The 72,089-nt window shown below is 37.3% G+C and overlaps 1 long non-coding RNA gene across 1 annotated transcript; it reads right to left on the minus strand.

The window, feature by feature from the left end:
• Positions 1-1,324: 1,324 nt before the first annotated feature.
• On the minus strand, positions 1,325-37,008 carry LOC141571832 (uncharacterized). The gene is made up of 5 exons (XR_012496889.1): positions 36,869-37,008; positions 26,326-26,428; positions 7,538-7,664; positions 7,251-7,428; positions 1,325-2,632 (listed from the first exon to the last, which is right to left on the minus strand). It is a non-coding gene; the product is annotated as an uncharacterized LOC141571832 (long non-coding RNA).
• Between the last annotated feature and the right edge of the window lie 35,081 nt (positions 37,009-72,089).

Here is a 72,089-nt window from a genome sequence, read left to right on the forward strand (position 1 = left end):
TGAGGGCAGAATCAGGTAGCATAAAGAAGCAGTTTGGGATGCCCTTTGCATGAGGCCTTAACTAACTACGGGCTGGAAGACGCACATGGCTCCTAAGAGCAAAGCCAAGTCCAAGCCTAGGTGATGTCTGACATGAACAATTAATTCTCAGAGCCTCAGCGAGTTGGGATCTGGGGTCACACAGAAGTATACAGGCTGGAAGAATGAAGAGCACATGGCTACTGGTACTGAGCAGAAATAGAATTCAGGTTTGCAGCAATAGCTCCGGTCACAGATTCAGCGCACATCTAAGGTGCAGGCCTGCAGACTGATAATAGGCTCTGGGAGAGACTCTGGCTGCTTCCACTTTGACTCACAGAGTCTTCATGGTGTATGTGGAGAAGGAATAACAAGTGCCACACTGTTGGCGCTGGTGACTGAGAGCAGGACTTAGTTCCCAGGAGCCCTAAAGTTTTCAGGTGGTGAACAAGACAGACTCTCTACTGAAAAGCTGGGAACCGTGTTGTCCTCTACCTTCAGTTAGGATTGGCATAAACTAACCCCTTCTAACAACAATATTTTGAATGTCTCATTGGCGTGATGGCAAATCCTCCCCTTATTTTGATGCTAATTATTACCAGGATGCAATTTAGAATTTCAGATTCTATGTGGCTGAAAAGACAGGTGATTTTTTTTTTCTTAAAGCAGCAACACAGCTAATTAGTTGCCAATAATGGGGGCTGTTGACTCCTGAGCCAGTTTTCTTTCCGTTCTTTCATACTAGTTTTCTGTTGGTAGGAATCTGCCTAACCTGTGGTCTACACTCCTAAAGTTTAATTGCAAGGAAGTTATTTGGAATCCATAATCAATATTTTTCTTTAGATAGAGTTTATAAATGATTAGATTCCAAGAAAATGTTATTCGATCTATGTTATGTATAAACAAGTCGTGCCACTTTTCTAATTAAAACTCTTGCTTCTCTAATCATTTACTTGCTTCTCTAATCATTCACAAAACCCTAAACCCTTATAGCCCACGCAGCTAGCCCTCCAACTCCATTTCCTACCAGTTTTCTTCTCACTGCCTTCTTGGCTGGGCTCAAATACAGTGATTCTCACTTCTGGCTACCCATTAGAATCCCCTGGGTATCTCTTAAATAGTGATGCCAGGCCCCACCCCCAAGCATCCTGATTTCATTCATCTGTGGTGGAGCCATTGACATTGGCATTTCTAAAAGGTCCCCTGGTGCCTATATGTGTGGAGAGTACTACAAACATCTACAGACAGCAATAACATACTTACTGCATGTATGAAAGCATGGCAACAAACACAATTCCGAACACATAGTATGCACTCAACTATTTTAAAAACAGTTCTTACTGCCTTGAATTATATTCATTTCCCTTTCCTTTTGAAAATATAGTTTTCTTTTTAGAAAAATTGTCACCAAGTATTGGAATTGGGAATTTTTTAAATGTTTGAAAACAAGGGTTATTTCCATTAGCAGGAAGGTGCAGATGTTTGGAGAGTTCTCAGCGCCCTCATGAACCCTGAGAATTAATATGAAGCCCTCTTCTTACTAGAGGTAACTTACTTATAGTTTAGTATTTATCCTGTTAATCTGGCAATAACTAATCCTCAAACCGATCTCCTACTTACTACCCAACTAAATTCTGGCAAGACAACTCATTAGGTCATAATATACTAATCTGGCTCAACAGTGGAAATGAAATTTAATCAGATAGACACACAAGCTTCTTTTCTTCCTGAAGATACTTAAGAAGCAATGTGCCATTCGAGACCTTTGAAATAGCATCTTGAATAATTTTGGTTGTTAAAGTTAATCCTGCATTTAATTATAAAGTCGCACCATCTAATTTGTTTTATGTTGCTGGGTGAATGAGGAAGAGAACTGGCCTTGATTTTTCACCCTGAGGAATTACATTTGTTCTCATTGTTTGTTTGTTTTGCAGAATACAGTTTTCTGCCCCTGTTGTCAGGAGTCACCAAAATTAGAGTTAGGTACAGCTCAAAAATCTTGTGGCAAGTTTAGCTTGAGCCATAGTTGATTCTAAATTTCAATACCAATGAGGACACTTGAATATGGAAACACTCACAGAGGGAATGAGGAAAGGCCATTCAGTGTGATGATCTGAGCAGCTGAAGTTTGAGGAGAGGCTGGCAGGAAATCTTCCTCTTTTGGACTGCTTGGAATTTGACAGAGAAGCACCCACAAAAAGAGTGAGAGGAGCTTTGAGAAGGAAAAAGTTTTAGGTTCAGCTTCTAATACCCAAACTGACTTGGTTGTAATTCTTTTTAAAAAAATCAAGTAGCATTGAAGGAGCACATTCAATAGCATACAAATCCAATGAAGGAACATTAATTCCCCCAACCGGTTGCCTTTCCAGTACAACACGGCTTCAGAAAAAGACTTTAGTAAAAGAGGTTAAGCATAAAACAGTCACTTTTTTTTTCTTGGTCGTGAAACAGAAACTTGGTACTCCAATTTTGGTTGCCATGCAAATCTTTTGATTCGTTAGGGCAAGGAAATTGCTCTGTTTAGCATAATCCCAGAGACCACTGTGGGGGATTGTATGAACATCTCACAGTTGCCAGCTGAGATTAAGCCAACTCACAGCCATCCAGGTTAGACCTGCAAGAAGAAAATCTTGTGAGCAGAGGTGCACAGGAGTCGTGGTCAGAAGTATGCTTTGTTCACTGAGCCCATCAGCTGATGACCTAGCGTTAAAGTCTCCTGTCTCCCTGCTTTTTCCTTGATGAGACATTATCAAGCTCCGCCTCTTGATGAATTGAAACCCTATTTTCACACATTTCTGGCATATTCATCATTGCATCTAATGTTGTAAAAGTCTAATCTTTGCATTTAGAAAGGATTTGTTCTATTTAATCCTTACATAATAAGAAAAACAAGTAGTAGTATACCGTGTTTCCCCGAAAATAAGACCTAGCCAGACAATCAGCTTTAATGCATCTTTCGGAGCAAAAATTAATATAAGACCCGGTATTATATTATATATTATTATATTATATTAACCCAATTTTATATTATAGTGAAATAAGACTGGATCTTATATTAATTTTTGCTCCAAAAGATGCATTAGAGCTGATTGTCCGGCTAGGTCTTATTTTCGAGGAAACACGGTAGTACAGGTAAATGTAAAACCAATCACTTGAAAACAATTTTAAAACAAACTATAAAGAATTTGGGAACACCAAAGTCAAACACCCTCAAATACTTCCGTATTACAAGAAAATCAGCAATTACAGAAGTAAAAAGACACATGACCATATATTCACCAAAGGGGCAGGTGTGACCATGGGGGTCCAGGTCTCCACTTTTTTTTGATATTAGTTTCCACAGCCTTCCCTTTGCCCATGCCGCTTAATTATACCTAAGTGGGGTTGGGCCATGAGCTTCAGCCCCTTCTGTCTACTGGGTGGTGCTGTTAATGACAGGAATAAAGATAAAGAAAAGAGGGAGGAGGAGATGCTTGTAGCAGTTCTCCATCATCTGCTGTGGGGATTCTCAACTTCAGTGAGCATGAGAAACTTCTTACAAATGTAGGTCCCTGGGACCCACATTCAGATTTTGATTCAGTAGGTCTGGTGTAGGGGCTGGGTTTGCACTTTCTCTCTAGCTTCATACCATACTAAACCATTTCTTCCCTTCCATCGTAGACTCCATCTCTAACAAACCGCTTGAAATTACAAGAATCCAACGAGCTGTATTATGCCTTTGCCCGTGCTTGGAATAGTTTCTGTTTCCTCTCTCCTTCTAACACACACCCATGTGCACTGGCATGCATATACACCTCGTGTGACTCACACACGCTGAATGTAAGATCAACATCAGACACTGCTTTCTCTCTTCAGTCTCTCTTCTCTGTGATCACATTCAACTTGTACTATCTCTGTTTTGGTACCTCTTATAAACTCTGTTTTGTACTACCCGTTGTTTACCTCATTAGACTGTGAACTTCTAAATGTAGGACCCATGCTTATTCATCTTTACAGTCTCAGCCATAAAATTCTCAGCATAGTACCTGGCACTTAATAAGTATGCAATAAAAATTCGTTGAACTAAATCAAATGTTCATTGGAGCAAGGAATTATGGTTCCATCTCATAACTTGTCTTTAAATAACTAAGACTTGACAGCGTTAGGATAGTGATAATTTGCTGAGTTAGAAAAATGGCTTCTCATGGTAAAACAATCATGTAGGTATAAAGTTACAGAAAAATTGAGAAAGAACAAGTGAGTATAAAAACAAGATTATGAACTCCTAAGTAAAAGGCTACGTTTTGAAAAATAAATATGTCTGCTCACTGGAATTTGGCATTTAAACTATAGTTCTAAGCTTATTTTCTAGAGTCAAATTACTCAGGATCAAAAATAAATGGATTTTATCCTAATAAAAACGCAAGGGTCTGTCATTTTTCATTTCTTTTCTCTCAAGGGGTTAGGATGAATCAAACCCAACTTCAAAGCAACATGTATGATGGTTCATTTTCCCTTTTCTCTTAACCTTAGACTTGATTTTCCTTTCTCCCTAGAAGGTTTAGTACTCAAAAGTTACTTTGAACAGATAGGAAGAATGAGATGTAGTTCTTCTCTCCTATACTGGAAAACATTAGAAAAAGATCATAAATGGAAATACTGAATACAGACGAGACAGATGAGATAGCTGGTGGTGAACCCAAGACATAGGGTATGTCATGCCCACAACTACAGTGGGGAGGGCTCTGAGGAAAAGCACAGACACATACTTTGCCACCTTGCCCACCTTACTGGGTTGCTGTGATGGGCATTTAAAAAGAAAAAGGGGGAAACTGATATAAAGCAGTTTTGGTAACAAATTTACACGAATGTGTGAGACAGTCTATATGACAGATAATCTGAAAAAATAGTAGCAGAGTGAAGCATCAAGAAGTAAACTACTCCTAACACTTTCTAAACATCCTGTTTAAATATTTTCAGAATTTTACCAAAGGAAAGAAGCCTCTAAATCCATAGGGGGATGTTTTTGCCAGCATCTTTGGAGGCACTGCAATGTATGCATTTGTCATCTTAGTTCCATTAGGACTTCCTAAAGATTTGTATTTGGATGTAACAAAGAAATTCCTTCCAGGTCATTGGATCTGTTCAGATGGTGGCAATGTTAATATTTCTCTGAAAATCAGTGTTATTGATTCAAAGCAGGTATTATTTATGTATGTTCTGAGAACTTGGAAGGATTAGCCTTCCTGCTGCAAGTTTGACTGTAGAATGTAGCATAGAGTGTGGGGAAGCACCGAGCTTTGGAGTGAAGTAGAGCTGGTGTGATTCCTGGTTCCATCACTAGTGGTGCAGCTGTGGGCTTTATTATTATTATTATTATTATTATTACTAAGGCAAATTATTTTGTTTTTTGGCGCTTCAGTTTCTGCGTTGTTAATACTTGTGCGTGAGATTAAGAACTAAATGTGGTAATATTTGTGAACTTATCTACCTAGCACAGAATCAGATAGATAGATACTCAATAAACTCCAGTTTCATTTTGTTTTAATTTTACTACCATGTGCTTTGGTTAACTCAATTACTTTTTCTATTTTTTTTTTTTTCAAATTCCCAACCTCTCTATTATAGAAAAAGTACGCAAATTCTACTCTTATTATTTAGTGCTTGTGTCTTTGTTATTTTCCTCCTTCCTGGAGGTTTTTTTTCATGTCTACTTCTGAACCTTGTTCGAGTTACTGATTTATTGGTGATGTACCAGGGTATACTGAGGTGTCTCTATTTCTACATTGAGGGGCTTCTGAGTTTACATGATATTTATGGTTTCTCAGAACCTCCTGGTATCTAGAGTTGACATAAACTATATTTGTAATTCCATTTTCTCTTCTTTATGGATAGGAGCACTATCATTTGAGACATGTTATTGACAAATCTGGTCCTCTCTCAGCTTTCAAGTCTAAATTCTGAAACGTCTCTGGTCTTTGGTCTCAGGCTCACACTGATGCTGAGTAGTACTAATTTTGTCACACTTGGATGTCTTTTGCAGTCTCCCTGTTGGAAATAAACTCAAAACAAAGGCATAAAATCTATAAAAACCAACTGAAAAGGTCTTGGTGGGTGAGAAGACTTATAAGAACCTATTTAATGTGACTGTCTTCTGCATCCCAATTTCTTAGCGGTTCTGGTGACCACCTGAAAGTTCTCCAAACAAACTTCCTGTCCTAGATTTCAGAGTGGGAGTCACTCTCCAAGCAGTAACCTTTTTTAAGTCTGCTTCCTTTTACCTTGTCTTCTTGTTCTTTTGGGATTGGGACTCTGAATCCCCCAAGGTTTGAAAGATAGCCAAATGTTATTTATTATTTTTGTTGCCTTGTAGGCATTCAGAAATTGTTTGGCTTTGAATTGGTTTCAATAAAATAGTTGGCTGGAGTTACAAATGAGCATTTTGGCTGGAATTTTGTTAAATACTAATTTGAAGCTGAATTTTGGTAAAGCTGCCCTGAATACATCTATCTTTGTCAATGGATTTGTTTGTTTATTAAGTGCATACTTTCTGAATTTTTGTGGGAAGAGAAGGTCAGACAGAGGAGCATGAGGATTACAAGTGATTACGAATAGAGAAAGGGATTCATGGAGAATGGTGTCTAGAGATAAGGCGTTACGAGAAGGGAGTCTGAGTCATACTGTGCATAAGTGGGTGTCCAGCCCAAGGCCTAAGCCAGAACTGCCATTGAGCTGAGCTTCCCATTGGCATGTTTTCTACATTCTGAATGGTGGAGACATGCCTGAATAGGTAGTCACAATTCATGACAGAGCACAAGTGTAATTGATATAAAAAATGGTTCCCATAAAAAAGGCTTTATCCTTTTCTAGTTCAAGTTTTTACAAAACCTGAAAAAGAAGCCGGCTCTACTTCAAGGGACATGGTACATCGTAACTAGAGCCAAGCAGGTGAATAAATAACCTCTTCAAGGAAAGCCATCAGTGGGCTGGATAATGATACTGGCACGAGTAACTGAAGAGAAATAAATGAACTAGTTGCTGTTAGAACAGTCATTAGAGGTTGCCTGTGTATAATTGGGTTGCAACCCTTAAGACTTGGCTTATGCCATATTCCCTTTCTTAAAAAAAGAGAATATTTTGAAGGTCATCTTTCTGGACACCGAAGACATAGCAGTAACTAACTCCAGTGACATGAATCATTGTTCATGGCCAACAGGGTTGGAGGTACAGTGGCTGGATCCAATTCAACCTACCTTCTTTTGTAGAGCACACCAGCAGTAAAAGAAGGAGGGAAGTTTATCCTGGAAGTTTTTAGGAGAGTGTGTGTAGAATCCCAGACCTCTGAAGATTCTTGCAACAGAGGAAAAACTTCAGTCTGTAAATTTGTCACAGTTTTCTAAGGATACTTGGTTTGGGATGATGGAGAAGATGCTAAAGGCAACAAACACGAAAGAGTGGAAGATGATTAGGTACTTGTAGCCTGCAAACTGTTAAGTCTCTATGACAAATTGTTGGGCAAGTTTGCAATAGGTTGACTTACCCGCTGTCAGCTCTTTGGAGGCAGGGCCCAATTTGAGACTTCTGTAATTCTCACAGTGCCCAATTGGGGCCAAAGGCTTCTTATTGAGGGGTTGAGTGCCATGCCACAATCTGGCAGGATGCACATCCTACAAGAAGGTGGTTATTTCAGAAGCAAATGCATCCCTATGGTCAATTTAATTGGCTAGTGACTCAGCAAAAAGCCTTAATCCTTACAAAAGCTCAGTTTTCTCATTTTAAAATGGGATCCCAATTTCTATTTCATAGGATTGTTAGGGGCTTAAATAAGACTATTTATGTAAAGTGCCTAACAGTGCCTGATATAGAACACTTAATAAGTTATAGCTGCTATTTAAGTATTCCCTCAGCATTTACAATAATTTGCAAAGGTTAAAAATTTGAGTTGACCCCATTGTCAAACAAACAGAAAACAACATTAGCTAATCATACCACTCATAATAACAATAACAAAAGCTGCTGTTTAATACGTGATTACCATATGCCTAGCCCTGTACTAAGTATTTTATGCAGATTATTTCATTTGATCCTAACAACAACCCTATCAAGAGGGTTCTTACAGAAATCAAACTGAAAATGGGAGAAGGTCCAGCGGTAGTAGTTTTCCATGGAGATGCAAAGCGACTTGGGAATCATTTGCCAGAAACACAAGTTCCAGAGAAACAGTGAGAAAAGGAGGGAGGGAGAAGGGGCAGGGAGGAAAGAGAAAGGGTGAGAGAGACCAGGAGGCATAGTCATTTTGTAATCACAGGAGCCCTTTTTTTGAAGAGGAGCCTGAGAAAGCCACCCAGCCAGCACTTGTAGAAGGACTGTTGCTCTGTGGACAGCAGCAAGTGTAATTAGAGATAGTACTGTGAGGGGAAAAAATGAAGTAAAGATTTTTTTTTTTTGTATTGTTTTTGAGATATTAAGAAAAGATTGGGACCTATTAGAGAAGACAGGGCCCAGTCTACAGAAGAAAGCCCATGGAGGGGGGAAAAATAGCCAAAGGGAAAATATCTGATGAGAGGGAGGCCCTAAAAACAATCTCTTAGGCTTGAAGTTGAATAGCTAAAGTCTCTAAGGCAAGAAATGAGGACACTAGGAGGAGAATAAATAACTGCCTTGTGAAATCAGTTATTCTGGTTGTGGGTTTGCATGTGTTTGGGGAGGGGATGTCAAGACTATTCATACATACAAAATTTTAAGTTATTTTATTGAGGTAAGTACACTTACATAAAATGCACAAATCATAAGTGTACAGCTTGATGAATTATCACAAAATGAACACACCCATGTAACCACCACCCAGGTCAAGAAAGAGAACATTACCATCTTCATAAATATTTACTACTCATAACTTTCACACGATTAGTTTCTTAAATGAATTTGTGCCCTTCTAACATAGATGTCTAATGTCAAATGTGGCCAGTTAGGATGTTGTATATAGAGACTGGGAAAAGAGGGCTTGTTCTAAACAATGATTTTGAGAAAACACTTAAAATCCATAAACTTCCATAAAAGTGAGGTATTAAAATCTGAATAAAGTATAATCACATCCTGAAATAGTAGATAATTTTATGCACCTCCCAAAACCACTAGGGAATTGAAAATTCAGGTTCAGAGGGGAATCCCTACTAATAAAGGAACACTCTTACCTTCATTGTCTAAAGCTTTAAAGAACATACAGCATTTGGCACTCTTCCAAGCACATGGTGTGCTCAGCAAATATTTGTCCATAATACTAATATGATAAGTTACCTTTCTCATTGAATACACAGTGACCCCTGGTTTCCCTAAAGCAATAGCCTGTGCAAAGAATTATGACTTTTAGTTCTTCTGAAGTTCCTGGTTGGAGCCTCAGGGGGAAAGAATAATCTATGTGAATGAGTGGTGATGTGTTTTATACACCTGTTGAAATGATTTCATCTTTCACATCCACTTCTTCCCACAACCAAACACAGCTTTGAGTTTTGCAGAGATGAGGGAGAGGATAAAAGGAAGGAAAATACGAGGCAAGATGATGAAGAACAGAAGTATGGGAGGGGAAAACAAATGTGAGTTACGGCCACTCAGGAAAGGTGCCTTTGTACTTTCTTTGCTTCAAGTTATTAATATTACAACTTACCATAATAAGTAACCACATCTTTTATTAGATCAGATTCCATTATGTGCTACTTTTGTTTTAGTAGGTAATCATTTGTAAGCTGAAGCAAGTTCTCCATGGCAGCCACCATGGTGGGTAACTTCTAAGACAGAAAATTAAAAGTTGTTTGTCAAATGGAAAGATTATCTATTTTTTACAAAATGTAATATCCTTAATGAGCCCTTCAGTTGAAGCTACAGAAGACAGAGTTGATAAGTGATGAGTAAATCTGACCATAAGGAATGAGTCTAGTAACATTTACATGTTATAAGTTCTAATTCAAACCTGGTTTTACAAACCCCCCAAATGATCCCCGCTGTGCTACAAATACATTAATGATTTGTTTTGCCTTGATTTTTAGGTGGCCAGCAGAAATTAAGAAAGGATGAGGCACCTAATTTATAAGAATGTGTGAATATGATGGTTTGTCATGTTCTCAGCTATAGAAAGGCACAATTTTAGCATTTACTTGTTGGGGTTAAAGTATAAATAAGTAAAGAATTCATATTTTTCCTTGGTGTTCACTCTAGCCAGTGGATTATACATTAGCAGCTTTGCTTCTGAGTCAGCCAATTGGGTAATATGACAAATTGAATAATTCTTTAAGGTACTTTTACAAGACTATAGACAGTTCAAATACATTTTTTTAGGAATAAATGTCATATGGTGTAAATAAAACTGAGGTCTACTTTCAGGTTTATCAATAACCAGTTGTATGACCTGTGGCTACTTAACCTCTGGACCCTAAAATTGGGTGGTTTGTAAGAAGGTGGCTTTGGAATCAAGCAGACCTTGTTCAAGGCCCTTATTAGACCACTAGGGGCTTCAATTTTCTCTTATGCAAAATGGGGCTATTAATAGTCCAGCTTCATATAATGTTGTGAAAAGGTTTAAATAGACCAGTGCATATAAAATGCCCAGCATACAGTCAATGCTCAATAAATAATCGAGTCCATGTAAGTAGTCACTCTTTTCTTATCCATATCTGAAATGTTAAGGTTCTGTGAATGATGGAGTTTCTGGTATGTCTGTCAGGATTGCATCCAGTTGGGAATTTCAGTTTCCTGAGGGGTGGCATATTATAGCCAAAGTTTACTTATGCATAGTTCCTCTGGCATTGGTATATTTCAGTTACACATTTATTGAAAACCCTGATATCCCTCGAACGAAAGAAGAGGAAATCTGCTACTCTGTGAAAAGAGCATGTGGCCTCATCTGGCACAGTGCTTCAGGAGGAGGTATTTGTTTGTTTGCCTTAAGAATGAGTGGCCTTGGGATCACCAAGGCTGGAACAAAGGAGCATGGCTGGGCCTAGGAAGGTGGATGAGCAAAGACAGAAGGCCAGTATCCTTGGGAGGGGCTAATGATGGGGCAAATGAGTACTTCCATCAGCATCCTCTCTCTTGCAGTTTCCACAGCTATGGATGTAGTTTTGAGGGTGGGTGGACTAGGCCATCCCAAAGCTTGCTCAGTCCACCCCAAGCACAATAACAAAATTCTGTATCTTTTCAGTTCTTTATCACTGGCAAGTGTTTTTCCAGCCACAGATAGTAAACAGGAAAAAGGATACTTTGCTTGTTTTAAAGATGAGGGAATTGAGACCCAGAGAGCCCTAGGTTTGGAAGTCAGATATTCAAAACCCAGTTTTCCTGAAACATAGCTGTGCACATTTATATCATTTCTTTCCTTCCCATTTATATCTTTCTGAGTTTCAGTCTCTTCGTTAATAATACCTTCCTCACCAGGTCTGTGTGAGAACTAAATTAAATAAATGTGTATAGAGTGTTACATGCAGTAGTAGCTATTAGTTGTTGCTATCAGATAGCTATAGCTCCCTTACTGCCTGGGAGAATGCTAAATTACATTGTTTCTTCCATGAACCCCATGTTTTGAAAGATTTGTATATCAAATTACACCTATTGGTTAATATTTTTTTCTGTTATTATCAAAGGCATTTAAGACTGCCAGTTGGAGCTTCTGATCAGCAATTACATCAATACTGAATTGAATTAATTGCAATAAATCAAAGAAACCTGATATATAGAGAGCCCTTCATCCTCATCTTAGTAAATGTACGTCCTTAATTGCAATAAATCAAAGAAACCTGATACATAGAGAGCCCTTCGTCCTCATCTTAGTAAATGTACGTCCTTCAGGTTCTTTGAGATGTCTAAAACATCTTGCTGATCTCTAGCACTGTCTTTGCAGATTCTGGACATAGTTGAGCTCTCTCTCTCTTCTCAATGAGTGAGCCAAACCTTATTATTATAATCTGAGTGAGTTGACATTTTGTGTGTGATCTAATTACATTTTTTGAATGTTACAATTTTTTCCATCACATCATGGGAAAATTTGTGTGGTCCAGAAATAATAAAAATGAAATCATTAAGATTAAAATTAAAGATAAATTTTTAACATACAAGTACTACCAGAAGTTATTAATTAACAGGCTACCAACATTTCAGATAATATGTTCTGATATACAAGAACTAATTGTGTATATTTTATTCATTGCCATTAAAGGCCAAGTTAAATTATAGTTGTTTTTGTTTGTTTGTTTGTTTTTTAACTCTTCATCCATGCAATGTTTATAATACAAGGAAGGAAAGGAAAATCTTTTTTGGGGGGGGTATACAGAAATTAGGTCTTTCACAGACAAATTTAACTGTTAAGAGTGAAACTTATAAAGGATATAGAAAATGATCCATTTATATAAACTCATCTCTTATTTTGTAAAGATATGTCACATAGAGAACAAGTCCTGAGTCCTTCAAATATTATTGGGTCAGGCTAAAATAATTTCATTGTGAGAGCATTTTCCTTCTCGGTGTGCAGTCTAAGTGCATATTTTGTGCTCTTAGGAATAACTTTCCAAAGCTGAGTGAAGAATGTAGCAATAAAATCTAATAAGAATTATGGCTCATGACTTGAATGATGTCAGTACCCTTTTAATCCTCCCAAACATGAAAACGTTTTCTCCTCCTAAATTAGACTTAACTCTTTGTCTCTAAGAAAATAAACAGAGCTCTGCAATTCCTTTGGCAAAATAAGAGTTAAAGGAAGATGTTTTATTCCATTATTAATGCTTATGCTTATTATTAAGATAATCACTTTAGAAAAAATGTATACTAGACAATATTTTTATGAATACATATTATTTTGTCTGATATTTTTCCCCTATTAGCTAACATCAGAAGATCCCTGAGTTCATTGTTCCAGCAATAATTTCTTTTGTTTTCTTTAAATCAGTGGTTCTCAAATTGGAGTGTGAATTAGAATCACCCGGAAGGCTTGTTAAAACACAGATTGCAGGGACTCATTCTCAGAGTTTCTGATTCAGAGTTTTCTGATTCTGGGGTGGGTGTGAGAATGTGCATTTCTAATAGGTTCTGTGGTGTTGCCGATGCTGCTAACAACTGGTTTAAACCATTTAAACCTTCCTATCTTACAATTTAATCATGGGATTCAACCATCATGAGGCATGTATGTCCCCTTGGTTTAGAAGAAGCTCAAGTTTAGTAAGTTAGCTATAGTGTGGTTATTTGGCCACTCCAGATTTATTCAAGTCAAAGAACTGCCTACAGAGAAGCATGCCTGATGAAATGGTTTGATGCTTGAAGATGTCAGACTGTAGAATCTCTACGGGTAAGTGTGTGATTTTTTTAGTGACATCACATTTGCCTGCAGAGATTTTCCAGTCTGCCACTTTTGAAATTGTATTAAGATGGGGGAAAAGTTGTCTTCTTTCTACAGAGATCTTTCCAGAGGTTGCTAAATTTAAAAACTATATTTATGTGAAGTTAAAATTGAATGGGACAAAGGAGGTACAGTTGGATTTCAGATAGGAGACTAAATGAGAATGGATACGCTCTTCCATACATCACTATGGAGAATAAAGGAAAAATAAAGGAAAATGGGAAAAGCGAAGCTTCCCCAAACCACAACCAATCTCATTTGTAGCAAACAATGTTTTAGCTATAATTAAAGCCTTATAGTCAATCCAAGTAAATATCCTTGAGTTTCAAGCTATTTTATTTAAAGATCAGACTTTGTAATTGGGCTTCTCAGTTTTTTTCTTAATTTAGTTATGCTTAACTAATCAAAAGAAAGATGAGTGGAATGAGGAGTTGTACTTCTCACTTTTATTCCCTCCCTCTCTTCTACCTAGTATCTGTTTTATGATACGTAATACCACCTGCTATTACTTTTTAAAGTGCTGGAATAATGCAAAATTAGCAATATTTACTTCAGAAGCTCAAGAATAATCTAATTTGTGAGTATTGTGAGATCATTAACTCTGCACTATTTTTTTTTGTTCATTTTCCAGGACAGATATATTTTTTCTTCTAATGTTAACTGTAAATTTATTTCAACATTTGACTATAGCAAGGACTTTGGGTATTCTCTTCTTTGTTGTATCCCAAGATAGAGAACCGTTCCTGACACATAATAAGTACTAAATAAACATTTATTTGCTGAATGGACATTAACTTACTTGGGATTTATTTTTTGCAAATGCTTGTGTAGCATTAGAATGGCAATATATAGACATCAAGTCACATATTTTATTTATACCAGAGTGAATATATTTGATATCAGACAAGATAAAAACACAGCACTTAAATATGAAAAATCTATTTTGGTAAAAAAAAGAATATCCCTGTAATAAAATACATTATAATGGAACTTTAAAAAACAATATCCTTTTAGTCTTGTAGTGTTATATTATGCTTTTCTTGCATGTAGTTTTATTTCCGATGGTGAGTTTTTTAGTCTTGGATTATATCCAAATTTATGTAATAATGAATCACAAAATTAGTTTGATTATTGTTTACACTACACAATACAGTGTCTTGATTATCTGTTAATCTGCTATATACACATCTTTTGACCTCAAGATGACTTTAAAAGTATCATTTCGATTGCATCCTGACTTTTCTACCATAAATACAAACTGACATTAAATCTCTCATAAGTGTGTGGAGGATATAACAGGTGGCCCTGATCTGATGTGACTGGAGCTAAATAATGTGTTGAAATAATTGGAGCTTAAAAAGATAGGAAACATCTGGCCTTTAAGGGAGAACATTTTCATCCTTTTACTGCTTTTTAAATAGAGAGCTACATCATTCCGGGTTATGCAGGATAAAAAGGGGCTAGGGTTAGGAACTCCACGATCCTCGTTCTGCTCATCTGAGCTCCAAAGGGTGGGACTAGTATACTTTGGTTATGGGAGGAAGAGAAGGTTTCTTATGCCATTTTTCATTTTCCTTTTTCCAGTCATGCTTTCTGTTTTATATGTGCTTGCAGGGCCTGGTTAATGGTATTAATTGCTCTTTTGAAGGAAAATTGAACTTGTGAATGACGGGATCATAGTTGCCATGTCCCTGATTGTTGATATCTTGTTTCTTTGCTCTATGGGAAGGCATGGATGGAACAGAGCTTTGGAATAGCATCTTCTTTTTTGCTGTATGACTAGGCTCTTTAGAGACACCAACCTGTAACACAGGGCTCCTGTTAGTTTAAGCACTTATATCTATAGAGAGAGACCTCTTTATATTTGATGTATAAGCATTATTTGACATTAACATATTAGTACAGATACATTTATAAGACTATGCATGGACGATATGAAAGAGCTGAAAAAACTGAACAGTACAATTACGTTTTGAAAGATCAGGAGGTTAAGATGTACCCATTGGTTCTCAACCCTGACTTCACATCAGAATCATCTTGGAATTTATGAAACAGATGGGTTCCCATACCCAACCAAGTCCTCCTGAATCTGCACTTCCAACATGTGAATTTGAGATGTCTCTATTAAAAAAAAAAAGATGAATACATTTTATTTTTTAGAGAAGTTTTAGGTTCACAGCAAAATTGAGTGAAAGTACAGAGAGTTCCCATATATGCGTATAATAAGTCCTCACTCAATGTCAATACCTTCTGGGACTTTAAACAAAATGTGTAATGAATCCAGTTTTACCATAGGCTAATTGATATAATAAACAAGAGTTAAGTTCCTACGGTATCCCAGGTTTCTCATCAATGTTATAACAAAACAGTGTTATTTGAGGACCCACTGTACCCCCTATTCCGACACTCTCACAAGTCCCCTACAATGGACAGTTTGCATCATAGTGATACATTCCTTACAATCTATAAACTACACTGACAGACACATCATTATCACTCAAAGTCCATAGTTTAAATTAGGGTCAGTCTTAGTGTTCTGTGGGTTTTGACAAATATATGATGACACGTATCCACCATTGTAGAATTTATTATACAGAATAGTTTCAGTGCCCTAAAAATTCTCTGTGCTCCACCTATTCACCCGTGCTTTCCCCCAACTCCTGATCTTTTTACTATCTTCATAATTTTGTCTTTTCCCAAAAGTCATAAGGTTAGAATCATACAGTCTGTAGCCTTTTCAGATCGGCTTCTTTCACTTATGCATTTACATTTCCTCCATGTCTCTTCATAGCTTCATAACATTTCTTTTTGGCACTGAATAATATCCCACTGTCTGGATGTACCACACTTTATCCATTTATCTACTGAAGGACTTTGTGGTCGCCTCCAAGTTTGGGCAATTTTGAATACAGCTTCTATAAACATCCATGTGCAGGTTTCTGTGGGAATAAAAGTTTTCCATTTATTTGGGTAAATACCAAGGAGCATGATTGCTGGATGCTATAGTAGGATCTATTTAGTTTTCTAAGAAACTGTCAAACTGTCTTCCAAAGTGGATGTACCATTTTGCATTCCCTCAGCAATGAACAATAGTTCCTGTTGTCACACATCCTCGTCAGCATTTAGGGTTGTCAGTGTTTTGGATTGTGGCCATTCTAATAGATGTGTAGTGGTCTCATTGCTGTTTTAATTTGCAATTCCCTAATGGCATATGAGGTCAAAGATTTTTTCATATGCTTACTTGCCATCTGTAGATCTTCTTTGGTGAGATTACAAAAGCAACCCAAATCTAATCGTTTTCTTATTGTGGAGCTTTAAGAGTTCTTTGCGTATTGACATTGGTGTTTTATCAGAAGTGTCTCTTGCAAATATTTTCTCCCTGTCTGTGGCTTATCTTGTTATTCCCTTGACACTGTCTTTTGCAGAACAGAACTTTTTAATTTTAATGAAGCCCAATTTAATTATTTCATGGATTGTTCCTTTGTTGTTGTATTTTAAAAGTCATTGAAATACCCAAGGTCACCAAGGTTTTCTCCTTTGTCACATTTTAGGAGTTTTTATAGTTACGTGTTTTACATGAAGGTCTTTGATCTATTTTGAATTAATTTTTATGAAGGCTATAGGGTCTGTTTACAGACCCATTGTTTTTGTATGTGAATGTCCAGTTGTTCCAGTACCAGTTGTGGAAAAGACCATCTTTGCCCTATTATATTGCCTTTGCTCCTTTGATCAAAATCAGTTAACTATATTCATGTGGGTCTATTTCTGGTCTCTTTGCTCTGTTCCATTCTGTGATTTTTCACCAACACCACACTGTCTTGATTACTGTAGATTATAGTAAGTTTTAAAGTTGGGCAGTGTGAGTCCTCTGACTTTGTCATTCTTCTTCAATATTGACTTGGCTATTCAGGGCCTTTTGCCTCTTCATATAATCTTTAGAATCTGCTTGTCGATATCCATGAAATAACTCTCTGGTTTTTTCATTGGGATTGCACTAAATCTATAGATCAAGTTGGGAAGAATTAACATCTTGACAATATTGAATCTTTCTAGTCATGAAAACGGAATATTTCTTCATTTACTTAGTTCTTCCTAAAAATCTTTCATTAGAGTTTTGTTGTTTTCTCCATATAGATCTTGTATGTCTTTTGTTGGTTTATACTTAAATATTTATCTTTTGGGGGTGGGGGTATTATAAATGGGGATGTGTTTTTAATTTTTAAATTCCACTAGTTCATTGCTGGTATATAGGAAAGTGATTGATTTTTGCATATTAACATTGTGTCCCTCAACCTTGCTATAATTGTTTATCAGTTCCAGGAGTTATTTTGTCTATTCTTTCAGGTTTTCTCAAGAGAAATTTAAAAATATTTTTAACTAAAGGAAAATGAAAACACAGCAATCATGTCATGTGAAAACAAAGACAGTTTTATTTCTTCCTTCTTACTTGGTACACTTTATTTATTTTTCTTGTCTTACTGCATTAGCTAATTCCAGTACAATGTTGAAAAGTGATGAGAGGGAACAGCCTTGCCTTGTTTCTGATCTTAGCAGGAAAGCTTCAAGTTTCTCACCATTAAGTATGATATTTCAATTTTAATTTTTATTATTATTTTTTTCTTCTGCTTACTTTGAATTTAATTTAGTTTTCTTTATCTAGTTTCCTATGGTGAAACCTTAGATGATTGATTGTAGAGCTTCCTTTTATTCTGATACAGTTGACTGTTGAACAACATGGGTTTGAACTGCATGGGACCTGCACAGTTCAAACTTATGTTGTTTAAGGGTCAACTGTATTTTCGATCACTGGTTGGGAATCTGCATATGCAGAGGACTGACTTAAGTTAACTCAGATTTTCAACTGCGTTGGGGGGTTTGAAACCCCCATGTTGTTCAAGGATCAACTGAACCTGTATTTAATGCTATAAATTTCCCTCTAAGCACTGCTTTCATTACATCTCAAGATTTTTTAAAAGTTGTGTTTTCATTTTCCTTTAGTTAAAAATATTTTAAAATTTCTCTTGAGATTTCTTCTGTGACCCACACATTATTAAGAAGTATATTGTTTAATCTCCATGGATTTTGTGATTTGCCAGTTATCTTTCTGTTGTTGGTTTCTAGTTTAATTCCATTGTGGTCTGAAAACAACTTTCTATGATTTTAAGTTTGTTAAGGTGTGTTTTATGACCCACAATGGAGTCTATCTTGGTGAATATTCCATGTGAGCTTGAGAAGAATGTAATTTGCTGTTTTTGGATGAAGTAGTCTATACATGTCAATTATTTCCACTTGATTGATGTTGTTGTGTTCAGTTCCATCCTTACTGATTTTCTGGCTGCTGGAGTTGTCATTTCTGATAGAGGGGTGTTAATCTTGCCAAGTGAAATAATGTATTTTTCTATTTTTCCTTGCAGTTCTATTCATTTTTGCCTCATGTATTTTTAATGCTCTATTGTCAGATGCATATACATTAAGGATTATTATGTCTTCTGGGAGAATTAACTCCTTTACCCTTATGTAATATATCTCTTCATTCCTGATAACTTTTCTTGGTCTGAAGTCTGCTCTGTCAGAAATTATAGCTATTCTCACTGTCTTTTGATAAGTGTTAGCATGGTATATCTTTCTCCATTATTTTACTTTTAATCTACATGTGCCTATATTTAAAGTATGTTTCTTGTAGACAATATATTGTAGGGTCTTATTTTTTGATAAACTCTGAAGTCTCTGTCTTTTAATTGGTGTATTTATATTTGAAGTGATTATCGATGTAGTGGATTAATATCTACAGTATTTGCTATTATATTTTATTTGTTGGCCTGTTCTTTGTTTCTATTTTTGTCTCTCACTTTTCCTGTTGTTTTTAGTTTTAATTGAACATTATGTATGACTCAATTTTCTCTCCTTTTCTAACATATCAATTATACTCCCTTTTTTTAAAACTCTTTTTCATGGTTTCACTAGAGTTCGCAATATACATTTAAACAAACCTAAATTGACTTTCAAATAACATCATGCCATTTCACATATAGTGTAAATACTTTATAATAACAAAATATTCCTAATTTCTTCATACTATGCCTTGTATCATTGTTGTAATTCATTTCACTTATACATAAACATAAATAATCATATATCTGTATATGTATATATAGATCTATTTATATAGATATTAATATATCACACATAAGCATACATAATTTAATACATTGTTGCTTTTATTATTTTGAACTCTTACCTGTTGATCAATTAAGAATAAAAGTAAAAATGTTTATTTTATTTTTACTTATCCATTTTCTGATTCTCTTCTTTATTTAGATCCAAGTTTTGGCTTTTATTAATTTCCTTCTCGCTAAAGAACTTCTAACATCTCTTGCACAGTCAGACTTTTGGCAGCAAATTTCCTCAATTTTTGTTTGTCTGAGAAAGTCTTATTTCTCCTTAACTTTTGAAGGATAATTTCACAGGACACAGAAGTCTAGGTTGGTGTTTTATTTTCTCTCAACACTTTAAATGTTTCACTCAGCTCTATTCTTGCTTGTATGGTTTCTGAGAATTAGCCTGACAGAATTATTATCTTGATTCTTTATCAGTAAGGTGATTTTTTCTTCTTTTTTGGAGATTTTCTTATCAATTTTCTGAATTTTGAATATGATATTCAAAATAGGTGTTTTCGTTTGTTTGTTTTTGTTTTTTGTTTTTTTGCATTTATCCTGCTGGTGTTCTCTGAGCTTCCTGGATCTGAGGTTTGATGTCTGATATTCATTTAGGGAAATTCTACATCATTATTCATTCAAATATTGCTTCTTTTCATTCTTCTACATCTGGTATTCCCATTACACATATGTTTTACCTTTTGTGGTTATGTCACAGTTCTTGGATATTCTGTTCTGTGGTTTTTGTTTGTTTTGTTTTGTTTTTCAGTCATTTTTCTTCTTTGCTTTTCATTTTTGGAAGCTTCTATTGTCATGTCCTCAAGCTCAGAGATCCTTTCCTCTGCTGTGTTCAGTCACTAATTAACATATCAAAGGCATTCTTAATTTCTGTTATAGTGTTTTTTGAACTCTAGCATTTTTTCTTGATTTTTTTTCTTAAAATTGCCATCACCCTGCTTACATTAACCATTTGTTTTTGTATGTGGTCTAGTTTTTTCAGTAAATCCCTTATTATTGTTCATTTTTTAATTATTGATCTGACAATTTCAACATTATTGCTACATTTGACTTTGGTTCTTAGGTTTGTTTAGTCTCCTCACACTGTGTATTTTGAGTTTTAGTATGCCTTGTCATTTTTTTGTTAGAAGGTAGACATAACGTACTGTATAAAGGAACTGTGGTAAATAGGCCTCTAGTAGTATGATGGTAAGGTGTGAGAATAGGGGAAATGTTTTATAGTCATAGGATTAGGTCTTGGTGTTTTGGTGAGCCTGTTCTCCTGGACTGTGAACTTCACCAGTGCTTTTTAGCTGCCCCCAACACACAACCCCTCTACCTTAGATGGGACTGGATGGCTAGAGAGTGCTTGAGTTGAGTATTTCCCTTCTCCCAGTTCCATTTGTCTCTAATAAAGCCCCAGTTGCTTAGGCCTCTTGTAAAATAGTTTTACCTGAGAGTAGGCCTTGTTAAGAACACAACGCTCTGGAGTATTTCAAAATGGTTCCCTTTCTCGTTCCCCTACTAGAAGCACGAGGAGATTTTTCTCTGATACATACTGTGAAGATCTAGTTGAGCTCCTGGAGGTAAAACTCACAAGCATGGGGGTCTCTATGTCTGGAGTTTTTAACTCTCAGACTTTTCTACACTGAACCTTTGGCAATTCATCAATTGCAGTTCAAATTTTGTTATCCTGGCACTGGTTCCTATGGAGGTTCCTGCTCATGGCTTTCTACTGCAGTGTAAGTTGTGATTCTCTGTATTCACCTCTCTAATGAATCTAAGATGAGTTGTTGATTTTTCAGTTCATATAGCATACTACTTATTGTTAGCTTGGAGTGGTGACTTCTAAGCTCCTTACCTGATGCAACTCTAGAAGTCTCTTTCTCAAAATAAATCTGATAATTGGACAGATTTGGAGCTCATTGTTTTTAAACTTTAAAAAAGTAACACTATCTTGTTTCAAAGAAAATCTATGAATTTATGAATTATAAAATAATTTAAAATATAAAATTGGTAAAAGTGGTGGGGGCTGTTCTGGTTCAAGTGTGTGTGTTGGTGAGGCAGAGACCCAAAGTTTTATGCTTTCAGACCCTCCCCTGATGGCAGCTCCAAATTGCCTCTGTTGAGTCCTTCGTTAGCAAGTGGAAAGCCAATGATCTCTGAAAGCTCTTGGGAGAGGGTTGCATCTGAGTGGCCAATTAAGGCAGGAAGACAGAACTCAAATGGGTACTGACTTCAGATATTTGCTCTGTAATCCCAGTAGAAAGTGAAGGGAGCAGGAGAGTGATGCAATTGAAATCAAAGTTAGATTCCTGTTTGCTGTACAAAAAGACCAGTTTGCAGCTTGCCTCCTTTAAAGGATCCTGCTGGTACAGGGTGTTATTTAGTTAACCCAGCCTAAGGGGATGTTTTAAAGATAGGGGATTGCCCTGGTGATGAACAAATATGAGAAATAAACTTCCAGTGGGGCTGGGTTGCCTGCTGACTGTGATTTCCTGATGATCTATAACAATGGTTATTCACTAACAGCTGGCCCATGTCTCCCTCATGTCTCCCTCGGACAAAGCCACTGGAATCACAGGCGCTCAGATTGGTGAACCAGAACCGTTTCCCTGGTAACAGTTAGCTAGCACGTGTTTTATTGTTTCCAACTGCTTTTCCTGGGGTATTTGCAGGTGGTGGGAGATGCTTTCTTAAAGAGGGGTCATAACCTCATGAACTTTCAGATGTTGCAACAAATTGGGGAACAAAACATTTTTTTTCCTTTCAAATATATTAAGTAAATCTTATTACATAGCATTTTCAAGACAGATGCAGCCTAACAGTTTTTCTATTTTGCCATTATTTCCAGATGTTATCAATTTTAAAGTGAGAGTTCCATTCATGATCAGAATCTGCAGCAAGGAAATATTAGTGTTTTGTATGGCAGCAGAATAGTATTTTGGCTTTTGGGGGTGGGTGTGTTCTGGTTCTATATATTGCTATAAAATATGCGATCAACTCATAAAATGTGAGTGTATTTTTAATTGGCCTTTTAATTGTTTGTATATTTTGCTTCTCCATTAATTTAGCTCAATGTTTTTGCCTTTGCTGGTAATTTTTTTTTCTTTCTTTTTATGTACCAGAAAATTTATAGGGTTGCTATAAAATACAAGACCAAACAAGATAAGACTTGATCACATTAGAATTTCCTTCTGTTTGACATTTTTAAAGGATCAGTTAATTTCTAGATGGATAGCTCCCTCTTCTGTCTGGTTTGGAGAACTTGCACCTTTTGAAACTACAGATGGAAGATGCAGTATGTATGCATCACAGAATTCTCCATCTTGGCTGAAAGTTGAATATAGTTACTATCTGTAGAATAGCAATTCATGAATTGGAATATGGAGGATGCCTCCACTGTAATAATTTGGCTTAAAATAGAATCACCAACCCTGCTGTAACAGCTGGCTGAAAGTAAATGAAAACATTCTTTTAAAGTTAGTATTAAACTTTATCAGCAGATATCACTAAAACATAAACACAGGCCAGATCAATCACTGTCAGAACTGTATTTAAAATACCTGGACTTGTTCAATAAGCGTTTGTCACTTGATTTGTACAGAATTCAAACAATACTGCAAGCCAAGGTTTCTCTTGAGCCTGATTTGCAAGGCCTTTTCTGGTAAGTGTTCTCCCTCGGTTTCCAAACATGCACTTACTTATAAACTAGATCTGTAGCATTCAAATCCTTTTTTTCAGGACTTTAGGTTTCTTAACATTTTTCTTTGAAAAATATCTTGCCTTTGTTTCCTTGGGTCCAATTTAATCACTACAACAAGAGTTAGGGTTATGCTCTGAAAATGAACACAGCAAGATCTATAACCTAAATGCATAACCGTAAACCAAAAGAGTTACTAAAACTATTTATGATGGTGAGGGTACTTATATACAGTCTTTGTTTCCAAAGACATGAAGAAGTGAGAAATGTTGACTGTGAAGAGGAAAACATGGGTTTATTCCGATTCACCCCTCTCATTCCCCTCAGTGGCAGGGTGTTGGCGATTATAGGCCTCTAATTATGTGACTATGTATTAAATGAGCACTATTCACAGTTCTCCACTTTGCTTTTGTTGGGGTAGCCACACCTAGGAACCATCTGAAAGAGAAACCTCATTTTACCTCACATATTCCTGTTGATACCAGGTCATTATAGTCTTACTTTTCAGTTTTGTTAGAGGGGTACAAGGAACAACTTGGATATAGTGGCATGAGCATCAGAAAACTATTCATTATCGAAACTTGGAGACTTGAGCATACACTGACAAGTTTTCAATTACATCCTTATCTCCAAGTACGTGAAATAATACTCCAAGTAATAAAGTATTAGACTGTAAATCTCATGTGGAATGAGGGATTGTTGGAAACCACCAATCATTGGACACCCAATTCAACTTCCCTTTTCAGAGCACTGAGCCCAGAGAGGGTAATTGTCTTGTTGAGGCTCCTGCAGCTTGGTGGTAACAGAAATGGTTTTTCTGACTCCTATTCGAGTGCTCTTTTGGCCAGGCCACACCCTTTGTAGGAGTCAAGGAGTTCTTTACTACTTGGCTGTGGTTGTGATTCCTTCCTTCTCCAAGTGCGCAGACTCTCACCCCACTATTTCCCAGATTTGCATCCTAGTGACTTACTACCTGAGTGACTTTGGACTAGTTAACCAATCTCTTTGTGCTTCAGTTTTCACTTCTATGAAATGGGATAATAATAGTACATCTCTCATAGAGTTAATACCAGTGATGCGCATGGCTCACTACCTGGTACATAGTGAGCAGTTCATAAACACTGGCTAGTGTTTTTATATGTAATTTTCTGCTATTCTTTATCCAGTGTATGTTGTGGTCATCATTTACTCTGTAGCACACAGTAATCACATTCTGGAACATCTGAAGGTTGTACTCTCATATTCATAACAGCATTATTTACAATTGCCAAAATGTGGAAGCAACCCAAGTGTTCATCAGGGGATGCATAGATAAATAAAACGTAATATATACATACACTGGAATACTATTCAGCCTTAAAAAAGAAAGGAAATTGTGACACATTCTATAACATTGATGAACCTTGAGGACATTATGTTAAGTGAAATGAGCTAGTCACAAAAAAGCAAATACTGCATGATTCCACTAATATAAGGTAGCTAGAGTAGTCAAATTGAAAACGACAGAAAGTAGAATGGTGGTTGATGAGCTGGGGATAGGGAACAATGGGGAATTATTATTTCATGGGTATAGAGTGTCAGTTTGAAAGATGAACAGAGTGCTGGAGATAGGCTGCACAACAATGTGAATGTACTTAACACTACTGACTTGTATATTTAAAGATGGTAAATTTTACGTCATGTGTATTTTATCACAATTAAAAACATTTTAAAATTAAATAAAAACAACTGAAAGGTCTAATGCAATTAGAGCATATTAGTTATGTGAATTAAGCCTGGACATTTTGACTCCTTGGCCCCAGAGTTCTGGGCCAGTGCTATGGGTTAGAATCAAAAAGATTTAAATAGGTAGGTAGGTGTATGATAATAGTTCTCGAATATCATATCTGTTTTAGTTCTGTTTCCTTTCTCTAAGATTGCTGACTTCCTGCCAAGGATGGACTTAATTTCTAGGGTCTCATAGTTTATGGACTTGAATGAAATTACATATGCATACTTTTCCCAGAGATACATGAAGAAACTCCACAGAGACTCTTCAAAAAATGCAAACACATGAAAAGCAAATATGATTTAGCAAGTTTAGCATGAACAAAAACTCCTTTGGGGAGTTGGTAGAGGCTGTTAGAAGAAGCTTAGAAACAGCCTTATTGGAAAAGAGCCCGCAAAGAGGTAGAGAGAGAAAAAGAGAGAAGAAAATTCCATCTTGGTTTAGGATTATTTTTTTAATTTCTGTTTAATTATCATGATTGTCTACAGAGATGATTAAAAGCATCACACATTTCCAAGATAAAAAGCCCAATTGGAAAAGGGTTTATGCTAAATTGGCATTTGATCGTTTCTTTTGGCATTTGATCATTCCCTTTTATTTCAAGTCAAGAATTCTTTTTTTTCAATAAATATCCTTTTTATTTCAATTCAGTCATATTCACTGAATATCTGCTATGTAGTGTCTCAGAGAAGAGACTGCTGGATTGGTTGGATTTTTTAAAAAAAAGTTTTAAAAGAAGGTAAATACTTCAAAAAATTTTTGTAATGTTCAAAGTAACTAAATATACTGGAAATAATAACAAATAGTCTTCCTTCCAAATAATGTTTCCATTATGACCATGAAACTTATGTAACCTAAGTTTTGCAGAGCAAAATTCTTCAATATATTGTAACAAGAACGTCTTCTCTCTGACATGCTATAGGGAACAATCACCACACGGGTAGATGTGTCTGCTCAAGCCAGCATAAAAAAACATGAAAAGATAGGTACTTATATCAGCTTGTCAAAAATAGCAACGGATATGCTCAGTAAATAGGACAGGATTAAAGTGTATCCAAGTCTGTCACTTTCAAAATGTCACATTTTAATTTTACTATGTCCTTTTGAAATAACAATCAGAAGTGTTGCTTTAAATGTTATATTGTAAATTAAACATTGAAATACAATTATTAGCTTATTCAGGAGCACTGCATAATTCCAATTTTAGCATTATCTTAATAAAAATCTGGGTTTATGAATCCATCAATAGGCCTTTTATTAGAATTCCAGGAGGTTAATAACAATCTTGAAATCACAAAATATGCATAAAGGAAAATATCAAACTTACCAAGAAAAATAGGTGTAACAGCACAAGACAAAGGGCAAATTTCAATGACATTATTCAGTTTTCTATTCTTCAGCATCGGGTACTTTCTCTGATCACCTGAAGACTTTAGACATCAGTGAAAAAAAAGAAAGGAGGTGGTGGTGTTAATATTAAGAGCTATGAAAGGTGAAAAATGGGCTCTGACCAACACATCTAAACACATTGATGTATTTCATAATAGAAACATTTTCCTTTTCATTGTCAATATTTCTAGTTGAATAAGTACCTGCCACCCCAACAATTCTTAATAAAAACATTTTACCCTTTTGAGAAAGAGTCATCATTTTGAAGGAGTCATCACATTTAGCTTTTAGCCAAAAGTGAACTGTTGGTGGCTTTTGAATCCTTTTCAAGTCATGAAAGCTTAGAGAGAAACTAAAGAGAAAGAGATGAGATCTGAGCCTACCTCTTTCAGTCCTTGAGAATTAATTCCCCTTCCAAGTAATTTCTTAAATAGTGAGGCTGCATCAGAACCCTCAGTTCTTCTCCTTGGAAGTTATTAAATCAGCAGAAAGACCGACAATAATGGCACATGAAATCTAAGTTTTGTATAGGAAACAGACAGGGAGTCTACACTTTGTTATTCACTTGATAGACAGAGCCATTTTGACAGCCCTAACCTTGGAAACCACAGGTCCTGCTGAGCTCAGCAGGAGTCAAACGCTGAGTACCATCTGTCAAAGCTGTATTTCCCCCTCCTTCTTATCCATCCTTTTACTATAACATGCTAAAAACAGCGCTGACTGAAAGTCGCTAACTACAGTTAAACTTGTGTGCATTGTAACACTAATGTTGGGGTAAGAAATTCACTCTGCAATCTACCACATTTGATTAAACTGAATGAGGTCTTCTAGGTCCTTTCTTAATAGTTATTAGCAGAAGAAAGTGTGGGTTGAACTCTGTAATTATACTGCAAACAACTAATGCTACAAAATAAGGAAATTGCATCATTTCGTATGGTTTTGCCAACACTGTAACTAAAATGATGAATGGTTTGGAAAGTTCTCAAGTCTTCAAGATTTTCTTTTCTTAATGTAGTTTAATTAAACATGTAAAAAACAACAACAAATTTACTTCTTTCCAAAAAATAGAGATTTTAGTGAGTTAAACTCTTGCTGTATAAAAAGAAATCTCATTCAGAATACTCTTTCTCCTCCTCTCTCTAAAATAATCAATTCTAAAAAATTAACAAGCCTAATCATAATAAAATCAATTAAATTAAGTGTGATATAGCTCATACTGCACTTGTACAGAAGACAGTATTATCAATTGATAATATAAAGGAGCTAGAACTAGCATTGCTTTTGATTAAGTGCTACCAAAATGTTACATAATTGTTGAAGCACAAATTTATTTTGCATTACATTTAAAATTCTTGTACATCTAATAAATAATATTAGGTATCTATTTAAAATCTTTAAATTTATAATACCTTTTCTAGCACAAGCAGCTCATTCAGAAATTTAGAGAAAGTTCCATAAATACAGAATCATGCAATAATAGAAGTTAGGAATTTAAAAATCGAAGAAAACGAGGTTTTGTTTTTTAGCAGAATTACAAATTTTAATTTTCAATTAGATTTTGTGCTTTATTCTGATTTAGTCTTTGTTTTATCAAATCTTTCTTCCAATTTTTTCAAATGCTGAAAAAGTTATTTAAGACACTATTCCATGATAATAATACTATATATTACTGCTACTAAATATACCATACTATAGCAAGTAATTATTCATTGTTTAATGGAGAATTACATTGTCAAGATATTATTAAGAAGTATTTTAATTAATTGATGATTCTATTTATACAAGTGTGTACTTTTTACATTTACATTTTACTCAATGTGCCAAATGTACTTTTTGCAGAGATATGACAGCTCTACATATAAATACTTGAAATATTTTATGTGAAATATTTTTAATAAGTTGCACACCCAGAAGGTGATTTTGTTACTTAAAGTGATCAAGAAATGATTTATTTTGCAATGTCAAAACAAGTTAACTCATAACAAATAGCTTCTAATATTACAAGATTGGATTTTTGTGCCTCAGTTTTGCAAGAGACTTTGGCTGTATATATTCTCATGAACACATATGTATGCATGAAAGCATTTAAACTAAGTCTGACTAGGTAATATTTGAGTTGGGGATTTGCCCCTTTTTTGAGCTTCCCCCTCCTGCTTTTCATCCTAGGAGGGGCTGATCTCATTCAGAGGCTGCGGAAGGAAGCTGCCTTTGCTGGCAGGCAGTCCCTGTTCTGTTTCTTCCACCAGAGTGTTGAGGTCTGAAATCTATTCTCCTAGGGTCAGGAAACAACTTTCACCACATTGAAAAAGAAGATCCCAAGGCAAATGCCTGAGGGAAAAGGAGCACGTGGACTTAAATTAATCTTGCTGACAGTTATTCTGAGAGCAAAGAGAAGCAGAGGTGAGTAGGAGGGGAGGCACTTCCAGAGATAGAAAGGGTATAGACAGTGGAAGTAAACTTGGGTTTCCTCAGGTTTCACCTTAGGCCTGGTCAGTGTCCATAGAGTAGCTTTGTTTTGCACCATGCATGTGTATACTTTCTTGATTCTCACTGTTATTGCTGTTAATTGTCATAATCTCAGAGTATCGTTTTGTTCAACACTTCATTTAAGGATGAAGAAACTGAGACCCAGACAAGTCTACTCTGTGGTTATCCAAACCTTGGTAAAAAAACCCCATGTTTCAATGGGACGTGACTGTGTTTAAATCCTTCCAGAGAATTTAACTTAATAATTTGCTCTATAGTCTTTCATAACAATTATACCCTGAATTTTATATTTTATGTATATATTTATACTGTAGCTGTTTTAAAAAAGAGTGGAGACAAGTCCTTATGTTTATACTATAATTTAGAGTTTACAAAATACTTTTTTTGCTTTGACTTTCTTACATTCTTAGTTGATCTGGCATAATACCTTTTTTTTTTTTTATTTGGTGAGGGAGAGAGAGAAATCTAAAGGTTATGTTTATTGTTATGTCCGTAGTCAATTCAAGTCTACTGGATTTGTTGAGTATCTGCTCGTCACACAGCTCTGTGGTAATCTGGGCATCGGGGATAAGAGTCATTCAGTCATTCAACAAAAATTTCTCAAGGCCCTGCCATGTGCTAAGAATTGGGGAGACTGAGAAAAAGTCCTTGCATTCATGGAGGCTACATTTTAGCAGGTGTAGGGGGAGGAGCATGATGACAATCATAGAACTATTATAAAATTGCAACAACTCTAAGTGGATGTGGAAGAAAGACATGAAACTATGAGTGGGAATCACAGGGTGAGCTTTTCCTGTCAGACAGGTCTACAAGGTGCCCTGAGTAAGTGTACTGGGGAAGGGCAGAGAGAAGAGAGATACCCAGGCAGAGGGAACACCGTGCATAAGGACAGAGGGCACACAAGCCAGTGCGAGGACCTGAAAGCTGGTGTGAGGGCAATGTGGAATGTGAAATGGAGAGTGAGGGGGAGGGTCAGACATTGCAGTGCAGTGAGGGCTGTACTAAGGATGATTGAGCGTTATCAACTAATAGCAACTAGAAGCAAATGGATTGTTGGAAGCAGCACAGCAGTATGGTGACATGATTAAATTGGATAGATGACCACTTTGGCAGCAATGTAGGAAAAGCGTTGCCTGGGCAAGAGTGGAGCCTTGGCTGGGAGGACCTGACTTGCTCATTGGATGAGCAATTCCAACATATGTCTCCATTGTACAGATGGGGCAGCTGAGGCCCGAGAAATGACATAATCAGGTTCAGGTTTCACATCTCCTGATTCCTAGGCCAGATATTGCTGGCAGAACTATTCCACCTGAAAGTTCCCATCTTGACAGAAAAGTGGAGAGTATTCCCCCCACTCCTATTTAGTTTCTCTCTCACTTTGCGATCTTTACATAGAATCACACGGATTAGCAAAATAATATTTTGTTTAATCCTCATGAGAAAATTGCAAGGTAGACATTATTATGTCTATTTCACAAAAGAAGAAGCTGAGATTCAGAGACTGAGTGCTGTGTGTTCTGGTTTCCTTATCTATAAAATGGGGCTCATAATATTACTGACCTCAGAAGATTTAATGGGCAGTGTTCTTTTTGTTATTATTATCCACGGAATTCAGAGCCAGATTTAATGATAATTTTTAGTAACAATATTAGGTTTCATGGTTACTGCATTCATTTCCATTTCCTTTTCCTGGTGCTTGCTTTCTTTTAAAGAAATAATAAGAGCAATTTAATAACTACTGAAAATTTGGAAAACGATCCCCTATATTCTATTTTTCTTGATAGGATATGATTAGATTTCACAAATGTTTTCCCATTTTTTTTTAGAAGTGTACCTAGTTGGAATCATAATATACCATAATTTTATAACGTGCTTTTTCTCTTAACATTATCCCAGAATTTTTCATGGTTGCTGCCAAGTCTTGGTGAATATCATTTTAAATAACTAAATATTTCACAATTAGCCATATTCTAAGCATAGAGTATTTTGGTTGCTTTCAGTTTTTCTCTATTATAGTTAATACTCTAATGACCATTTTCGTACATACAACATTTTCTTCCTTGGGAGTATCTTCTTAGGATACATTTTCAGAAATTAGATTAAAAATCAGATTAGAACTTGAATGTTTTTTATAATATTTGCTACTTATTTGTAAACCATGGCCCTACTTTTTTATTTTTAGTTTATTAACCTTATTTTATAAATATCCTTTGTTTTATTTGGCTTCCAACCTATGTTTTTTAAAAGTTGATGTGTTCAAGGTCATGGGAGTGAGAAACGCAGAATCAAGACTTGAAGTGTTCTTTCTACTATACTAATGTTGCCAATGGGAAAAAAAATATTGTCACAGCCCAGACGAGTGAGCCATCCGTTCCGTAAGGACTAGCTGAGGCAGCAGAAAGGGCAGCTGTCTAAGATTTGGGAGTTCTGTGTTCGAGATCACTACCACCAATCTTCTATTGTTTGACTTTGGTCTTCTCAACCATAACAATGATTTATAGATTCTTGCCCATATTTCATGGGGCGTTTGAGGCTTAGATAATGTACCCGAGTGCTCTTGCAACAGTGTAAATCACTGCATCTGTGGAGGGCAGCATCTTTCTCACCAAATCCTGAGCACTGAGCTGCTCTAAGAAACTGCACTACAGTGTTTCTCAGACTTGAATCTGCATATCAATCAGCTGCGCACTCTGTTACATTTGTTTCAGTAGGTCTGGGGTAGGCCCGAGATTGACATTTCTAACAAGCTCCCAGGTGATGCCTGAGGCTGGCCCAGGAACCACACTTTGAGAAGCAGGCCATAGTAGCCGTCTGAGTGGTTGTTGACTTGCACAGGTGACTGTCTCCTTGGTGCAGAGTACCCTGACCATGGAGCAATTTAATAAATGGAAAGATTAAGGATGAATAGTAGTTGGCCAGGTGGTCTTGGAATGATGTGTAATATGCTGGAGTGTGTGAACACTGACCCGCTTATGGAGGAAGTGTTATCTGATCTTGATTTCCTCTTGAATGCTGGAAATCCCCTGAACCTAGGAATGTCCCATGGCTAAGATGTGATGGGAAGTAGAAAGCAGTTATCTGCAATAATGGAGAAATAGCGAATGGTCCTAGATTTTCATTACTATCATTTCCCTTAACTGAATACAAACCCAAGTACGACCTCTTTCATCCTTGTTTTATATTGTTGGAGATTCCATAAAAGTCCCCCTAAAAGCTGACCAAGAAAATTTACCAGCAGTAACTTAGTAGCTATATGCATTGTCACAAATTTTTCCAAATGTCTGCTGCATGAAAAGAAGCAAGATTTTGCAATGGCTGAGGGCAAGAGGGCATCTCCGAAGCGGGATATCCCAGTGCTTTTCGGAGGAGGGTGTCCTTTCTCGGGATGCAGGCTGCCAGGAGGCTCCAGCACCTGTTCTTATGGGGTCCTGCTGGCTTCTGTTGTTTGCAATTGCTGTCAAAAGCTCCCCAGGAGGGAGGGCTGGGACAAGTCTTGTCAGGGAACAAGAAAAGCCCGGAGTGTGGCAGTTGGCCTCACAAATGCGAGGATGTTCACAGTCCCAGTAGGGACTCCCATTTCCCTTTCACATTCCCAAGAACCTCATGTCAAAAGAAAATCCTTTGCATTTAGGTACTGTGGCAGAGATGGTACTTTGAAACTCAGGTGACACCGATAGCCTAGTTTCATTTTTCTAAAACTGAAATGTCATGATCAGTCCTTGGAGGTACTCAGCCATCAGGTCCTGTGGAGTTATTGACCAAAGAGTTGTTGCATAACAATGTTTTTCAAGAAGAAAGATTCCTAGATTGAGAGGAGAGGTAAAGTAGTCTGTGCATTAGACCTGAGCTTTGGAAAATTAGCATAGCTTTTGAGGACACATTAGAAGGGAGAATATGATACATGTACTTTTATTTTTTATTTTTGCTCTGAAGACCTCCTTGCTAGGATTCTGCAGTTACTTAACACTTGACAGTGCTGTCCTTAAGTGCCATAAGACGTCTGCATTTTCAGATGTGTGAACAATTTTTGAATTTATCTTATAAGCAGTTGGGGAAGTTGAATTTTTTTTTTTGTCTCAAATTAAAAGTTTTTCTTCTCATTGATCATCAAAGTCTTGGCTTAAAATTTAAAGTGCAGAAAGTAGTTTTTGAAATCCAGAGAACTGCTTTTTACAGGATGCTTAGACAGCAGATCTTTGTGATTAAAAGTTCACTCAGTAAAAGACACATCTTTGATATGCTAAAAGATAGTGTTTACAGTTAAAGGCTTCCGCCTTTCTTTAGCATGAACAAGCCTCAGGCTAATGGCTTCAGAACAAAATGAAGTTGTGGCCTGAATTTCAAAATATAACTTATTTATTAAAAATGAAAATCCCCAATTTTTTTCACTCAAAGTATTAATATAATTGACTTCATTGAGCTTTGATTGTGATAAAAGATGTTAGAGCTACTCAGCCTTCTAGAGGCTTTTACCGTGTAAATGGGAAAACAATAATGCAAGCTTATTTACTGTTTTAATAGAATACAATGTACATTTAGGAACTATATTCATAGTGAATCTGCTTTAAGCAGGAAGCAAAAGGTCTGTCTTTGAAATATTCTTCCTTTTTTGACTAAGTGTAATAATTGGATTTTGGTTAAACTGGTATTTATTAATTCCTTTAGTTCATTTAAGGTCTTATGTATATTTTCAAATAGAATATCTCTTCTATGGGTAATTATTTTATTGGGTAACTATAAAATGTTGTCTTTAACATTAAAATCAGGTCATTTGGCTACCAAGTAAATCACCGTTATTTTCCACTGGGGTTTTTAATTCTTCTGTATTATTAGAATGAAAATTTAATTCTGCTGTATTATTAGAATTTAATGTAAATTACAAATATATGATTTTACAATGGTTATCAATTACTAATGAATGTAATATGAGTTTAAAAGGTGTTTTTAAAACTGGTGTGATTCATGAGTAAGAAAATCTGATTTTCAAAATGGCTGGTTTTAGCTGTTGTAGAATCTGGGATGAATGGGTATAAAAGAGTCATATAATGTGAAATTCAGAAAGAGGAAATCTGGTCACCCTACTCAAAGGAAACAGTTGAATATACTTAGGAATTAAAACTGTCAGTCTAAAGGCAGCTATGTTTTCACTCTTCTTCATAGAGGAATGTCTTCGGCCAGAGGGAATGCTAATCAAATTTTTTGCAAGGCCTCTTATATATGGCATTGTCCTGCTCTTGTTCCTTCTCACTTCCCTCTTTGGTGGGAGACATTTCTGGAAGCTTGGTTCTTACCCTGACAATGTTCCTTAGTAGTGAGTGGGGGAACTCTCCAAGCTTAGGATAATTGGAGATGTTGTCAAAGGAGAGGTGGGATGCTTCCAACTCCTGCTTGTTCTCATAAAGGGGCATAAATTGCAAGTCTTTCTTTCAATACTTCAAGCTCCCTCTTGCCCTTTTTAAAAGTCAGCAAGGGGATATTCACTCCACAGAGGGACCTATCACTTCAGAGAAAGAACTGGGGTTCTGGGATTGTGAACTATCTCCTACTCTCCAGTTTGTCCAGATGTAGAAGCACCAGAGAGCATGCTGGTTAGGAGCCCGACTCTGGAGGAGAAGTGCCTTCAGGTGTGAAAGCACCAGTAAAGGGACAGCTCCTCTACACAGTATCCACACAGCTTTACATTTTAAAATTTTGTTTTAGAGGAACTTTGAAAGGAATAAATCTTTCAATGTAGAAAAAATTGCCTAAGCTCGAGTCTGAACTGGTCTAATCAAATTTTAGTTTTTAGGTAAAAGTAAAAATACTTAAAACATTGTACTTCCTAAACTTGTACATTTTTGAAACATCCTGAAAGCATACATTTTCATTTGTAAGCTCATGTAGGAATTGACTTACAGAAGCCTTTGACTATGTTGTCACAGTAAAATGCTGTTTCATGATATTTATTCAGTCTAGAGAATAGATTTCTCCCACACAATATCCTTCCTGGCAATGTGTATATTGTTGTTTATTTGTATATGCTTGATGGGGTTAAGCACTTCCAGTATATATTTTCATGACAGACAACCTAAGGGAGCTAACAGAGGTATGGCATGATTAAGTTTATAGGTCACGAGCTAAATTTACATGAAGAGCCAAGTTTCCAGCTTCAAGCAAATGACTTATCTGTAATTTGATGCAAGCAAAATGACTGACCTTTCAAATGTTTGTTGGGCTTCAAGTGTCCGGAATAATCAATATGTACATTATTGTTTATATTTTATGCTCCTGATCTCATTAATGTATTCCTACAGAGTGCCGGGACACCATTAGTTTCTGATACTTCTGAAGCTATTGGGTGGCATTTATCAAACAGAAAGGCAGCACATATTGACTTGTGACAGTTTTTGCATTTCTTGAGCTCAATGTTTCATGAGCTGCTTATCTAGTTTTGATAAGCAAGGCTTTTATTGCTCCAAAGCCTCCTCAATTAAATAATAATGAACCAATTTGTTTAAAACGAATCTTTAACTTGCAGACTCATTAATTTCTCTATAGTGAGTGTCAGAAGAGGTGTTCTTGGGCAGGGGAGACCAGAAAAGTGTGGTAGAGTAGACTGACAGCTGGGGGTGGGAGTCTGGAGGATGGCTACCTCTGTCTCTAACTGGCCCTGTGACCTTGGACAGGTCTTTTAATGTCCTTGAGCCTCTGGTTCCCCAATTGTGAAGGGAGTGGTGAGGTGGACCAGATAAATCACTAAGGTCCCTTCCTGTGAGGACATTCAATGGGTAATGAAATATCAATATGCAAATACATGAGCAGCAGTGCAGCCTTACAAGTAAGTGCAAAACTGAGACATGGGGAAATCTTTTCACCATCCTACCTTCCCTCTGTATAAAGAAGTAAGGGAAAGCTATTTGCCCAAAATATATAGGACTCATTGTGGATGTCTGGGAGAGAGGTATTTGTGAAATATATACACATACAACAAAATATATATTTACATGTAAATGAATTTATAAAATATGTAAAATAAATATATGTAAATATAGATAACTCACATATAAATTATATATACTTATATGTAAGTCCTTCTTTTTTTTTCCCACTTCACTTTTTCTCACTCCACACAGCTTATCCCCACCCAACCCAAAAAGTACTCAAAGTGAAAAGTGCCACCTGTTATTGAGGCAGAACAGGAACTCTGAGTTGCTCATTGAAGAGATAGGGGACAGCTACCCAATTCTGTATTAATTAATTCTCTCTTTCTAGAGTCTTATAATTGGAGAGTCTAATGACTAAAAATTAACCATCCACGGTCCAATTAAAAATCATGAATTGATGAATTGGTTTTTAAATTCTTTGTGTTATCGACAAGTTGCTGCATCACTGAAGCTATAAGACATGTCATCCATTATTAACTTTGATGGCATTAAAAAAGATAAATTAGCTCTTTTAGGCAGAAATTAGTTCTCACAAAGGCTACTCTTTTAAGGTGGACATGGTCTTAATTTTCTTTGAATTTCAACCTACTTATTTGTTTGAGTTTATTCTGGTTTCACTTAGATTTTATTGATTGTTTAGTAAACATAAACTGACAATAGAGGCTTCTTAATATGAGCAGATAATAGATAATCAATGTGTAATGCAGTTTAAGTGATAAAATACTTCTGCCAGGAATATAAAATCTTCCATAAGTACTGGAAATGAATGTCTTCATTAAAAAACAATTAAAGTTTACAATGAAAATTTTAGAAAGTAAACCTACCCCTTCAATATATAAAAAGTTAAATTTACTCTTAAGACAACAGCAATAGATAGAAACATATAAATAAAACATGCAATTTCTAAGGCACACTTAAAATATAAATATATACATTTTAGGAATGAGTTAACATCCCTTGAACTCTTACAGTTTGTGCTAGAAGAAGGACAAAATCAATAATAAATATTCAAAATAACATTCAGAATTTGAGTTCAATAGTTGATTTATTACAGAGGGAAAACATTCTTACCTTGGCTTTTGCAAAAGTCCTTATTCTTAGTGTTATTTACTTCTTCAGTCTACTAAAACAATCTTTTGTTTCATAATCAGAATCTTATTTTTCTAACATTGTAAGTATGACTTTACCATTAACGTCTTTACTATCTGCTGCAACACAAGATGTGTTGGGGGAAAAAAATGACTTAGGCAAGTTTTTAATACCTCAGATTGGACCCACCCTTTATCCCACAATCCTTTTTGTGTCTCTTATTATTGATCAGATTTACACTGTTTTTTGAAACCCAGGAATTACCAGGTCAGTGTTTTACTTGACTATTTATTCTCTTTAGCAAATTGTTGCCATCTCTGACTTTGCAAAAATGTTTATGACAAGGAGTTTGCTGTTAATTGCACAAAGGAAGGAATAAAAAGTCTGGTCAGAGCTCATATTTACCAGAAGATATTATTTTCTTGCAAAATCTTAGAGAAGGCAGATTTTGGTTGTTGTTTTACTTTTATCCAGCAATATAACTTGAGAAGATTGCTGTTTTCTAATTAACAGACCTATTAATAGGATAAGTTAAGAAAGGACATAGCTTTATATAAAGTATGCAGCAGCTCTATCGACCTAGATTTGTTTTCATATCTATCAGAAATGCAAGAATGGAGATATAAACTCATAGATTAGAAAGGACATTAAAGATCGTCTAATTCAATCCATTTTATTTTGCAGATTGAAAAACAAATGTAGAGAAGTCACGTATGCTCTATCATTTAACCAGTAAGAACCACGTCAAAGTCCCTTGACCACTTATCTAGTGTGTTATGATTATCAGTAAGACACAAAGCTTTGCACAAATGCTGCTGATTATGTTATGGCTTGGGTGCTTTCGTGGGGACAACAGCCTGCTAAAGTCCATGTGGATGGGCAAATGCTTCGCTTACTTACAAAATAGAGAGGGATTCTGTATTTTTATAAGGTCCCACTTGATTTGGCCCTGCTTACCACTTTGACTTCATTTCCCGCCACTCTCCCATTTTCCTCCATGCCCCTGTCACACTGCCCTTTCTTCTATTCCTAGGACCCTCTCAAGCTCTTTCCCATCTTGACTTTTCTTCAGCCTGGAATAATCTTCCCCCATATCTTTCCTCAGCTGCTTTCTACTCATCATCTAGTTTCCTGCTCCAATGCCACCTCCTCAGATGGGCCTTTCCTCACCGTCCAACGAGAGTACTAATGGGAATAGTAATAGTAATAGAAGTAGCAGACCAGCAGCTAACATTTACTGAGCTCTTAATGCCAGGTGCTGTTCTATGCACTTACAGAAAGCACTTATGAATTCATTTAACTCTCAAAACCACCCTGTGAGGCATGTATTATTATTATACCCATTTCATAGGAGGGAAATTGAGGCACCCGGTGACATAATTCTGCTAAGGTCACACAGCTAATGAGTGGCACAGCCAGGATATGAACTCAGGTGATCTGGCCCCAGTACTCAAAAGCTCCTTTTTCTCTCATAGTTGCCTCCCTTGTCACTGTCCTGACTAGTACCCTATTTGATTTTCTTTGTAGCATTTTTTGCTAGTTGATAAAATACTGTTCATTTTTTCCCCTCACTTATTATCCATGTTTCTCTCTCCCAGCCTAGGCCTTGCCTCTCTTTTTCATTCCTGTTTTCACCCAGGTCTAGAATAATGCCTGTATCTAGTGGTATCTCAATAAATATTGCATGCATGAATGAATGAATTTGAAAGAAAGGCAGCAGGGACAGTGAGAATGGAAGAGGTTGTTGGGCTGGGGGTTCACCCACTACTGAACGTAGTATGAAAATCTTCCCAGCGGCAGAAGCCAGACTGGTGAGAGTGGAAATAAGAGAGTGGGCTCAGTTTTTAAGAAGATTGTCAGTAAGGGGAATAGAGGATGCTACATAGCAATTGTAGTTTTATGCTTTCGTCAGAACATCTAATAGGAAACTTCTACCCTTGCAATTTAAGAATGCCCCCTTGCACCTCTTTCATTACTGCAGGTATGTGAAGACCCGTCTCTGTCTCATTTCCCCAACTGTTTGGCCTGCTGAAAGACAGAAATAATGGTTCGACCACAGGCTTATTGTCTATCTTTGTGCATGTCACCGAGGGTGTACTCCTGGGCAGTCATTTCCCAGGAGCATCATCCCTGGGGTAGAAGACCTTCCCTCATCACTTTCTGTGGAGTCATGAAGTCTAAAGGATCAGCAACTTGCCTTTGAATCCCAGGAAACACATCATTCGTCCTTTTCTACACACTCTTTGAAGCTGCCAAGAGTAGTACGATTATAATTTCTTTCCTTGGATTTTACACCAGGAAAGAGACCATAGAAATAGTGAGTGTCAACATGAGAGGCTCCCAACCAGCCCCACTATGGTCTGTGCCTTTCATGGTCAATCAGAAACATTTCTATTATATCATTCTGGTTCCTGATGTGTGCAGTAAGTAGCCCCTCATCCCCACTACAGCATGTACTACCATCAAAAGGAGGGCAGTGCCAGAAATTTCACACGTAAAAACTATCCCCTTTAAAGGTGGTCTTGGATAGATCTCCCTGTGGTTTCTCTAATGAGTCACCAGTAGGAAATCTCAGAGGGAAGGAGCATCTTGTTTTTACCATAAAGACTCTCTTTATTATGAAGCCAGATACTGCTACTACTTCAGGGAAGGAAATATTGCCCTTGTTTCAAATGCAGTAAAACGTGTTGTGTCTTTCTCAGCATCCATTACAAAGAAAGATTCTCTGTGGAATTCTTTTCTTTGTGTGTGCGTTTTCTTTTGTTGGTAGTAATATAGAAAGGTTAATAATTCATGTAGAGCCAGTATTATAAATCAAACAATACATATTAAGGTTAAAGTGCAAATGTTGGAGCATGACATGATCAGGCCGAGAGTGTCTCAAAGGACGTGCTGCAGGCATTTTGGGATAGGTAAATCCGCCTTCCCCAAGCTTTGTAGGATGTGGAGCATTCCTGGTTCTGGGTCAGAGCTTCCAGTAGCACCTGACAGTTAACTGTGACAACCAAAAACACCCTCACACATTTGTAACTGATGTGTGGGGCTATGTCTCTTGGCCATGACCTAGCTCAGGAATCGCATGCACAAATGCCTGTGGTGCCAGATGCTAGCCAGATAATGTAAATGTGTTAACTAGGACCAGTGTAAAGCATTAAGGGGTGGTGTGTCCTGTGCTTGCTAGGAAACTATGCATGATTGACTTTAGGGGTGTTCCAAAATCACAGTTTAATAGATTCGTCCTTTAACTCCTTGCAGCTCCCTCGGTGTTTCAGGATCACTCCTTCTGTCTCCTGTTCTTTGCTTTTCCATCTTCCCCCTCTTCATTTCCATCACTCTGACCCTTCCCTTTAACCATCGTGTGCTCATTATACTGTATTATAGTGAATTAATGCCACGGTTTTTCTCCTCAGCTCAGCCGTGAGGTCTTTGAGCTCCTTGTCCTATTATGTCCCTGTATCACTAGCACCTAATACCGGGGGTGCCAAAAAAATGTATACGAGGGGACACTTTGGCCAACATTGCTCAAGCAGTAATTCGCCATAATCAGAAGTGTCTGGATGCTGATGGTAACCACTTTGAGCACCTCTTGTAATTGCAGATGTCAAATGTGACTTGTATTCATCTTTTGTTATTGGCATGTATTGAGTATTACAATTTTAATACAGTTTTTCTTTCTGAAAATGTGTATACATTTTTTTGGCACCCTCTGTATATTGCTTGACATATTGTAGGCCTGCCTTAAATACCAGTTGAATGAGTGAATGAATGAATGAATGAATGCATATTATTCCAGGACTTCAACCAATTTTGGGGAAGTTTATTGGAGGGACATTGATATTTTAAATTTTCCCTGAGTTCACATCTGCTGTGCGTCCTTAGAAGGCATCTCTGGGTTTCCTTTACATCCTCTCCTGGCACATGGACTAGGATTTTCATGTCCCTGCAGCTGTTCTATTTGTTCAGTAGTGCATTGGTTTTGCTGCACAACTGGAATAATTTTAACCTGAGATTGTAAAACCTTGTTTCAGGAACTCTTGTCGCTCTGCTTTGCCCAGGATTACATGCTGCTTTCTCAGACATGTTGGGGTGCAGTGGCTTGTGATTCTCCTATACTAACAATGTACTCCATTTCTTGTTCCAGTTCATGGTGGGGGACAAGACGTCGCCCCTACCCCAGGGAGGTCTGGCCTCATTGGTGGTTGGGTGGTGATTTTAGTGGAGCTAAAAAGAAACCCTCCCATTCCAAAGTCAAGACTTCCCAGAGCTTGTCCTATATTCCTCTTCCTTCCTTCCCTTCTTCCCTCCCTTTCTTTCTTCCTCCCACACCGCCCTTCTTAATTTTAACCTGTTCCTTTGGTTTAGACTTATCTATAAGAAATCAATTTTGGTGATATTTCCATCTTCTTCCTCCCATCTTATTTGGCTATAGAGCCCCTAAACAGAGCAGGGAATGCCATTTTCAAAAGTATCAGAGTAAACTTCTCCGTCCCAGGATCTGAAGCAACTGGACTACCCAAATTTTACGTAGAAAACCTTTTTATTAGTGGGTTAAAAATTCCCAGATGCTTACAACATACCTCCTCTTTTCCCATTCATATTATTTCTTGAGAATGTTTTTAAATATAAAGAGATATTGTTAATTCACATACGCCTTTTCCTCCTTTGCCTGTTCATGGTTTGCATTTTTTTGATTTGGTTGGTTTTTAAAGAAAGCACATATTTGACCAGCTGTTTGGTTTCCCATAGCCAACATGCACATGCCCAGGGTGTTCCCCTGTGATTTTCAAGGACTGGCTTTCTTCTGATAAGGTCAGCAGTATACACAGCTTATCCACATCTGCTGTGTTCCTCGTGGTCAATCAACACGTTGTTCCTTATAGGACTAATGGGAATCTCCCAGAGAGAAACAATTATTGCACTTGAAAAATCTATTGATCTACATGGTATGGTTCACCTGGTATTTGGGATTCAGGGCTACTTTTTGAAACTGGGAGATCAATTCAGGGGATTGAGAATGAGAAGACACTAGTGAATACATTCGTACAATACATTTCTGAGTATTTGCTGCTAGTACTATTAGAATAGCAGAATGCTGAAGTCAGTTCCCGCAAAATGTCAACAATGTAGATCCTATAACCTTATTGACTTCATGGTTGAATTATAAATTCATGATAATAGTAGCAGGCACAGTCATAGATTAAAAAGCAATCAATGGAATCATGAGTGTTCCTGTTGGTGTGATTTCCCACTTTCCCCTTTTCTTAAATTGGAGGCACATTTTTATGTCTCCTAATACTGATCTGGATAGAAATATGAGAATCAGATGACACTATGTTGCTGAAAGCAAGAGCATTGGGCTGCCAACTTTTAGAATTCCCTTCTCACGTGGTCTATGTTGAAATTTCAAAAGAAGCTTGGGACCAGGACAACATTCTATGTGTTACCATATAGATCCAGGAATTGAATAAATAATTTATAAACCCTTTAATACACTATCTGCCTTTTGGCTCTTTGTTCAATATATTTTTGTTGAAAATGTTTTTTTCAAACAGTTACAAGCTGATTAACTGGAGTTTCTTACCCTCCTCTAGGAATTAGAAGACCTAAATCTAACTTCCAGTCACAACTCCTATCAGCTGTTTGTATCTTTGCTCTGGGTTTATACCTGCAGATAATGAAAATTATTTTCTCATAGTTATTCTGTTTAGTTTTTACAATTAAAAACTAAACAGAATAATTCACAAAGTATCTAGCATAATATCTGGCATACAGTGGACCCTCAAAATGTTAGATTCATTTGTATCTTTATATTCTGGAAAGTCTAATGAACAATGAAATGAACTAAACACTGAAGAAGATACTGAATGAATAAGTCCCAGGGTGATAAAATTGAAGTTTTATAGAAAAATACTTGGATATGAACTTTTGTTCCTTATGAGGATATTTTCTGAGGGTTGAAAACTTGAAAGTTGTTATTCAATTGAGGTATAAGACTAAAACAAATTTCCAAAGATTTTGTGTTGGGGCATTTATTCATTGCCTTTAGACTCTCATATCTACAGAAGAAGTCAACAGGGTGTTCATTAATTGGTAGCTGCATTCTGAATCTATGAAATGGGGTTAGTAATTAACAATCTCATAGGATTCGATGAGGATTGAATGAGCTTTGCATACCACCTGGCGTATAGTAAGTGCTCAATAAATACTTGCTTAATGTTATTATCAGTATTAATAAAGATCCTATCACAGAGGTTGCTGCATTTCAATGGGGAGGTTGAATAGATTATCTCTAAGTTCATTTTAGCTATAAAATATACACTTTTGTCATTTTGATAGATCTAAGATAGTAAGTACAAGAACGGTGTTGAAGGCTCCTCATTTTTTGGACTTGGGTAATTCTAAATGACATCTCTTATATATGGAAATCCACATTTTAAAATATCAAAATGTTGAAAAGCTCCAAGGCAAACACTAAGTAACATCTAGCCATTTCTTTCTTTGAAATGGTTATAGTTTAATGATAATTCATCCTTTTCACTTTCAGCGATCCTCAAATCTGTTTTAAAGTTATTCTGTTTCTTTCCCTAAAAATATATCTAAAACCAAATGGAAATAAACCAATCTGTATAAATATTTTCCCCTGATTAGAGAACATGATGGCTTTAGCTGTTTGCAATGCAAAAGTGCTGATGCAGGAAGGCCTAATTGATTAGAACAATAAATGGGCTGGCTTAATGTTTTAGGTCAAATCCTTGGGAAATTTACATTGCTTATGCAAAATTAAATGTGTTGCAAGCATCTTTCCTGTTAAATACCATTTAAAAAATTTTTTTCTTTTGCTCATTTGGCTCTATGTTGGGCTTGTGGGGCTGAATCATGGGTAGCATTGTCATAGATTCAGATACTGTTTGTAGACAGCAATTAAGTTCTGACTATTATTCTCCTTGCTAGTTTTCTATTATTGTTAATGTTTCCTTTTGCCATCAGAACAGCTCAGCATTTCTCATTCTTCTATTTTGCAGTCTGCAAGTTGTGGTTTGGCTCTATTATGGGACAGGTTTCTCTTTCTCTCTTTCCCCCTCTCTCTCTCTCTGATTCACACTCTCATCACTCTCTGAGTGACACACATTTTCATCATGAGCTCCCTGGTAAATGGGGAGTAGTTATGGCCAACCTGCTATACAGTATCAGGCCACTCAGAGAGATTAGGACGACCTTCACTAAAAGTGGCAGGCTTTTCATCACTGCTGCCCTTCCCTGTGGTTACATGTCCTTGCAGTTGACTGACTACACTGGGTCGGGCTGTTTAGATGTGACTGGGTGACTGGCAGGCCCTTTATTTCCTCCTTCAGTTCCGCAGCTCTTAAGAGTCTAGGCCAGTTCATCGTTGATGGACCGTTTCTGATCTAGAATTGACTAGACATGACAAGTAGGTGGATATGAAGATGAGGGAGAGGGAGAATTGAAAATAACTCTTAGGTGTATAGATTGGGGTACTGAGTAGATAGAGCTTGCGATACTGAGAAAGAATGAAGAAGTAGGTTTGATTGGAAAAATAATAAGTTCAGTTTTGGACGTGAATTTGCTGTGCCTTCAGATCATCGTTCAAGGGAAGATGCACAAACAGGCCATTGGAAAGATCTATGGCTCACATACATAGGAGGTTGGTTGCTTAAATGGAGAATCTGTGCCTGTCACTTTTAAAAAAAATGAGCACATCTTCTTATTTATGTGAAATCGGCCGTAGGTTACATAAAATGTGTGGACACCTCCTTTTATAAGAATTCTCTGGCTCCCAGATGTCTCTCCTAACTGACAAAAACTGTTTTTCTTTCCTTTTTATACTGGATTTTTTTCCTTTTTATTATGGAAAATTTCAAACATATACAAAAGACAGATTATAGTGTACAGAACCTTCACTTACCGTCACCTTGCGTTACCAATTTTCAACTCATGCCCAAACTTGTTATGCCTAACCCACTCCCACGCATTTCACCTCTTTCCCAGAATGCTTTTGAAACAAACCTCTGATGTTATATTATTGAATCCATAAACACTTTAGCACGTATCTATAAAGGATACAACATGATTTAAAAACGTTCGTATGATATCATTATCCCATCAAAAAATTAGCAAGAATTCCTTTCTATCATTAAATGGCCAGGCAATGTTTAAATGTCCTTATCTCATAATTTTTTAAAATTATAATTTATTAAAATTGGTATGGAAATAAGTTACATACATTTTCATCTGTTTTTCAGAGTTTCTTTTCATTTATAGGTTTCCCTTCCCCCTCTTCTTTTTTCTCCTCCTAATATATTTGTTAAGAAAAACTAGGATAAAGACAGTCTTTAAATTTCAGCACTGAATACATTTGTTTCTCAAAAACTGGTGGTGCTGTTGCATAAGCCAGTGTCTCAGAATTTCAAAGAGTGGGAGCCAAGGAAATACATTCCTAAACTCAACAGCACAATTGTGTATAACAGTCCTGTGGCCATAGAAAGGCGCCAGCAGCCAGCAAGATGACAGCTTTTCCAAATGCAAAACAGTATAGGTGGATTGCAGTCAGTTCACAAACAGGGTTAGGATGGGTCATTTCATAGCAATTTATGTGATTTTCCACAATATCTTTCACTCAAGTTAAGATTAAATACAACACATATATTAGGTTAGTGCAAAAGTAATTGCGGTTTAAAAGGTTAAAAAAAAAAATGCAAGAACTGCAATTACTTTTGTACCAACCTAATACATTAGTTGAACTTTAGCATTAGTTATCCTAATCACCATCAACGTACATTTATTATATTAAGCTTCTACTTTCGGAGACTCAGGTGTGTCACTATACTGAGTTACCATTGTGGTCTTTTGTTGTGAAAATTTAAGAATGATTTTCTCAGAAAAATCTCATTTCCTTACCTCAAGAAAAGATGACTGAGTGGATATTTTGGTGTGGGGTGGTGTGCTAACAAAATTTTTAAAAAGAACTTCTTGAAACCAATTTTATAAGTGTGTCTTTATCATTTGCCTTTATCTTTAGGTCAGGAGTTATGGACTTTGAGATTTTATAGTCTCTAGAACTTTCTACCATCCCTCTGGTTAAAAGCAGGCAAAGGTAAAACTTACAGATTTAGAGGTGACTCCTGCCTGGGTTAAAGGCTCTTGAATCTGTAAAGAGCCTGAGAATTGAATCAGCACATTGTAGTGAACTCTTTGGGGCATTAAAGAGTAACAGGAGGATGCTGAAGGAATTTGGCAATGTTGACATCAGCCTTTTTTGAAAATGTACTGGAATGGACTTTGAGAAATCTTCTTGGGGTCCTCTTTTCTTTGGCAGCTAAAACAGTATTGTTCTCATTGTACAGATGAGGAACTGCGTCCTAGAGAGCTTCAAAGGGCACGGCAGTGAACCGGCCAGTGTCACACACTCAGAAATGGCCGTGGAGAGCCCATGGAATGCTGGTGTGTTGGTGCACTGTGCTCATCACCACCTCACTCCGCCACCCATAAAATATGTTGGGCAGGAAATGGAGAACATGAACTTCCTTCGCTCTCTCTAGTCTTTTAAGCTCCTAGAGGGTTGAGCACCTGCAACATTTCAGAAGGACTTTAATCTTCCATCTTCTGGCCCCATTTCAAGCCCAGCAAGAGAGTCAACAGTGGACACGGGTTAAGAATTCAGCCACTGATGTCAGACAGTCCTGGGTTCAATGCCTTCTCTGCAGTTTTAGAACGTTGGGCAAGATACTTAATGTCTTTACCTCTCAGTTTCTTTATCAGGAAGGTGGGGGAGAATATTATCTACTTGATTTCGTTATCAGGATTAAATGTGTGATAATCCTGTAGAGCATCGGGTGCGGAGCTGGTCGCAGTGATGCTCAGAAACATCGGCTGCTGGGGTGGTCGTCTGCTCACCGTTCGAGAGTGGTCAGAATGAAATGCTTCATCTCACGCGTCTGCCTTGTTCCTCACAATATTGAATATGCTCACAGAAACCTCTAGTCTTTTCCATCTACTTTTTTCTTTCCACATGCCCAGCTGTTGCTAACAATATACACAGTATGAAGAAGGCAAAACTTTTTCCTTTTGTCTTTTCACCTTCTATTTTTCCTGCTTTCCCTGCCCCTTTTTAGAGATGCTCTGAATTGGGGTGGGGGGACTCACACACTCCTGGGTTTCCGGCACCAACACCTCTGCCTCCCCAGGCCCTCACTCCCTGGACCCTTTTCTTCCTTTTCAACCAATCAAGATTTATCCTGAGGTGCTTTTACATAGGGGGTGCAGGTTCCTGGTCAGCAGGTTGGATTCAGCCTCAGAAGTATTTTCTTTGACTTGTACAGTGTTTCATTTGTTTAAAAAAAATTTTGTTACTAAGTTTGAACAATCAGAAAATTTCATATAAAGTCCAGAAAATAGTATGTGTCTTTGGACCCACTTTTCCAAATGGCAGTCAGCAGCTGTCCTCTTCAGATAGATAGGTGCTGCCTGAGTTACCACAGTCTCCACCCATCCCTAAAGCCTTGGATCTGGTCTGCCTTATTATTTGCATTCCTGCCTGGACTCTAAGGTCATTTGCTTTTGTAACTTAACAAACTTAAATCCCAGAAGGTATAATTGAGATAGCGGCTTAATGAAATACATGACTTTCCCATGTTCGCCATATAGTAAACATCAATATACGTGAACTGCATTTTTTAATGCTGAATTAAGATGATGAGAAAAACATTTTAAGCTGATGCACTGCCAGTTTATACTTGGGAGTATTACTATCTTTTCCTATATCAGTATTTGGATGATATATGAATTTTTGTCTAACTTTTACTTTTCCTAATTAAAAGTTATAAAAAAGGGTGAAAGCAATAAAAGTGATAATGCTGATGTTACAGTTTGAAATCATTCAGTGCAATACTTGTTAGGCTTATTTAGCCACTCATTGGGATTTAAGCTGGAAACAGAGAGAATGTGTCAAATGTAGAAAATACATCATCAAAGACCAGGTCTACAAGAAGAGGTGTATTTTCTAATACTTTAGTTTTCTAAGAATACAACCGTTCAAAGAGCACATAAGTCTATTATTGTTTCACTTTTCCTCTTTCTAATCTGGTAGGAGTTTTTAGGAACATTGTATGCATATAATACATACTGCCTGTGTTTTGTTTGTTTTTCAGAGTACTATTATAGACACAAAGTCTTACCCAAAGGGAACACATTTCATTGGTACATTTCTTTAGGGTCTTACATAAGCCAATGGGAGAGATTTTTTGGGAACAGTTATTGAGCACCTGGTAGGTGCCAGGCCCTCTTGAATTGTCAGATGAGTTTGGGAAATAGATATTGTTCCTGTTTAGTAAGGTAGCACAGTGTCTTAATAGGCCAAGGTCTATTTCCTGGTTCCTCCAGTCACTTGCTCTGGACCTTGGGCAAGCAACAACTTTTCTAAGCCTCAGTTTCATCATCTGTATAATGTTTTGTAGTATTACATGAGGTATTGTATGTTAGCACAGTTAGTGCAATTCCTGGCACAAAAAAGCACTCAAGAAATGTTGTCTATTGTTATTTAGAGTAGGGTCTTGAAATTCTTCCATTTTGAATAGCTGCCTACTCTTCCTCCAGGTAGGGCTGTGCTTAGCCTTCCAAAGCAGAGTTGGACACTTTACGTGTCAGGTGGCCCTCTCCTCCCTTCAACGATCATGTGAGGAAATTGCTTGGAACTGGAGATTGGTTTTTTGCCACTCTGGCTCCATCTTTGGTTGCTCCCTTGATTACCCCAATCTTCTGCACAGCTTGACTTTCAGTCTACTGACTCTTTCTTGCTTAAAATGAAATGAATTACCCCTCTGGCACCTTCCTCCTCAGCTGCCTACCTGCTATTTCCAAATAAAGTTCAAATGATTTCAGTGTTTCAGTGAACTTTTTAAGGTGAAAACATGGAACTGATAGTCCTCAGCCTGGCCAGCAGCTTTAATTAGATTGACTGTATAGTGTACTATCAATTAAATGCAGTTATTTTTAGATGTGTGCATTCATTAGTTCTCCTGTGCATCTCTTCCTTCAGATTTGTAAAAAAAAAATTTTAAAAACCCAAGTTAATTTATGGCCTGGTTAGAAGTCATTAACACTTTATCTTCACCTTCTTCAGCAAAATCACTCATGGGGCTTCTCTATTGCACTTGGGAAGTAAAGCGGCCTTGCTTCCCCTAGTGCTTTTTCTCCAATGATACCTCCCAAACACAGCACTCTAGGCTGTGGAGATTTGCTCCAAATACTCTAATGTTAGATGCTTTTTGAGCATATTATAGAATTCAGTTCTCAGAGCTACTGAACCACTTTAAAAGCACAGAGCTCTGCTATCTGTGGGGGAATGATTCACCCTTCAGGCCACACTCTGGCAATTTTATCCCCAGGGCTGTCTCTAATGTCTTGGATCAAATTGAACTTAAAAACGCTCTTATAAAATCTGACACAAGATTATACCAAGTAAATATATGTATGTGATCATGTATATATGAGCCATATATGTACCTTAAAAGGATAGGCGAATCTTCAAAAAAAGATACCTCCTGTATTATTTCATCTATATAACATTCTCAACATGATAAAGTTATAGATATGGAGACGAGATCTGTGGTTGCCCAGTGTTAGGAGTAGGGTGTGAGTATGAAGGGTTAGGCAGGGAACACTGTGGTGATGGATCTGTTCTGTATCTTGATTGTGGTGGTAGGTACACAAATCTTTACATGCGACAAAATTTCATAGAACTAAATACACGGACACAAAGAACTATAAAAAGGAAAACAATCTCAGCAAGATAATTATATGTTGTAACATGTATTAAGTCAAATGTACATAAATACAACAAATAAAGTAAAAAGCAAACAAAAAACTATCTGCTAAGATTTGGAACAGACTTATTAGCTGTAGCTGGACAGGCAAATTAACATGGTCATTTAATCAAGTCGTATTTACACTCAATGTCAGTTGAAATAGGTTCACTGAAGTCTTCTGCTTTATTATAGTTTTCAGTATCTATTAATGAATAATAGTGCATTTGAATTGCATACAACTATGTTATGGTTTCAGTACCTTGCATTCTGCTTCGGGCTTAGTCAGTAATTTCATGCGGCTCTTCCTATGATTAAGGCATACAAATCTTAAGTTAATAAAGGTTTTTGTTTTTGTTGTTTTCGTTTTGCTTTAGAACACAAGAGAGCCTTAACGCATGAGTTTATAAATGCTCATTCCTGTTGTGGACATTAGCCTCTGTGTGGTCAGTCATCAATAATGTAGAATTTATGGGAAATCTCTCTTTTTTTCTCTTTCCCTTTATCACCATCACCCCACTTGGATACGACTATTGACTCTGATTGATTTTGAGGAGTGTGGGGGTAACTGAGAATACCACCTTCCTCTCTGCTGCCGACTCTTGATTTTCTTGGAAACATTAACTCTTTATACATTCATACCCAGTCTTGATAGACTGAGAGGAGTTTAAGCTTATTTTGTGGCACCCCTCTTCCCACACACTTTGTGTACATGGTCTCCCTCTAATGAGCTTTCACACAAAATTCCCAGTGTCTTCATGGAGCTGGAGTCCTATTTCTCATAGTGGAAAGTGTTCTGATAAATAAATAACATGACAACATGTTAAATTATCTATAGCTAATTCCATCTTAGGTGAGTGTACCAGAAAAAATTATAGCAATCTATTGCACTTATTTATTTAAGTGATTTTTATATTTAAAATACCAGCATTTAAATATGCCCAGGAAAATCTAAATAAATAACCCGTTGGTATTAAAAGGAAATTAGGGCAAATCTTAACCAAAAGGAATGAATTTCTAAAATATATAGAATTTTAGTGACTATGGCACCTGGGAAGGAAAGATACAATTTTTTTAGGGGTACATGCTTTTTTTTGGTATTATTAAAGGTATGATGGTCGAGTAAGTAATTGCTTAAATCAAGTATGATGCTCTTCTTACCTTTGTTCAATATGTTGAAATTGTACCAAGTATATAAAATAGACTTTGGGGAATATGTTTGCAAGTCCTCTGAGAGCAGGGGCCATGCCTGTTATAGGTTTGTGTCTTAGTACTATTTAGTAGATCTATAATATACTTAATATATTTACTAGTAGATATTTATAAAAATTAGCAGATTTAATGAGTATACTAATAGCATCAAAAAATTTAGATGCCAACTTGCTATTGTACAGGTGAGAGCAATCGTTGCTACGTTCCTGTTCTCAGATTCTCCTTAACTAATATCACACTCAGCAACAATATAGCATTAGCTGCACTATATTTTTGCCTTGATATTCTTTAAGAGATCACTTGGAATATTAATGTTAAACATATGTATATATATATATGTATAAACAATTCTGCTTTATATCCATTTATCAAACATGCTTCCTTGCTTAAGAGAACATGTGTGCTTTGGGAAAATTCCAATGTGTTCTATAGTGGACATCTACCGTTCTTGTTCAAAGAGAAAACTTAGTCTTGTTTTTCAACAAAAATAACAGATGGCTGATATACAACCCATGTTATTATCAATAATGTTTTCACTACATTTCCAGTTTACATTTCGAAGTTTTATTCCCAGGAGTAGAAACACAACCACATATTATTTTGCTCTAAAAATAATCCTAAACTCTGAATTCTAAAACTATAGAAGAAAAACCTTTTTCCGTTTTTATTTTTAAAAATCCATGTCACAAAACAATTCAGCCAACTTTTTCTTGTAAAGGACCAGACAGTAATTATTTTTGGCTTTGCAAGTCAAATGTCAGTTTCTGTTTTAACTACTCAGCTCTGCTATTGTAGGGAAAACAGCCAGAAAACAGCCATAGACAATCGGGAAACAAACGGGTGTGACTGAATTTAGCTCACAGACCTTAGTTTGCTTACCTGTTCTACACACCACTAAAGGAATGTCAACCAACAAAACAACAACAAAATTTTTTTGCTTTATTTTGTGGAGAAAGCTAGTGTTATGGAGGAGATTCACCTGGAAGCACTATTGAGATCTCAAAATATTTGCAGTAATGGATGTTTAGGAGGAGATTAATAATAAACCTGTGGAATTTGCTGTGCCGTGCACATAGAGTGAGCACTACCTTCAAACAGAAAGACCAGGTCCTCTGGGGCCCAGGTGAAAGAATAACCCAGTTTTAGTGACATCACTTGGTCAATGTCTGTTGGTCTCTCCCAAGGTGATGTGTGTAGAACAGATGGTTAACTGCTAGCACAAAGCTAGAGACTGAGAAGCTTTTGTTTGGTTACTCATTGCCACCTATTTGGGTATCAAATGAGTATCAAAATGGATACCATGGGCACTCAATTACTATATTAGATAAAGGAAAAAACCCCAGCAATCCATGATTCTTCCATTTAGACCAATCTAAATTGATCATCTTCATCATCTTCCATTTACTCTGCCACGTGTCTCTCTTAAACCATAATTTCAGGAGTAAAAGTATTTACGCAGTTTTGCTGAGTTCAAGGATTTAATGTGCTGAGCAATATATCATTCAAGGAGCTGACCTGCAATTTTCTGGTTGATAATGGAAATGTTAATGTATTGTTAGCCTTCTTATTTTTGGTCTAAAGTGAGCTAATAACTGGAATTATGTTGTGCCTATGAAGTGTGCAGGCCAAAGGGAAGGTGCAGAAGTTGAGGTCTATTTTTCAAGTTAATTTTAATATTGGAAGAATGAATGCGAAGGAAAGAAAAATCCAATTTCACATCCTTTCACTGTTAAAAGGGGCAATGGAATAACCAATTTCTGAACTCTGTAATGCTATTCTTTGGACACGTTTATTGCAAAATATTTCACCCATTAATCCATGTCTCCTGTTTATTAGAATAAGAATTGCTACTGTGAAATCTAAGATTTCACTGAATGAAACACCCCATTTCTCTGGACTTGTTGTCAATCTCTGCCCTGATGCCCTCCCATTGCCCTGGCATTCCATAGAGCTGTCACCCAGTCAGTCACCTTGGGGCTTCTAGCTCTGTACCTGTAAGGCTCATAGCGAGTTTGAAGGACATTAAGAGAAAAGATGAAAAAGGGGCCCCAGAGGTGGTTCCCAGGAAGTGTCCTGTTGCTTCTCAACCCATGGGGAAGGTCTGTGACATGCATTCTTAAACAAAGGGTATCACTCCTGCCCCTGTCCAGAGGTGGAGGTGGGGGATCAGTGTTTGAGACACAAAAATTTGAGGCATTACAATGGCTCGTGGCCTCCAATGAGTATATACAGATATACAGTATATCTGTGGCATTAAATTGTCAAGGAGGAGCAATTAGGAAAAAAGTTTAAAAAGACTTCTTGGAGGAGTGATAATGTAAAGGGTTGAGAAACACTGCTCTGTGAGGAAGGAAGGTCCCTTTTGCCTTTTTCCCCCAATCTTTCCAAAGCACCTGATTAGATCTGGTTCTTCAGAACCCTGTGTGAATGAGCTGAAAAACCAATCAAATACTAGTTGCAGTGTTTTGAGCTCCTGTATAGAATGGGATACATAGAGCTATTTTTAAGGAGAGACTCTAAAAGACTTGAAAATCTTGGGAGCATTTTTATGCTGGCCAGTTTTACTGTCTTCATGAGAAAGGATCGGGCTTTTCTTTTCCATCAGAATAATCTCAACTTGAACTCTTTGCAAATGTCAAAATTCCAAATAACAGACCCCCTTCTCTGTTACAATGTAAAAGGAAAAAGGAAAATCAAACACACCAGCTAATTTTTCCTTGGCCCCACCTTCTCCCCCTGTAAGGGCGATAAGTTTAAGTAAAAATTGAGTGCCCTGGAAGTGAGGACATTTTCCTAATCCTGTCTCCTTTGCTTACATTATCCACAACTCTCCATTTCTGGGGTAAAACAACAGCTGTGCAGTGTGGATCTTGCGCAGCTGAAGGTCCAATTAACAGAGTCTCAGACTGACATGTTCACACTCAGAAACCTCTTTGGAGACAGACTACTTGGTAGTTACTGAAAGGATATTCTCACCTCGGGGGCTGGAATTGTCAGTCAGGAATTGATAAAAAAAAATAATAAAAAAGCAATGGTGAAATTTGGGAAAGACATTTGAGTCTAATGATCCCGTTTCTGTATGATATATTTTTGCAAAGTGAATTGGTCTATGGAATGGGAGAAGATTAAGTTAAGGTCAAGCAGATATTCATCAGTGCCAGGCACTGCTCCCAGCATTACCGAGAAGTAAAAAGCAGACTGGGTGTGAAGGAGATAAGAAAGTATAAGCCCAAAGTATAAGCAATAAAAACAAACAAATAATAACAACAAAAAACAGTTGAGTGTGCCCTAAGAAAGGCACAAGAAGCACTGTGGGTGATCAAAGAATAATAGATCACATCTAATTGGAAGGATGGGGAGAGGCTTCCTGGAAGAGGTGACATGTGAGATAGGTCTGCAAACTTGGGTAGGATCTGAAGGCAGGCTGGTGGGACTCATACTCCAGGGGGAAGGGAGGATATAATCAGAAGCTGGATGCTGGGAAAGCACCAGGTGTGTTAAGGGAACAAGCAGCTGCTTTCTAAACCAAGCAATTACAGGTGATATTTGAGAGCACAGTTTCCTCTAGGGGAGGGCAGAAACTGCCTTGTAATTGTGGAGGAAGGAGCAGAGTTAGCAGAGGATGTGAGGTTAGGCAGAGCTCTTCAAAAGGGCTGGATGCCATTCAAGGCCAGAGCAGCTCATTCTGCAGTGACCCCCATATGCATCCTAATTTTGAAGGGCTGTGTGACCTGATCCCTTTGATTGCAGTGCCAGACATTTTGATGTTCCTGTGACAGACCCAGGACTGCAGGGGCAGATGCAGAGACTCAGAGGGAAGGGCTCCTTTCTCTGTCATTACTCAGAATTCAGAGAGGCTCTCTGAATCCAAGAGGAAGTCCTAGAGGAAACGTATAACTTCATGTTGGATGGGACCTAGGAAGCCAATCTGGAGGTCTCTGGTCTTGCTGGTGAAGTAAGATTCATCTCCTAGTTTTACTGGGTGCCGTGATCAAGTCCTGACCTCTCGAGGCTTCCTTTTCCCAGGCTGGTGGGTGATGCTATTTATTATCTTTCCTAGGTACCCAAGATCCAGTTAGGATCTAAGGTGACCACATTTGTGAAAGCACTTTGAACATTTTATTTCTAACATAGTATGAACTGGTAGTTTTGATTCATAGATTATAAACTTTTTTTATAAGCTCTTTGTTCCATTGGTCTAAAATATAGAATCTGAGCAGTTAGGGGTCATCTTAAACTCAGATCGATAGAATGTAAACATTGAAAGGGATTTTGGTATCATCTAGTTCTCCTCACCTGTGAATGGCAGCTCATGATAGGGGGCAAGAGTGCAGATGCTGGAAATAGATTGTGTCTAAATCGTGATACTAGTTACATGACTTTGGGCAAGACTATTTTAACCTCTCTGTGTTTCAGTTTCTTTATTTGTAAAGAGGGGATGCAAAATGCTTTCTATCTCCTCTAGCTCATAGAGTTGTTGTGAGGATTAAGTGGATACATATGTGTAGAGCCCTGGGAATCTGCACATAGTGCTGTAAGCACTGTTATGGCTTGTTCCACTGCCTCATTGTTCAGATGAGGAAACTGAGGTCTAGAGAAGTACAGTGACTTGCTCATGGCATGTATTCACTATGTGGCAGGGCCAGGCTTAGAACATGTTTGTGTGACCCTAGTTCAGTGTCTCTCTACTTACACTGTCCTCGGTTTATTCAGTATTTGCTTTTGACGACAATTTTAAAATGAAGAAAAATCTGCCAGAATCTTTCAGATATCTTCAAGGGGAAAAATAGTCATGTATCTTCAGGGAGAAGGAAAAGCCCTTCAGAAAGAACTGTGTAAAATCTGTTTTACACATAGGTTAACACTGCGTACATTCCCCGAGAGCCCATCACACTGAATCTCCTCTCTATGGCTGCATTTTCTTGTCCCCCTGAGGCACGTACATCACACCTGCTGATCTGGGTCTCTGGTATATTGAATGAGAATGACACAAGGTTCTCCCTGTGCTATTGGATGAAACAAATTACAGACTGTTGCCTTAAGAGTAGTCTGTGTTTCTTCATACTTATATTCTAGACACCTAGCTCGGCATCTGATAGAGACTCAGTAAATGCCCACAGAATTGACGTGGAACAAAATAATATTCAGTGACACTGCAGAAAAGTTGTGCTCATCCGGGCTCATGGTTACCTCCCCGAGACAGTCATTTTATATTGTTTTTAGCCTGTCCTGGGACCCAAACAGGATGTAGTGAAGAACTCATTCTTGGGCCCCTGGGGAGTGCCTCTTGACCTCTTCGGGACCTTGATTTATGTATCCATGAAAGGAGAATAATAACATGCATAGCAAATTGCACATAAATGAGCATCTCTCTGCAAAATGCTTAACCAATAGAGATGAGACATGCTGGGAGGCACGGGAGATGTTGGGAAACAGTAAAAGAGCAGGAAAGCACCACCTGGCGGCCTGCACCTGTTTGGATAAGGAAGTCAGCCTCAGGGAGGAGGCTGCACAACTGCAGAGAAGAAGGGCTTCAACCCTTCTACTCCTTAGAGGCTCAAGAAAGGCAGGTGGCCAAGAGGTCCGGGACCCGGAAGTGGCATATCCCTGTCCTGCTTTGCCTATGCCAAGGAACAGGCACATGACGAAGAGTCAGTTGTGACTGTGAAGCTTCCTCTATGTTCTACCATTTAGTACCACCTTTTCTACAAAATGAAAACAAGAGAACCCAATGGCTCTGTGTTTCAAGAGAAAAGAGCTTTAAGAAATAGTAAGAAGCTAAGGACAAGTGCTTGAATTTCTTGTCTAAAGAGGAAGAACGTTCATGTCAATTTGGAAATGAATGAAAGTATGTGACCTGTTGTGTTGCCAGAAGCTTTGACTTAATACATCTCAGGCACTTTGCTTTCGATTTGTTACTGGCCCGGAAAGCACTAAAGAGTGATCTGGCAGGAAGGTGATGCTTCTATTATCTCCCTCAGCCAAATCCAAAACGCCTGCAATGCCATCATTAGAAATGCATTGTTTATGACTTTTATTTAGGTATCTTTCTTAACAGATCTGGGGAAAATATGATTTATTGACGTTAAAGCTCCCGTGTGAGATAAGACTCTGAGGAGCTGGCGCATCTGGTGATGATGGGGAAGGAATCAGAAAAGGGAGAAATTGTGCAGAAAGGAAAAAAAGAATAACAGGAAATTTCCTACGGTTTACTTCGTGTGAAGCCATCACTCTCCGTAATGCTTCTTAAGCCCCAGCTAATCAGGTTAGAACCAGCTTTAGGAGTTGACAGCCCTGCTTTCATGAAATTTCTTTCTAACCAGAGAATACAATTGATCCTTTTGACTGTAGTCTATAGTTGAGAAAAGGGTAATTTTTTTTTTTTACCATTGAGGGTCGCTGCTGTCAACCAGCTGTGTGGAAGATTTACCAATAAGCTCATGAGCAGAAAGATGACTCAATATGAAGAGTGTGAGGGAAGAAGGGCTGGAGAGGCAGTGAGGTCAGTGCTGTCAAGGGAGACAGAGGACTGGAGGTAAATATGGTATCTGGTTGCTTTAAGATCACATATGCGTGAATCTGAGAAATGGGCAGAAACAATGTCGCCACCTCTCTCTCGGGGTAGGGATCAGGGGTCTACTCTCAGTTCTGCTTATGGTCATCAAAGTAACTTGGACAAAGATGTTGAGACTCAGGGGGATGGTTCCCACTGGCTAATACTGCCAATGAGTCACGTGGCACTTTCAGATGATCTTAGCCCCTCCCCCAGAAGGGGCTCAGGCTCACTTCTGTGCACATGTTGAGATGAACCACCAGCAAAACCATCGTGTCCAGGGAGCTGAAAGTCTCTTTGACTATTGGTAGAACAATGGCAAATGCGTCCGTCGGGCTGGTTGCTGGCTCAATTTTTGGAGCCCATAACAATAGTGTTTTTTTTTAATTCCAGATTGAAATAAAGAGCTGAAATCTCGAAGTGGCTCTTCAAATGAGGGGGCAAAGTGTTTTCATTGTGTAGTTTCAAAACATCTCTGCTCTCTCAAATTATTTTAGAATCTGCCTTTCTTTAAGAACAGAAGTAAAGGGAAGAAACTAATTTTAATCTGACTTAACTCTTAGTTTAGAGGGACAAGGCCACAGTTGGTGTTTGAAGGGGAAAAATTAGAGCTCCAGAGACTTCATGGAGCCAGGAGCCAGAAAAGCTTCCATTTTCTTCTCAGTCTTAAAGAACACACTCTCAAAAAAAAAAAAAAAAAAAAATGATTGAAACCTGGGAAATTATGAATATTAGATGAACTGAATAAGAAAACCACTGAACAGCTACAATTTTCTGCCATTTTTTTTTCTATTTAAGGGATAGGAAATGTTTTATGCATTGGGTTTTCCAGTTGGTTCCAAGAGTATATTATGCTAATAGATAGTAGCTTTACAAAATAAAAGACATTTGGCTTTCTAGTCTGAATTTCAGGCATGGGGATGCATTGCCACTATTATATCATACTTATTTGCTCTGATGAAAGAAAAGAAGATTGAACATTAAAAGCTGAAGGTCATCCATACAGTTGTCCCAATAGCAATCTGTGTACCTTTAACCCTGTGGAGAAAAAGTAATTACCCTTTGGCTTCTGGTGACCTCAACTAACCTTTGTTGAAGGGCCAGAGAAAATAAAGGCTGACCATCAGCCTGCCCTGGCTGCCCTGGGCTTAACCTGCTGTGTGAATGAAGAACAACCCAACAATAGGATGAGAGGATGTTGCCATGGAAATAGCCTTGGACGAAGGAGCAAAAATCAGAAATTTATCACAATTAATTGTTTTATTAAGAACCTCCCATCTTTTAGATTATTCCCAGGGGAGAGGGGAAGATGTGCTCTCATTTAGATTTTATGAGAGAAAAAATCTGCTCAAATAAACGAAGCAGCCCATTCAGCAAAACCATCAAAGTTGTGGCTATAACTAGGCAGCTTTTGGAGAGATGAAAGGATCTGTATCTCCATGTAATCTATAAAGATGCAAATACAAACAGCTAGGACGAGGGCCTAGAAACCTCATGCTACCAGGCAAGTCATTTAAGGTTCAGGTTTGGACATCTATCTTTTAATATTTTCAGGGGACTGTTGCCTGTGTTTCTGTGCTTTGGTAAGGTCTAGAAAGTACAGGGAATCACATTAGATAGTGTATCAATAAACAGAAATGCAATGTCACATTTTGTTGTCCTTATTTAACATTTCTGTTAAATAGAATCCAAGTCCTATGCATTTTTAAGGTGAGCTCATTTAGATTAGAAAATAGAAACTTGCCATCCAATTATGATAAAATTAAACTACACTAACCTAAGGTGCTCTGACTGCTGCAGACTAGTTGAAGGAAAAATAAAGTGAGTGAGAAACAGTTCTTTTATGGAGAGCCTACAAGAGCTCTCTTAGGTATAAACAGACTTATTTAGACGTAATATTTATTTTAACAGTACAATGTTTTCATTTATATTTATTTTAGTTTCCATTTTTATTTTATTTCCATGCAAGGATGAAACTGGACTTTAGGAAGTAAAAGTCTGGATGTTTTTGTTATTCTCTCATTTATTTTTATTAAGTGGATTAATGAGTTGTTAAGTAAATGAGAACCTTTTCTTTCTTTCTTTTTTTTGAAGGATGCTAGAATAGCAATGGAAACGCTCATTTGTTGTATTTCCTAAATAGTGAGTTATTTATGTTAATCAGTTTTCAAAATAATTTGAGGTACTAAAACAAAGCAGGCGGTTAAGCTCAGATATTGATTTTCTTTTTAATGGGTATTTCATCAGTGAAATTGTAAGCACTGATGGAAAAGAATAAACCATAGCAGGTGTTCTCTGAAGACCTTTTTTCCAATGCAAAGAGTTGCTTTTTTGTCACAGTGTAAGATGCCCGCATGAGTGTCATTTATGTGTTTTAACTTCAGATGTTTATAGGAAATTTATCTTATATTAGGGAGAAGGACTGTTCAGCTTTCGTTAGAACTTGGAAAGTTATGTTTAACAGACGTAAACTTTTGAAACAAAAAGATGCTGTTGGCACTCGTTCACTAACAATGAAATCCAGTTCTTGGGCTTCTTGTTTACCCACCTCCTGCCTGCAGTTAGTTTCTCTCTCATTTTGTGTGCCTCTCCTATTGTTAGGGCCAGGATTCTGTTTGCTAAAACGCCAGGTACCTGTAGCCATAAAACCTCTCTCAAATAATATAATAGACGGCTAGACTCATTAAACACTCTCTGTGGCCTTTGGCAGGCTTTTAATCTTTTTCTCTGCTACAGATAACAGTTTTTCTTAAGTGGCAGCAACACATCTCTAAAAATAAACCTGCATCAAGGTCCAACTTGTGCTTACCTTGTAGTTCAGGAGAACCTTGCCTGTGCTCATGCTTCTTCATTGCCACGTGCTTTAGTTTTTTGGTGAGCCCATACCTGCTTGTAAGATGCTAAGAACATTCCTTCCGGCTGAGGGGCCTGCAGCGTGGACCTTGGTCTTCAGGGTCCTCACTCTATTTGGACCATCTCCAGGTTTTCTGTGTTTTTAACACTCAGCTGGGCAGCTTTACTGAGGTAGCAGAACCAAAAGTGAAGGCGATAAGGGGTTTCTGTTGTTTTACCTGTTTCAGCAAATAGAAGAGTGAGAGGGAGAATGATAATCAAAACCAAAACGTGAAAAATAAGTCTCATCCTTCCTTATGTGGAGGCAGCATATATCTACTTGGTTTTCCTATTCAAAATGATTATGCATAGTTTCTACTGCTTTTGGTTCAGCTCTATATTACAATTACTGAAAGATATTTCACTACGTATAGTTTACTTGTGGAGTGCATGTTTATTACTCTAATTTTGTTTAGAAAAAAGACATCATATTTATTTATTTAGTTTACACAGAAATCTTTCCAAAACAATTTTGTGAAGAACAAGGTAGATCAAATTTCTGAATGACTAAATATTTAAATTAAGACATGAGAGTATTTATGATTTATAGCTAATAGTGCTTCAACTTAACTGCTTTTCAATAACACCCATAAAATATGGTATTAAAGTATGAAGAGTCATTTAAAAAATGAGAACTACTGAGAATAGTGCTTTATATTTTTCTAGTTACCTACTCTTCTAATCGTTAATCCTATGTATGCACACTTAACTATGAAATAAACGTGCAAACTATGCAAGGTAGATGAGGAACTAAATACAATATGCCAGAAATTGGAAAGATAATTATGTACTAGATGAAAGAAAAAAAAAATAGTAAATACATAATGTGGAAAAATGCTAGAAATTACCATCCAGTACACTTTCAGTATATGTATTTAAAACCCAACATAGACTTTTGTTAAGAGAGTTTAAGATGATTTTTATAGGGTTAACATAGATATTTAAAAACAACATGGCATGTTGTCAACAGAGGTGAACACACTTTGTATAGGGTAAATGCACATTTTGAAAATAACATGGCATTTTAACAGGCGAGTTTACAATGTGGAGTTGAACGGATACTTTCAACTGAAGGGGGAAAAAAATGCTATTTTCCTAGCTTATGAGTGCTAACACTGCCACTTCCAATTTTAAACAGACATTAATAGTATGGTATTATTTTGCCACACTCAGGATTTAAAATACTTTTTTATGCATTATGTACAGTGTAATGAATCATGTAGAATACAGGATATTTTATGGGAACACCTAACTGTGACACTAACGCTGTGGCTGGGTTAAAGGATACAAACACATAAAAAATTACATGGTATCAGTGTTCTTCAGAAAAGGACAAAATTCAGTCTTCTTCAACAGACTGATGGAAATATAATGCTGCCAAACTTCCTCTAGTTTCAAGCACAATGTAGCAAGAAGGTAACTTATAATAATAAATTTAGATCTGGTTAAACACATCAAAAAGCAAAAATATTCAAAAGAAATTATCAAATTTGCCTTTTACGAGTCGACCACAGTTCACCTGACTTGAAACAGGGAGTAGGAAAATTTGCATTTAAACATTTATATCATGTGATTTTAAAGCAAATGATTAGCTTAATTTAAAGTCACAACCACCAGAATTCAATATACAACAGTAGCATATATCCAGCCGTGAAGTAGCTGGGTTTGGTGCTATTTGCATCTTCACACCACAGCACAAGACTACTTAATATCGAAGCTCTGAGCAAGAGTTATCAGCAACCCTAAAGTTACCTTTAGAATTAAATACCTTTAAATGCTGCAGCGTCCTGGATTTCCAGTTAACCAAACTACATTTCCAGCAGAAACTCCTGAGGCATAGAGTAGTTCTCATCTGTAAGCCCTTCTCCGCTGGTCTTCTTATGAAGCGGTGCTGGAACGTTTTTTTTTTTAATCCTGTTGATAATTTGACTCTCTGTCAACTAGTGCTAGTCGACCCATTACTAGCCTTTCTTAGGGTGGAGAAGACTGGATGGATGAAGGACTGCAGGCCATACATCATTCTCTCCTTCTCAGTGTACCTTCATGTGAACATGGCATCATGACTCTGAGAAAAGGAGGGAGAGCTGAGCCATCATATATTCCACAAATTGCAGGCTTTCCCTGGGTCCTGCAGTGCTGGAGAAGGGGATTATTACTGCAGAAAAAGAAATCTGGCCACACTGTAAAAATTATCTCTGCAGTTCAGCTTGCCCCCCACCTCCCCCAGCCTCTCTCTCTCTTTCGCTGTCTCTCCCTCTCTCTTTCTCACTCTCTGTGCGAGTCCCCAGCTGATTCAGGCTGTATCCATCCATACATAAATCATTCCCCTTATTCTATTGGTTACATGGTACATGGCAAGTATTGATTTTTTTTTCCCATTGCCTCATTGCTGGAGAACACTTGGTTTTTGTGAGACAGAACAAGAAAAATAAAACAACAACAAAAAAACCCACAAAAACCCTAAGCCACACAAAAATATGTTTCTCAGAGTTTTGTCTAGGTAAAATATAATCAAGTAGATTTGTACCATGTTACAGATAAGCATGTTCTAAAAAAAGCATACTTTTGGGAGGCCCTTTACTCTCTCGTAGTATATCCTGTCTCCAAACAAAAAAGAATTGTTACCAGGGTTCAGGAAGTAGGAATGATATACAGTGAGGGAGAAGCTCTCTAATTGTGCAGGGCAAGGGGACATTTAATTGATCACTGTTAACTCAAGAAAAAAAAGAAAGTTTAGTTTAAAACACAACTCACTCAAAACACAAGAATAAAGATGCAAAAATAATGCCTCATGGCCAAATAACATGTACAGGACAGAAAGAAAGAGATATTTATCTAGGTTTATTTTGTGTGGTGATAAAATGTGCAAGTGTGCCTTGTTTGCGTGAAGTATAAAGATAGCACATGCTTCAGCTGTCAAAATATTGTGTCTTTTAATACTCAGAGAAAGGACATAGCAAAAAAGTCAATGTCTTAGTTTGGGGTTCTGACATTTGAGTATGAGAGATAGAGTGCTCTTCAGAACCTAAGTTAAAATACACAGGAATCTTAATATCTGACTTGTCACAAAGACCAATTTGTTTTAAAGTGGTAGTGTTTCTTGGACTGTATCCAGGGGGTTTTATTCCTGAAATAGCAAATTACTTCTTTATAAGGTAATACAATCCAAAGGATTGTCCCACTATACAAGGAGACTGTCAGAAAAAGGAAATTGTTATAAGATGGTTATAGTGCAAATATAAGGCATGAAAAGACTATAAAAATCTCATTTTTAAATTTTGTAACCCTATGTGACAGTTGATTATCAATCTAACAAAGGGTGAAGTTTAGGAACAAAAGCAAGTCAGCCTGTTAAACAGGTGACAGGATATTTTGTTTTGGATTCCACTTAGAGCCATCAACTAACAAATTTACTATGCACAAATTGCAGATGAGAAGTTTGATGGCTTCTTTAACCTATTTTATGGCGAAAGAATTCCTTTTAGCCCAAAACATTTACTCTGTACATAAATAGAGTCTATTAAGTTAAACTGTCACCAACCTTAAAAGTCAGAGCAGGATTTCTCCTCTTTTGCCTCACAAAAGCTGTGCGGGGAATTTTTTCTGTCTTTTTTCCTTGTCACTTTACATTGTGGTCCCTGTTCCTTGGTTCACGTTAGTCTCCACGTTAGTGGAGGGGAGCTGCAAGGGGCATGTCTGCGTGATGCTGTGGCCACCCATCTGGGTGTTGGGCCCTTCTGTGCGCAGAGAAATACATCTCTCTCTTCTTATTGTTGAGATCCTTTTATTGAAAGATTCTGAGCATCTCTTTTTGCATAAAGTACTGGTTTATCTAACTTGCCATTTCAAGGGAAACTGTGAAGATGTGAAAAAAGGCCCTCATGGAATTTTGCCCAAATTAATGTTTTGATGTTTTGTTTTGTTTATGTGGTTGTTAGAGTTTGGGGCTCCAGTCCAGTTGCATGTTGTCTCAATCATCTCACATCCATGTAAGATGCCTCTCTACCCTACCCATGTCGTGAGAGTCCATAAAGGACTTGGAGCAGTTTAGATTTAAAAGGGAAATAGACAAGAAAACAAGGTAAATAGACAACAAACGTTGTCAGAAACCCTTTGAACCCAATCACTTCCTTTTCTTTGCTTTATCCTTCCTTGACTCAACAACTTCAGCAAATGTTTATTGACCCCTTACTCGGGGCTGGTGATTTCCTGGGGCGAGGGGCAGTTGCCAAGCCCAGTGCTGAGGCCATCTCCCAGCACACGGAACTCCTGGGCAAACACAGGTATGCAAGCTGCTGTCCAAGCACAGGAGTTTCACTGACATGAGAAGCTTCTGTGCTGCTCCTTCGTGCTCTCTACAGGTTCTCTAGTAAAATCGTATAGTTACATCACATCCCGAACACCCCAAGAGGTCTTTGTTTTAATGGTTTATCTTCATTAACTCTAGCAAGATTTTAAATGACCAGCACAGAACCTTGCATGCAGTTGCACACGCAACAGGCATTTGTTAACGTTAGTTTGAGACAATGTGGGCCCCAAAGGAGAGGTTTATAATCAAAGCTGATAATTATTACGTGGTGAGGGAGAGAGGTGTATTATTTTATGTAATTCTCACAACTCTGTTTTTAAGTACAGAATTGTATTTTTATGCTCATTTTAAAGATGAAGAAATTGAGGTGGGGAGAGGTCAAGTAACTTGTCCAAGGCTGTCCAGTTAATAAATGGGGGATTGGGGTTTCGGACTCTTATTGCTCTTAACCATTACCCAATGTGGAGTAGCAGTGGTGGAGGCCCTTTAGTTTCAGCTGGGATCCTTGAGAGAGGGCATCACCGTGGAAATGGCTTCTGTATTAGCCCTGAGGTATGTTGCATCCCATAATTTTTGTTCCCTCAGAGTATAGTTTAGTGCATTATGAAGAGAAAAAAAAAAAGAACCATAATTTAAATCTACTAGTGGAAATTGCTATTGGAAGGAATTTGTTTGTGAACCTTTTAGATATGGGTATCACTTTTGGGAAAGAAAATATTTACCTATTAAGTGATCTGTTAGGATAGCTCTGGATATTCGTGAATGGGTTTACTTAAGGTGAGGCTCTCAGTAGAAGTGATAGTGACAGGCCCCAGGAAGTGGGAATCCCAGGCAGGATCCAAATACTGTCTTTGAGGACAAGTGACTTGCACAGCAAGTGGCGAGTACACTCAGTTGAATTCATAGTTGTTGTTTTTTTAAAATTAAATTTATTGAGATTACATTGGTTAATAATACTACATAAATTTCAGGTGTACAACATTATAATTCGGTATCTGTATACTCTATTGCAAGTTCACCATCAAAAGTCTGCTTTCCGTCTGTTACCACATATTTGACCCCTTTTACGCAATTCACACTCTTCCAAGACCCCTACCCCTCTCTTAACCACCATTCTGTTGGTCTGTATTTATGACTTTGTTCTTATTTTGTTAGTTCATTAATTTTTTGTTTTATATGCCGCATATGAGTGAAACCAAATGGTATTTGTCCTTTTTCATCTAACTTATTTCACTTAGCATGATACCCTCAAATTCAGAGGTATTTAAGGGAACCAAAACACTACTCTTTCTTACTTCTCTTCTGCTCAAGCACTGCCACGTGAGACAATAAAAACAGTGAGTGGAATTTACCTGAGATATTCACCTGTAACATTATTTCTTGACCTCAAAATGTTTGAGGTGGGAAGAAATATAGTTGTGGAGCAGGTTGATTACCTTGTTTGCAATCAACCTCTTAGAGGCAGAAGAAGGGACTGAAGTGAGATTTTCCTGCCTGTATCCCCTCCTTCTCAGGGTCTTCACTGATAAACAAACAAACAAACAAATAAACCATTTATATACGTATTAAGGGCAAGAAGGTAATTTAAAATGTAGCAAATAATAATAATGAAATAACAACAAAAGAGTGGATGCATCATCAGGCATGCATTTTCCTTCCTTTCCATTAAATTTCTGTCATTGTTTTCAATCTTTTTTTGTGTCCATCTGACTGACATAGTGGCCAATCACAAAACTGAGATTTGTACCTTATGACAATGGCAACCTGTGAGCACACCCAAATTAACACTGCTCCCAGCCATTTGCCTGCTCCCCAGCCTGCACGAAGCAGGAGACTTGTCCCAGCCAACAAAGGCTGTCCAAGTCATCAGCACTCATTTCATGGCCTGGGTGGTGTGGGCGGCTGGTGGGGGAGACCACCCAACCTATACACTGTGCTTTAAAACTGGACCTATAGGAACTAGGGAAAGGTTATTTTACCTGAATTTACTGCTTAGCAACAAAGACTTTACCTCCAGAGAATGCTATTCTATGGGTTACCAAGTAACTGGCTGTGACAATTACCAAACAGCTGGCCAACTAATTTACATACCCTTTAACCCCAGCCAGCTGAACAAGGAACCGTGGACAGCTCTCAAACAATAGGCATACATCTAATATTTTATTTAAGAGCTAACAGAAGCCACAGCTGTATGAGTCCTGCAGACACGTGGATTTAACTACTGTGTTTCCCTGAAAATAAGACCTAGCTGGACCATCAGAGCTAATGCATCTTTTGGAGCAAAAATTAATATAAGACCCGGTCTTATTTTACTATAAGACTGGGTATAATATAATATAATATAATATAATATAATATAATATAATATATAATATAACATAATACCGGGTCTTATATTAATTTTTGCTCCAAAAGACGCATGAGAGCTGATTGTCCAGCTAGGTCTTATTTTTGGGGAAACACGGTGTGATAATTTGGACATCCAGCTCTCCAGGATCTGCAGCACTTGAGGGGTTGTTGAAGCAGTGGAGACACAAAAAATAATTTCTACCAGAAGGCTACCTTGTGGAGCTTTTGGGGAAAATGCTTCTTACAAGTGAACACAAAGTGTAAGGTTTTGTTAGAAATGAAGAACCTGTAAGACAGTCATTTAGAGAAAGGCAAAACAAAATCTGGTGCTTCCCAGTTTCGTATTGATAAATGCTGAGTTGGCCTGGCTATAGAAGTTACCACATGTACAATAGATTAGAACCTTCCAGCACTGTTAAATGTAGATAAGTATTTAGCACCATTAGGATTGGATTTAGATAATCTTTTTCTAAACGGCCCTATTATAAACCAGGATTACCTACTAAGTAATTTCTATTCTGGCCTCTGCAGGGAAAAGAAAATGAAAAACAACAAGCTCTATTTGTTTGTATATATTATTCACATACACGGGTTTAGGAGTTTTACTTACATCTGAAAATACTTTCCCCTGTATCTGTGAACCCCCAAAATGTCTAAATTTTAACTTGCAGTCCTAAATGTTTTCCACACACGAACAGCTGTAGAAGAAGAGCGTATTGGAATGTCGAGAATAATTTAGAGGAGGCCCCCCCAACCCTCCCCACACCTTCCACAAGACCTGCTGTAGGCACCTGAGAGAACCTATTTCTAGAAAGTGAAATCATGAAAGGCTGAAATCTGTCCTTGAAACACAAACATGCCGGAATCTCCACATCAAAGCCATGAGTGGCGATTTTTGAAAGCGTTGCTTCTATTTCAGTTGTGCTGCTATGATGTAAGACATCTTTGGAACTCTTCATAATCAGTTTATTATCACATAATAGATCCCATCATCTTAATTTATAGTCACATTTCATTTTGGACCAATCAGATCATCGAGCACCTAGAATGGTGTCTGGCACAGTCAACCTCAATACGTAACTTTGGAATGAAGGAGTTGATGAATCCAGCCTCATCCACCCATCTGATTAACCAGAAGCTCTAAGTGATTTTGGCTGATTCAAAAACTCAAAATCACATCCACTAGATGACGATTTGCCACTTTTGAGATTTTTTCCAGAGGAATCTAATGTTCCTAAGAAAGCACTTCATTCTTTTATTCATTGAATGAATGTTTATAAGCTGTCTTCTATGAGCAGGTAATATCCCAGGCCTTGGATTACAATGGTGAACTAGACAGAAGTACTCATGACTTTCAGCAAGGGGAGACAGGAAATAAACAAATATATAATAAAGTTTCAAGTAGTAAAATATATCGTGGGGTACATAAAACCAAGAGGAGGAGGAGAGAGGGAAGGATGGAAGGACAAGTGTCTCTAAGGCGGTGTCATTTGAGAGGAGGGAGCAGGACATGTGAAATCTGGGAGAAGTCTTTAAGGGAAAGGAAGGGCAAATGCAAAGATCCCAAGGAGGAGAGTTATGTAACTATGATAATAAAACACGATTAACATAGGCAACTTAAAGTCTAGCATTTTGGGAGTAATTGCAGAGCCCCTACATGTATCTATTTTGTACCAGAAAGATATTTACTGCATGCATATATTTCAGGAAGCATTTCTTGTAAAATCTTCTTAATCCAATCCTAGACCACTATGATTATTATTAAATAACTTCTCAGTAAGCATTCCGAAACTTTTTTCTTATAAGATAATCTTTGAGATGCTGAGTCCTTTGAAACCATGTAATACTTGCAGGGTGCTTAAGACATATGTGCTGTGACACGTATCCTGCATGGCGCGATGCTGGAGTTGTTTGTGAGTTTGTCACGCTTGCCCAGTAGAGTGGAAACTCCCAAGGGGCATAGACCCCATCTTCACCTTTGTATCCTGCCCACTACCCAGTGTGGAGTCTTCCACACAATACGTGCTCAATATATATGTGTTTATAAAGTGCACAAATATAGTAAAACACAAAATATTTAGCACACAACCAAGCTGACTCCATGTCTTATTCATAGATTCCCACCCTAGTGCACCCACAGCAAATGCTGTGCTGTTTCCTTGAAACCATGATTTTGGGAAGATTCCATTTGATCCAAAACAGTGTTGTTTTTTGTTGTTTTTTATTAAGTATCTCTCTTCAGTACATCTTACTCCAGGCTGGGGGATGAATATCTCTGCCTTGATGGCTTGTTCCTTTCTCTAGAGCGTTCTTATTGATAAGTAGTCCTTTCTGTTTTGTATTGGCCACAGCTAACAAAAAAGGAAAAATCGGATGCCACTTACCAGAATAGTGCAGTAGCAGAATTTGACAACCCGAGGTTTGTTTAAAATAATGTGCTTTAATAGATCAATGGCTTCTCCTCTGTAAAAGATTGTCTGAAATGGTGTGTTGAGTGCTAAAATTTGACCAGACAGCCCTAGTAAGTACTAATGTCTCTAGGATTTCACATAATTTGTTCAGATTTGTACATTCTAAAGATACTAGCTTTTTTTTTTTTAGATTTATAAATATACTGGTTACTTTTAGTGATAAAATCCCTTTTAACAAGTTTTGAAAAATAGTTCAAATATTATGTATTTTCCATTGGTACACAAATCTCTGGGTGTTGCCTACCTATTTCCTCATCAAGTTAATAACCCCAATATTAATAATAGCTGCCATTTATTAAACCCCTACTGTGTGCCAGCCACTTTATTTATTTCACCTTTATTTCTTAAGCCAACTGCGTGAAAGATGGTCACCCATATTTTAAAGATGTGGAAACTGAAGCTCAGAAAAACTTAATAATTTATTCAACTAGTGAGTAACACAGCTGGGATTCAAAAGCTGTCTGCTGGGGTCTGAAGCCCATGTTTTTTTTCCAGTACGTCACAAACATCTTATTCTTTTTCTTCGTAAAAAGTGCTTTGGTATGAGAACAGTTTGAAGTCTCTAACCACCGCCCCCGCCACACACACACACAAAGAAAGAATTCTTTGAATTTTCAACATTTATTCAGCAAAACGTATCTTGAGAACCTACCCTTCCATATGTCCCATGGCTGCTGATGAAACAGCATTAATCACATAGAATATCTCCCTAAAAGGAATTGCAAGTGTAGTTGGGAGGACAGAGGCATATACAGCCAATGAAAACACACTTGGGATGAGGATTATAGTAGAGCTACAAATTCGGGGCTAAAAGACACAGGTGAGGAGTTTTGTTGGGACAATGGGAGTTGAGGAAGGCTGACTGTTTAATTCATGCCTTTGAGGGATGAGGAGCAGCCACTGGGCAGAGAAAGCCTGGAAGGATATTCTAGTCAATGTGACCACAAGAATGGCAGAGTGGAAGAATGTGGTGGGATTGAAAGTTGGGTCATGTCACAAGAAGTGACCTGAGAACTCAACCTAAACAGACTACTTGGAGATTAGTTTCCAACACTTTTGGTGTTTCTTTGATCTTTTACTTTCTTTCTTTCCTGATTACTAGAACTATGTATGTTTGTTGTGGAAACTTTGGAAAATATAAACTAGAATAATACATCAGAAAAACAAAGTATCACCCTTGTCTAATATCGCTAATATAGCTGTGATTTTTTTCTTCACATATTGGAGATGATTTTGACCATAAAACTTTGCAGTAGGTTTTCTTGCTTCACTTGTGATTATGAACCTCCATGTTAATATCACAATACCATCAAATGTATATAGATGTATCTTTGGTGCCTGCCCATCCCCTGTCCCTATCTGTGGAGTTGCCTTGTACCTGGACCTACAGAGTAATAGGTAGGCCTCGCCAGTTATATGTCTGAGAGACACCCTTTTGCCCAGGGCCATAGCTGGCTGGAACCAGGTGTAGACACTCGACCCGAGTTGGGCCTATTATATCTTCTTCCCAGAAGTTTGAGACTAAGGCACTAAAAGACTGAATTAGTATTGTGGTGATGAGTTCTCAAACCTGACTTGGCACCGAGGCCAGTTAAAGCCACATGTGAACTGAAATTATAGAGGAAGAGTAGGCACAGTTTACTTCAGAAGAGAGAGTGGAGGAGGTGTACAGAAAAGACCATGTGGACAGAGAGAGATGGAGATGAAGAGCTGCCTAATCATTTTCCTAGTCCCATGAGATCCAGCCATACTTCCTGTACTTCATTTCAGTTAGATTCCCCAAGTTTTCCTGGCAATCGTTTGAATACATACCCATTCCTCTAAACCAAAACATTCTTAACTAGAGCAATTTATTTAACTATTTTTTAAATCTTTAGGTTGGTTTCTTTTTTTTTTAATTTTTACTTTTGGTGTTTTGAAAAAATATACATGTTTTAGAATTTTTGATAGTTCTATATTTGATCTTTTTTTTTATATAAATGTCTAACTATTACATTGTCTTGTGCACCTGAAACTAATAAAAAAAATATTTGATCTTTTCCTTTGTCATTACTTCCTTTGAATTTCAACTTAGATATTCTTTCCCTAATCAGAGGTCAGGTAAAAATTCACCTATTTTTTGTAGGTTTTTAAAAAATGATAAAACCTTTCACATTTAAATCGAATTGTGGGAAATTAAGTTTGGTATATGTGTGAGATGAGGATCTAACTGAAAGATTTAAAAAATGCTAATAGCTAATTACCATGTTTCCCCGAAAATAAGACCTAGCTGGACATTCAGCTCTAATGCGTCTTTTGGAGCAAAAATTGATATAGGACCTGGTATTATTTTACTATAATACAAGACCTGGTCTTATATGATAAGATATGATATGATATGATACAATACCATACAATATCATATAAGACTGGGTCTTATATTAATTTTTGCTCCAAAAGATGCATTAGAGCTGATTGTCCGGCTAGGTCTTATTTTGAGGGAAACAAGGTAGTTGTCCCAGAATCATCCATTTCTTTCTCATTGACTTGTGATATCTCCTTGATCGTGTATGTTGTTTATATATATTTCACATGGGTCTATTACTAGGCAATGCATTCT

Source organism: Rhinolophus sinicus, linkage group LG05 (genome assembly GCF_036562045.2).
Source record: "Rhinolophus sinicus isolate RSC01 linkage group LG05, ASM3656204v1, whole genome shotgun sequence".
Taxonomy (NCBI): Eukaryota; Metazoa; Chordata; class Mammalia; order Chiroptera; family Rhinolophidae; genus Rhinolophus; species Rhinolophus sinicus.